The sequence below is a fragment of the Petaurus breviceps genome, unplaced genomic scaffold (assembly GCF_028583685.1).
Source record: "Petaurus breviceps papuanus isolate PSGF00001 unplaced genomic scaffold, PetGlider_PUasm1.0 90804, whole genome shotgun sequence".
In the NCBI taxonomy this organism is placed as follows: domain Eukaryota; kingdom Metazoa; phylum Chordata; class Mammalia; order Diprotodontia; family Petauridae; genus Petaurus; species Petaurus breviceps.
The window spans coordinates 19,403,170-19,475,258 of NW_027187348.1; the positions used below are offsets into that span (position 1 = coordinate 19,403,170).

Below are 72,089 nucleotides of genomic sequence, written 5' to 3' on the forward strand. Positions count from 1 at the left end.
CTGCTATTGTTTCGGAATTTGAAACACATCCAGCATTTGACCTTAATTTTCCAGCATTTCAGGAAGCATGGATTCTCACACCCTAAGGCTGCTTCTCAAATGAAAACATGGAAATAACTCCCAACTAGACACTTCAAACCATTGTAGACATTTCTTAAATACCACCTTTCTCTTTTCTCTGAAAAGATAGCGACTTTTTCATCCAAACACACAAGTCACACCATTGGGATCTGTAGAAGAATTCTTCATGCACTGGAAAAGCAACAAGAGAACAAACCCATAGTGTATTTGTGAGATCCAGTCCCCATATCTGACTGTGACTCTCTCTCATGCTCACATCCCAGAGGGAGGGTTTGTGTGTGTGAACATCTGGGAACACCCATCACTAGCCCCGACCAAATTATGTCACTGGCATGACTGCTTTGTGAACATAGGCATCTGACTTGAACATAGAAAAGCAAAGAAATTCTGATCATTCCTATCTGGGACCCACCCCACAATCAACCAACAAGCATTTATGGAGGGCCTACTATTATTAAACGAACAGAACACATCGTTTACTGATGGTAATCACCATTTCCTCTGACTTTCCTGTCCAAAACACTCCTCCATGGCTACCACTTCCGTTTATGCGTTGTCTTCACCTATTAAAGGTAACATCTTTGAGGGCAGGACTGTTTTACTCTCTTGAATTTGCAACTCCAAGTGCCTGTCACATAGTAAATGTTTAATAAATGATTTAAACCCATTCATTAATTTATTCATTAATATGTACCCACTGAGGCAGGTAGGTGATGTAGTGGATAGGGTGTTGGACCTGGAGTCAGGAGAACTCATCTTCATGAGTTCAAATCTAGCCTCAGACAATTACCAACTGTGTAACCTTGGGCAAATCACTTAATCTTGTTTGCCTCAGTTTCCTCATCTGTAAAATGAGCTGGAGAAGGAAATGGCAAACCACTCCAATCAGTATCTTTGCCAAGAAAACCCCAAATGGGGTCATGAAGAGTAAGATAGGACTTAAAAAATGGTTGAACAACAGCAAACATACCCACTATCTATAAAGCGTAAGTTCTGAATGAGTTGAATTAGAAAGATATGGTTCTCGCCCTTAAAAAATGTGTGATCTCGTTGGAGAAGCAAGCTACACAGATTGGAAACAAGGAATAGCTAAGAGACAGTATATGATTAAGTGCTGCTTTGTGTCATATAGACTATAATTGCTGCCAAAGTTCAGAAAAGAAGAGATCAATGAGGTCAGGGGAGCCTCAGAAATGCTTTGGAGAGGAGGTGGGAATTGAGTGCAAGGCCTTGATGGATGGGAATTGGACAGCAGAGGGCAAAGGGAAGCAGATTCTAAATGAAGGGAAGGTGAGTGAAAGCACAGAGGAGGAAGGCCCATAGCAAGCTCATGGGTCAAATGAGAGAATAAATGTCAAGTGCTTTGTTAAGTCTTAAAGCATCTATATCTATATCTATATAGCTAGAGAGCTTGAATCTTCCCTCAGACACTTACTAGCCATATCATTCTGGTAAGTCACTTATCCTCTCTATGCCTCAGTCCCCTCATCTCTAAAATGGGGATATGAAGATCAAAATCTATCTCTCTAGCTGTACATATTTAACACACACACACACAAACTGCTATTATCAAAGAGTAAAGAAACTACCCAGGTACTCATTGTAATACAAATAATTTATACATTTTAACATGGCACAAAGTTTGGAAAGGTCCTTATTATATTATCTATTCTGAATTCACAACAACCCTACCAGGTTGATACTATGGGTACTACCATCCCTATTTTCCAGATGAAGGAACTAAAGTGCAGAGAGGTTCATTGATTTGACACCCAATTAGTGTCAAAGGTAAAATTTGAAGCTGGCTATTCCTAACTCCAATTTCACCATTCTTCACACTATATAGTGTATTTATTAGAGAGTAGTGAGAGATAAGGTTGGAAAGGTAGGTAGGGAACAAACTATGGAGAGCCTTCAAAGACAGCTAGAGAATTTTAGATGTGATATAATGGAAATTTTAAGTCTTGAGGAGAGAAATATGGTCAAGAAGTGTCTCTAAAGGAATCAATCTCCTTAAACAGGAAAGCTAAATACTTTTCAGGGAGGAAGCTGGGGAGTGTCATGGCAGGGACCAATGATATTTAGCAGATGTTTTATGTTCCTCCATTATGTGATTTGCTGTTCTAAAATTAACCAAGTCCCAGAGAAACATGGATGAGTGGCCAGCTTCATTAGATCCCTGAAATAGTAAAGCTAGGCAGTTCAGATGTCTAGGTTTATTAGGCTATGTTAGGAAAAGAAATAAAGACCTTTAATGTACCTCTCATTTCTCCCTCACTTTCCCCATATTCATTGGATCATGGATCCGTAACTAACAGGAACCTTAGAGACCTTTTGGTTCAACCCCTCACATTACAAATATATTCACTAATGAAAGGGCTACCTAACACTCCAAGTGACAGGTTCATAGAATCTTAAGACTATGAAATTACTTTAGAGATGATAGGATTATAGAATTTTAGAGCTGGAAGGGACCTCAGTGGTCATCTCAGCAAACCTGAACACAAAAGGAATGCACATTATTACATACCCAACAAATGTCTGTCCCACCTCTGCTTGCAAACCTCCAAGGAGGGGGATCTCACCACCACTTGAAGCAATCCATGCCACTTTGGAATACCTCTAACAGTTAACAGGCTTTTCCTGACACTTGATCTAATATGGCCCCATTGCTCCTGCTTCAACCCTCTGTTGATCAAACAGACCAAATCTTATCCCTCTTTCACATAATTGTCCCTCAAATTTTGAAGACACCTACCATTCCCAGACCCCCACCCTGAATCTTCATTTCTCCAGTCTAAACATGCCCAGTTCCTTCAACTGATCCTCATACATCAGACCCTTCAACATACTGGTTTTCTTATTCTTTATATTCTACAGCTTATATATTATCCAGTCTCATATACAACACAGGTTCCCACTGCACTATCCTGGCTGGTGGTCTTCTAGCATTTTGCTGAATACCTCCAGTGACAGACAGATTTCTACTTTACAAAGCAAACTATCCATTTGGAAGACAATTCTAATTATTATAAAGTTCTTCTACGCATTGAAGTGAAATCATTCTCTTTCTAATAAATGGTTATTTACATAGTACCTTAAATTTACAAAAATATTTTATATGGTATTTCATTTTATTCTTAAAGTAACCTGGTGACAGTTACTAAAATGACCATTATGCCCATTTTGTAGAGAAGGAAACTGAGGGTCTGAATGGTTAAGTGATTCACCCATGATCATAGAGCGAGCAAGTGACAGAGACTAGATTTGAAAAAAGAATTCCAGACCCTGGGGCCAGCACTCAAATATTACACTAGGCTGTCTCTTTTGTAACATCTATTTATTTGTCCTAGTCTTTCCCTCTGAAGGCAGAAGAAACCTATGCCTTTCCCACTGGACAGTTAGCTATCTTGCTTGTTTATATTTTCCCCTTTCTCAGGATCACAAGTTTTTAAATCTGGAAAAAGGCATTTAGTCTAACCCTTTCACTTTTACAAGTGAAGGAGGCAACTGAGATCCGAAGACATTAAGTGGTTTCCTCAAGTTGACTCAGGTAGTAAATACCATAGCCAGGATTCAAACAAAGGCCCTCAGACTCCAAATCCAGGGCTATTTCCACTACAACATGCAGGCTAAACATTCCCAGTTCCTTCAATTCTTCCTTTTACAACATGGTTTCCAGGCCCTTCACTATCCCGGTCATCCTGTGCTGGATAAGCTCCAGGTTATCAATGTCCCTTTTGAAATATGACGCTCAGAACTGAACACAATTCATGAGAATCAGAGAGCAATCACGGGGCATTCTGTGCCCTTTGCTAATAGGCCAGCCACGTGTGACTGCAACAGGATCTGTGATTTTGGAGAAGGAAGTAGTTCAGAGACAATATGGGACTCAACACAGAGATCTGCATTCTGTTCTCTTATAGCTCAGTGTGAAATACACCTCCCTCAAGGCAGCTAAGTAGTTCAATCAATAGAGCACTGGGCCTGGAGTCAGGATGACCTGAGTGCAAATCTAGATTCAAACATTTCCTAGCTGTGTGACCTTGGGCAAGTCACTTAACCTCTGTCTGCCATAGTTTCCTCAACCATAAAATGGGAACAATGATAGCATCTACTTCCCAGAGTTATTGTGAAGATTAAATGAGATAATATTTCCAAAATTAGCACAACACCTGACACATAGTAGGTGCTTAATATTTTTTTATTGATATAAAGAAATAATATGGCATAGTAGATAGAAGGGAGCCTTAGAGTCAGGAAGGTTAAAATTCAAAATTGTGCCTTTGACATTTACTAGCTTATATGACCATGAACAAAAAAATTAATTTGCAGAATCCCAGACAAACCTTTAAGATGGTTAGTTACAGACAAGTTGCCTTGCTTGATTGGATTCTGCACCAGGAACTCCCTCCACCAATGAAATCACAGATCTCTGGCCCTATCCCACCCCCCTTCCACACCCCACCCTGCAGGGAAAAACAGTAAATGCAATACTCTGAGATTCCTACAAACTCTTCCAGTTCTTACAATATGAATATACTCACATTTCCAAATTGCATGACACCTCTTAGGTTAAGAAATTCCTCTGAGTTAAGCTAGAAGAAGAGATATGGGTTGTGAAGGAAAATATGCAAGCATGTTTGATCTAAAAGAAAACCATTTGTGCACTCAGAGCCAAGTTCATCATTCTGTCTCTGTCGTTTATGTGACCTCGGTTAATCTCTGTGACCCTCACTTTCCTTGTCTGCAAGAGGAGGAGTTTGGATAGGGATCCCTTCTAGCTGGATAGAACCTACAATGATGAATCAGTTTTCCCACTTGCCATAGGAGGACCTGGAGTAGTTTCCACATCAACATACCCTATGAACTTTGCTACCCTGGAATATTTCAAACTTCTCCCCACAACAGGAATGAGAACAAAATTTAGGAGGATATTGAAGGAAAACAGGTTGTAATCCCAGACAAATCTTCCTTTTTTCCTCCCAAATCGGAAATCAAAAGTACATTTCACATGTTGAATGCATCCCTTACAACTACTAGAACAAACAGCTCCATTGGATGCTACTCTGATTTGCAGTCAATAGTAACCTGTCTTACTCTGAGTGATTGTACATTGCTTCAGCTAATTCATAGATTCAAACCTCTAGCCTAGGGAATACCACATGCATTTTTCTAATGGTATTGAAAAGATCCCTAATACATAAACCAGGGAATATATTATGCTCACCCACCTGGTTTCCTCTGGTTCTGAAACATATATATTATAGTCTTAAGAATCTCCCTTTAATTACAGTACAATTATTTACTTTTCAAACTCAAGAAGCAAAGATAATGGCTTCTCTACATTCTGTATAGGCCCTAGGGCCTAAGAAACATGTGACTCTCTAGGTCCTTAAGTGAGGCCCTTAGAATGAATCCAAACTTCTCAGAACACATCCCCTGAATACAATTTGTTCTGTAAAACTTGGACTTGACCAATGGCTGCACCCAAAGACCTAGAAGGTCACATGTGACCTCGAGGCCACAGGTTCCCCACCCCTGCTGGCACAGGCCAAGACTGGAACTTTCAATGGTATTCTTAACATCACTGATATGAAAACAAAAAGTGTTCTTTGTCCAATTTAACTCTTTGAGAGCACCATGTGCTAAAAAGAAAGAGAAAGGGAGGAGAAAGGAGGAAGAAAGGAAGGAATGAAGGAAGGAAAAAATTTGAATGGCTGTTGCTAAGTAAACATTGCTTATGCATAATCTGAATTGGAATGATGGTATTTCACAAGCTGTGTAACTTGTCTGCTTGCAATGAAAGGCATGTCAATGCTGTTATTTCATTGGAAGTGTAGAAAAAAAAGTCACATGTCTATTTCAAATGAAACTTGCCAAAGACAAAGCCTATTTTGTTTGAAAAGCTAGACCAATATATAACTTTTACTTTGCTAAGAGGTATACACCTTCCCACACACAACAAACCATTACTCCCCCAACTGCAAAATTCTGTGATACAGGTTAGGCAAGCACAGCAAGCTACCATTGTAGAATTCCTATTCAAATGCTCTAGTCAAGAATCCAAAGGTATAGGCCCAGAGAAAGCTCCTTGAGGGCAGAGATTATCTTCTGTCTTCTTTTGTCTCCCCAATGTTTCCTACAATGCCTGGCACATAGTAGGCACTTTAAATGCTTATTGACTGAATGAGATCTCTATCCCCTATCTCGCAGCCTGCACATTGTAAGAGGTTATCAGATGCTATGGCATATGCAATGATATTTTCAGTGCAAAATATGCATAAAATGTTCTAAGATCACAGCTTTAAAGCTGGATAAGACCTTAGAGGTCATCTATTTAATTTTTTAACCTATTTTTTATTTTTATTTATGTATTTAATTTTTATTTATCTATTTTATCTATTTATTTTCCAGGGGCAGAAACTGAGTCCCAGAGAGATTTCATGATTATCCAAGGTCATGCAGTTACTAAATGATGGTTTTGAATTTGGATTTGAATCATATTCTTTAAGGCGAGGTCCAGTACACTTCTGAAGAGTATCTGCTATTTACAGAAGCATAATGAGAAGTCCTCTGGGCTTAGTCAAAGCACCTTGGTTCAAATCCTGACTCTCTCACTTCTTAGCCATGTGACTTTTCGAAAAAGTCATCTCAACTTCCTTGTATTTCAGTTTCTTCATCTATAATTACTCCTGCCATGCCTTTGTCACATTTTGCTATAAGGATCAACTGATATAAATAAACCAGTTTGTAAACCAAAACAGAGCTATAAAATGAAACATAATAGTATCTATGTGATTAAGAATATATGTTTATATATACATATATAGATAGATATAGATAACTTGTATTTTCCTGGACAGTAAACTACTTTTATCCTTGCTTAAGACAATGTAAATAGTGAAATGAGCAGTAGACATGGCATCAGGCATAACCTGGGTTCAAATCCTACCTCTGAGAATTACCAGCTATATGAGTGTTGATTCTTAACAGTTTGTAACTTCGTTCATAAAACTATGATTACATTCCTGTAGGATCTTCACAAGGTTGTTATGAAGTTCAAATAAGCAACAGTGTAAAAAGTTCTTTTGTATACATCATAGCAAACATGAATATAAACTATAAGAATTGATTCTGGGTAATCTAGCCATTGGGTATTTGATCTATGGAGAATTTATGGAAAAACACAGGCAAGAGGGAAAGCAGACAGTATTTGAAGTACAGTAAAGAGAGTGTTGGATGAGACTTCCAAGGCCCTGGTTTTGAATTCCCACTCTGCTCCATTCTGGTAGTGTGGCTTTAGGAAACCTGCTTCCTCTTTCTAGGCATAAATTTGTTCTGGAGGTTAGACTTAGATGAACTTTGAGATCCCTTTCAAGCTTTAGATCTTTATGAAAACGCTGCAATCTGTACTGCTAAAATTTTATTTTCAATTTATTTTCTTTTCTAAGGAGAATATTTTTTTTTTGCCTGGGAAGGATGGGATAAGAATAATTAACACTGAGTTAAAACTCAGCATATGTGAGGAAATAATGCTAATGTTACTAATAATTAGCATTTTAAGGGTTACCAGGGGCTATCTTCATAACAACTCATGAGACAAGTAGTAAGTAATGAGAACACTTTTAAAGAATTCAAGTCACTAGACCCCAACAAAACACATTCAAGAGTATTGAAAGAACTGACTGCTGTGATTGCTGAGATGTTACTGGTGACCTTTGAAAGACTGGGGAGTGCAGGGGAGGTTACAGAAGCCTGAAGAAGGGCAAACACTGTTCTGATTTCAAAAAGGGAAAGAGTGTGGCTTCCATAAACTATACACAAATGAACTTGACGTTGATTCCTTGCAAAATTCCAAAACATGCTATTAAGAGGATAGTTTGTAAAAATTGTAAAAGAGAAATGCTGATCAATAAAAACATCACACCTTCACCAAGAAAACACATCTTACCAGGCTAACCTCATTTCATTTTTTGACTAACTAATGAGATAGGAAAATTAGAGGAATTCTATAGGAATTCTTTACTTAGATTTGAGCAAAACACTTTTCCAAGTTTTTCCTAATATCTTTTTGGAAAAGATGGAGAGATCTGGGCTAGAGGATAATTAGTTAGGGGTATTCAGAACTGGATGAATGTTAGCTTAGAGGGAAGACTGTAATGAAGTACCTCAGGAATCAGTCCTTGAGTCTGTGTTGTTCAACAACATGGAAAAAGGCATAAATTGCCTTTGTGTGTCAAATCTAAATATGACATGAATTCAAGGTTTGGAGCTCAAATGTTGGATGACAGATTCTGGATCCAAAAGACATCTTGAGATGCTAGATCAAGGAGTCAAATGTAATAATTTACATTTAATAATAAGTAAATGAAAAGTTCTATACTTGGGTTCAAATAATCAGTTTCACAAAAATAGGAGGCACAGCTAGATAATAGTTTCTATGAAAAAGATGTGGAGTTTTAAGTTCACTGTGAGCTCAAAAAGAGTCAACAGTGTGGCATGGCAGTCAAAACAGTTCATTAACTACCCCAGGTTGCTTTAAGAAAAACAATGTTTAGAATATACTCTGCACTCTCGAGTCGCATCTGGAATATCCAATTAAGTTCTGAACACCAAATTTTAGGAAAGAGACAAACTGAAACATGTCCAGAAGAGCACAACCACAATGGTTAAAGGCCTTGAGATCATGCCTAACCATGAAGTGTTCAATGAATTGGGGATATTTTGCATGAAAAAGAGAAGACTAATGGGGGGGGGATACAATAGATGTCTTCAGGTACCTAAAGGGAGAGGTACATGGTGGGCATGAGAAAACTAAAATACATTACTAATAGGAAAATCAGAAGGAGAATCAGAGTAGAGGAAATGTACAATTCCAAAAGAAGATGAATTGGTCACAGGGCAAAAAGACAGTCCTTATGTGTTATCTTGGTGTTCTTATGATATCAAGAGAAAGTCAAGAAGGCCACTGACATATTGGATGAATCCCTTGTCATGAAGATATCAGAGAATATGGACACAAGTCAGACAGAATGGGCAGGCATGGACTCTTCAAAGAGGACGTCATTAATGAGATCACAAATCTGTTTATGTATTTAAATATGGATTGGTTCATATACATATATGTATAAATATACATAGACATAAAGAGACAGGGATTTCTCACAAGGTTGCATGCCCGTTTCAGTCCTGGAATTCACATCTCTGATATACCTTCCACCCTTAGGGTCCCAGTCTCTGATTGGATAACTCTTCCCAGAACCCCTATTTTAGGAGGCCAGTCATCTCTTCATTTCCCACCAGGCTGCACTCAGATTTTTCCTTCATGCCCCTGCATGTAGTACCCCTTTCCCCCACCTTTTCAGTTTCCTTTTATATGTTGTCTTCCTGGTTAGAATGTAAGCTCCTTCAGGACAAAGATTGCCTTTCTTTCCATTTATATTTTTATTCCTACTGCTTAGCACAGTGCAGACTATACTAGTAAAAGCTTAATCAGTCATTGCTTGTCAACTGATAGAGAGATGTGACATTTACACATTTCTGTAAGGTTTGCCAATCACTGTGCATTCATGATTTCATTTGACATATCTCTATGAAACAGGTAGTATGAGGACATCATCCCTTTATACAGATGAGGAAATTAGATTTAGAAAGGTAAATTAGCCTTCTTGTAGTCACAAACTAGTAAGCAAGAGGTAAGATTTGAACCCAGGGCTTTCTAACTCCAGGTATAGCTTTCTTTCCACTACATCACACTGCCTCCAGGGACTTTGAAATCCTGTCCAGATCTTTAATTCTGCATTTCTATAACAGAATCCAAAAAATATTGTAGCAGGATAGGATGCTATGACAAACTTATTAAGACAAAATTTAATAGGAACACATGTAAAATTCTACATTCGAGATCAAATAATTAACTTCATAAGTGCATAGCAAGAATTTTAAGAAGGAAACCGACAAACTAAAGCAAATCCAGTAATGTAACAAAGATGGAGGCTATGTAATATGAGGATTAGTTAAAGGACCAGTTAAAGGAATGATTTTCCAGAAGAAGAAAAGACTTAAGGAGGCCCATGGTAGATGAATTCAAGTACTTGGAGGGCTGACAAATGGAAGAGGGATTAGATTTCTATTTGGTCTTAAATCAAGGGTTCCTGACCTTTTCTCCATCCTTTTGGCCTTCAGTAAACTTTCCTGTATCCTCTATTCAATATAAAAGGAAATAAATGTTACTTTTTCCAAGTATATGAAAATAGAAAATAAAAAATTAATCTTTCATAAAGAAAATCTTTATTTGACATATAACACTATTTAGTAACTTCATGCTTTTAAATAACTTTATTAAATGCTATGTGCCAAATAAAGAACCTTAATTCTGTTTCTTGTCAACCATCATTTTTATTTCTGTTACAGTTTTTGAAGAGATATTACAATTTTGTTCTTTCTTGTTACGAATTTGAAGACATGATAAATACACATAATTTCTAGCGTATAGTTTGTTTCTTGCTTTGGATTTCATTGTGAACAGAAATGAGAACTCCAATTCACTGAGTTACATTGTTATAAATGAAATTAAATTCTTGTGAGTATTTTAAGTGAGAATGGGATATACTTCTCCAAAGGTACAAAAAAATGCTGTAACTCCATCGATTGGAGATCAGTTCAGAATTTCTGGTCGTTACAGAAATGAATTAGCTCATTTTTACTGGGTTATTGTCACTGATTTTTTTTTCAGTTCAATATTAAAAGAGTGTTGTATCCAAACCACATTTATGTGACATTGGTAAGTAGGAATTATTCCTTCAACTATTTCAACCAAATTTTTCAGCTGCATTATAATACTCCCACCCTTGCTTGTCTCCTCACTTCTCTCACTGGTCTACTTTTTTTTTCAACCAAATACTACTACTTTGGGAATATTTCAGTAAGATAATATAGCTATTTATCAAATATACCTCATAATCCCTGGACAAAGTAATCATACCCCCTACAAGTAAGTGTACTTTAGGAATCCCTTCCCTAAAGGACAGAATTAAGAAAAATGGGTAAAAGATACAAAGAGCAGATTTCAGCTTGATGTAAGAAAAAAACTGCTTAATGATCAGAGCTGTCCAAAAGTGAAATGAGCTGTCCCAGGAGGGAGTGGATTTCCGCACATTAGACATCTTCAAGGGGAAGATTATTACTGATGTTGAAGAAAAGATGTTTGTTCAGATATCAGTCTTACCAAATGGTCTTTAAGGTCCTTTGCAACTCTGATTCTGTGATTTTGCATAGGGTACTTATGTTCCTGGAGCTGTGACTCCCTCACTGTCAGGAACTCCCAATGAGGAAACTGCCTCTATCAACCCATAAGTGAAAAGGTTCCATGGCTTATATTCATATACAGTTGTCTGGGATACTGATCAGTAAAGGAGCCTTCCTGGGGTCACATAGCCAATACAAGTCAGAAGGACTTGAAGCCAGGTCACCTTGACTCTAAGGGCAGCCCTATATCTACTATGCGACTGTGTCTCTCTTATTTTTTTACCTGTTATTAAAATCACAAATTTTTCAAAGTAAATATCTCTATTACAAGATGGTAGTTATTACTCTACATGCCAGTTGTAACTTTTAACAAGGTTCTAGAGACATAGTTTCCAGGTAACTTAGTCATTTTTATTAATATTAATTAAAGACCAGCAGCTTATTAATAAAAGGATGGTCATTTGGCCATCTCTCTTGGACCAAAGACAATCATGGCAGCAGGCTCACAGTTTATATACCCTTAGAAGAGTAGGTGTTCAATGAGGTAGTGAGAATGACAACATGTCACTCTTGGACAGAGAAAATATCTCTATACTCAGATCACCTCCAGCCATGGACTGTCTAGACAAAAGGATCTGTCTCCACCTGTGTTTCCCCACATTGGATTAAATTCCTTGTAGGTTGGGCAGGGTCTGACCAAGATGGAGGAGAGTTAATTGATCTTATTATCAGTAATATTCTTCCAGAGCAGGGTGGCCAGGTGGCTCAGAGAGTAAGAACACTTGCCCCAGTGTGGGGATGACCTGGGGATTGAATCCAGGCTCAGATACTTAGCACCACACCCAGAAATAACTGGCCATGTAACCTTGAGCAAGTTACTTAACCCCAATTGCTTAATAAAAAAAAATATTCTTAGAGAGACTGAACTTAAAATCAGGACTTTCAAAGAAGGGGAGAGCTCCGAATCTCCCCAAGATATTGGTTATGAATAATCATTTCTTTCACAGTGAAGCAAGTTTTGACATGTTGTTAGAAGAAAGACTGAAGGAAACATGTAACATCCATCTATCCATTCATGCATTCATTCATTAATTCATGTATCCATCAAACATTTATAAGGCACCTTTTCAACCAAAGCATTGGGCTAGAGAGAAATAAGATCTGATGCATAAATGGACTATCATTCACTTTGTGTTAGGGAATAGCAGAAGCATATTAAAAAGGCGGGGGTTGAGGGTAGGTGATAAAATAAGGACTTGTATTTCCAAAGGCCAAGCAAGCAAAACAACAATGAAGGTGGGAAACAAAGACTGAAGAAATGGTCATCAGAAGTCAGAAGAAGGAAAGACATAAGAAAGAAGAGACTTAACAAATGAAACTAGGCAGGATTTCTCTACTCCTGAACAGATCAAAGATGGGATAAGAAATGGTAAAACCCAGACTTGAACAGAGGAAAGCCATATGTCATTATTACACTTCTTATAATTGTTTTTATTTTACTTCCTTCATAAGAACAATTTGCTCCTCAAAATATCCTTAAATATGGTTTTAAAAAACATAGGTTTTGGTCTTCTAGCCTTCAAATTTTAGCAACACTATTTCTAGAAGATCTAATAATAAAATCTCTACTTGAGTAGAATGTTTTATCTAGGGGCCTCCAAAAATTCATTTTCTGGCTGGGAAATTTAGGGCACTTAGAGGTTAAATGACTTGCCTACAGTTACACGGAGTCAGCAGCTGAGCCAGTAAAAGAAGTGGAAGCTGAGGAATTCCCGCCCTCCCCCCCTCCCCCGCATTTTTACATCATATTAAATCTTCGCACTGGATACAGTTGGTTTGGGAGTTGCAAAGAATCATATAATTGTGTCACATACTATAAAATGTGAGAGATAGGGAAAGTATTTACTACAAGGCCGCATTTTTTGACCCAGATGCTATTGCCAAAGGAGTTTATTGTTTCAAGGCAAGGGTTGTTTATTCATCACAATAAGCTTATCTTAGATGCTAAGACCTCTGGGTCTAAAAGCAGGCACAGTTAGGTTGTCTGACCCTGACTAACAAGCTGAAATATGTGTGCTATGCATCATAAGAGAAAAATGCCCAGGTATGTTGGTCTCAGCATTGTTGATACGTGCTCCTGAAATGCTCCAAGCCTGCCTGGGAAGCAGAGAGTTCTGCCAACCCCGAGCCATCAGTGGAAACCCCACCCAGGGAAAGATTCTCACATATGTTGAGCTGATGGAACAAACAGAAAGGGCCAATTTCTGTCATCCAGTGTGCATTTCCAAGGGGAAGATTTAGCCACTGGGGACTGACCCCTCAGACCTTTCCCAGGAAAATGTTCTAATGTCACAGAAAGAGTCTGCATTTGTAAGGCTACTGACATCGCTCCTGTACTCCCATCCCCATGCCTTTCCAACCCACACCCACCCATTCCTTCCCCAGACCCTAAAAAAGAGATAGTATGCAAGAATTTGAGTCCTTATAATTCATACCAAATGGTTATCAGTACTAAGCTTGCCAATTACAAATACTCCCTCCCCCCCACACACACACCTTAAATATAGCTTTTTTTATTTGCTATTCATAAGCCAGGTTCTGCAGTTTGGAAGTGAAAATAAAACTTAAATCAAAGTTAAAAATCTATCATTTATATCTCCTGAAGTATGTTCTTCCTGATTACTAAATTTCAGGAAGAAAACCACAGTTATTATGAAATAAAAGGACTTTGAGAAAATTATAAATGAGAATTTTAAGGGTACAGTTTGAAAAAAAAACCTGGAATAGAAGTAAAGTAGATGAGTTTCTAGCATGAAATCTGCCACTGACTCTGTGTCCTTGAGCACTTTAAAAAAAATTATTTTATGCCTCATTATCCCTATCTGTACCTTGAGTAGGTTGGAGTTGATAACCTCTAAGGTTCCCTCTCCACTCTAAAACTAGGATTTGTACATAGTCAGCACTTAATAAATGTTCTATCATCTATCTATCTATCTATCTATCTATCTATCTATCTATCTATCTATCTATCTATCTATCTGTCTGTCTGTCTGTCTGTCTGTCTGTCTGTCTGTCTGTCTGTCTGCCTGCCTGTCTGTCTGTCTATCTATCTATCAATCTATCTATGTCTTTCTATCTATTTAGCTAGCTAGCTAACTAGCTCTCTCTGGTCTAGGCTCTGTGCTAGATGTTGGGAATTCAAAGAATGAAGTACTTCCTCCCCTCAAGTGGCTTACATTCTAATGGGGATGGCAGCAAGGACATATGTAAGTATATGTAGAATAGTATAAAGAGATTGAATGCAAAGCAATGCAAGGTAGTTTGAGAGGGATCATAAAAGACTATGCAAGGGGAGGCCAGGTGACACAATGAGTAAGAGTGCCGGGCCCCAGTGGGAGACCTGGGATTGGTTCCAGCCTCAGATACTCAGCACCCACACAAAAAATAACTGGACGCATAACCTTGAGCAAGTTACTTAACCCTGATTGCTTTAAAAAGAAAAAAAAAAGACTATGCAAAAGAAGGCAGTGTTTGAGCAGAAATTTGAAGGAACATAATTCAGTGCATTGGTATAAAAGTTTCTTTAAAACACTAATGCCTAAGAATTGTGGTTGAATGTTGTGTAGTGACTTTTTTTTAATGAATTCATTAACATAAGTTCTTATTATAGTGGTTTTAAAGTGTGCCTCGGCTTAAGCCTCTCCTGTGGAGGAAAAGTCTACAGGATAAAGGGAATGAGGGCAAGATGAGATCCTAGTTGATGTTAGTGTTTATGACACATTAGACTCAATAACTGGCACATTGTATGCCCTTTAAAGACATTTGTGAGCTGAATTCTATAGCTTTGTTTGAAATGGGGGCAGGGGTGGGGTACTGAGAGGGGCAGATTTCTGTTGTTTGGGTTTTGGGGGTTTGGGTTTGGTTTTTTTTTTTTTTTGCCTTTGTGGCCCATGAACATCCTCCCTCACCCTTAGGGAGAAGAAAAAACAGTGTGTAAAATACATTTCATCTCTTCTCCAAGGTGAAGATTGGGACTTTAGAAGAAAAAATGGGAAGGGAAAGAACAGCCTGCTATGCATACAGTGTCAAAGCACAAGATTTGGTTTATTGGAGGATAGCTTGAGACAACAGAATGATGGGTTCTCGGATAAGCACAGAGCATATCTCACAAGAACTGTGGGAAGAATGTGTTTAGCTGGAGACCAGCCAACCTTCTCAAGAAAGCTTTTTACTGAAAATTGAGGGGGAGCAAGAAAAATGCTCAAATAAAACGTTAAAACTAGATAATGCAGAGAACAAGAAGTATGGCACAGAAAAAAAAATACAAAATAAATAACAACAGGAGCAGAGGTGTCCAGTAATTCACGGGAGAAAATAACAAGGAAGAGAGTGGGAAACAATGTTTAGGCCCAAGATGTCTATATACCAATGCACAGGGTATAAGAAAAAAAGTGAACTTGAAATGTTAACACAAGGAGGTAAATACAATCTCAAAGGTATCATCAAGACTTGATTGGAAAGGACTCAAGGCTGGAATACAGCAATGAAGACTGTATCTTGTTTAAGAGAAATAGATCTGATGAAAGGGGCAAGGCATATAACATTGTAGGTCAAAAAGATATGTGCACAGGAATCCCTGAAGCCTGGAGTGCAAGTATAGTTGGTATGGCTGTACACTAAGTCTCACAACCATGTCCTTCCAGAAGGATCAGGGCCAACTGACCCGTAAAATGCAGAATTCACAGCTGTTCAGATGAGCAGCTGAATCCATCCATTTCAGACACACCAGCTCTCTGTCTTGATGTGGCTTGCTTAATTTTCCATGCTTCACTCCCCCATTTCTGCCCATCCCCAGCAATTCACCCTCCCATTCCCTGTCTGATTTGTTAGTGTCATTCCTGCTCATCCAGATCACAGGTTGGGGAATAAGAAAATTCTGGAATCACAAGACCACATATAAGATTCAGCCCCCACTGCTAGTTTGATCAACCAGTCAACTATATTTGCCTTTTGTTCTAGAATTTCCCAACCACCAGTCACTCCATCTGGTCTCTAGTGTAATTCAGGACCTCCAATAAATTTATAGGCTATACCATGGTCCGGGAAGAAAATGTCTCCATACAAACCCTGGGTTGTCTTTCCCTTTGTTCTGCCCCTCTTTTTTTCCAGGATACCAGTATTGCTGGTTACAAAGAAAAATGGCTCAGTTCATAGAACGCTGGGCCTAGGATCAGGGAGATAGGAGTTCAAATCTGGCCTCAGACACTAGCTGTGTGACCCTGAGCAAATGACTTAACCTCTGCCTCAGTTTCTATAACTATAAAATGGGGATAATGATAGTACTCACCTCCCTGGATGGTTGTGAGGATTAAATAAGGTAATATTTGTAAAGCACTTAGCATAGTGCTTGGCACATAGCAGGCTTAATAAATGCTTTTCTCCTTCCTTTTTACTCTCCTTCTTTTCCTTCTTTCCTACCTACTCTGCAGCTTTGCTATGATTACCAGGCATTTGACATCCGCACCATCAGAGATTGTTTTGCACTTTCCCTCATTCCCAATCTCCTGGACCAAACAGGACCTTCCCAAAACATGCATCTAATACACTTCCACAAGGATGATGAATGGAAGGAGACCTTCCAAGCCCATTTTGGACAGTGTGATGCATAATTCCCTTGCTGTGCTCTAACATTTCATAAATTTTACCTTCTAAGACTTATAGGATGGTGGTCGGGTAATCTATTAGGAAAAAAACAACAACATCTTAATCTACTCTCCAGATCTTGTGCATCATATACAATTAATCACCCAAGTCCCGACCTTTTTTGGCAAATATTTCTTCTATGTTTTGTTAGGAAAACATCAGTTTGACAGAGAGGGAAAAGTATATTCACAGGCATCTGAAAAGCCAGTTGGGAGTCAGGCTGGATCCCTAGAAAACAGACTTGGTGTTTTGGGGGCTATTCCCAAGATCACAAAAAGCCTGAAGGAATTTCTGGGGTTTACAGGCGATACCATGAGAAGTTTATCACTAAATATTCACCCCTAACACTAACAGCCTTATTTGTAAACATTAAAGACCCCAAAGCAGAAGCCAGGTGATACTAACCAACTATGCCAAGAATTAAAGAGGAGGCTTGGCACTGCCTTACTGAAATGCGTTCATGTCCTTCCTTCCAGTGCCCATTTGTTGTGGAAACTTGTGCCTCCTGGGTAGCACAAGGGGCTGTCATCTAAAAGGTGGAGCAGCTAACCAATTTTTAATGACTTTACTCAAGAAAAAATGACTGCGGCAAAGTAAAATAATATCAGTTTGCAGAAAGGACTGCTAGCAGACATTCATTAATATCCACAGAGGTTGCATTTTCTTTCTAACCTTCAAACTCCCTTCCCACAAAACGATGAAGGTGGGGCCTGCTCCTATTGGAAGAAAAGTACACATGTACATAATCTGCTGTTAGAGGAGGGTTTCACATGTCCTATGGATCCCATTAACATTTTCTCAGTCAAAGGATCCACTGTTGCTATGTTTTTCCTCCCTGTGTAGCCATAAAGACCATGGGACAGTGTTGCAGTCAAGTCTAATCCAGGCCCTGGATCCCTATTCACCAAATACTTAGGTCCACACTGCTATGATGTCATGGCATCTAGGTAACTCTTTCTCCATTCCCAAAGAGTTCAGCACCTGGCTCAATTTTCTTTATCCCAATGCAATCCAGAATACCTAGAGAGTTCATGTGTATGTATTCATTAAATATGTATTCATTAAAATGCCCTCGAATGCCAATGCCTTCTGACCTCCCAATTTGTCAAATTCCTCAGTTCTAATAAGCAACATTTGTACTTCACAAGCATGATCATGCCTTAGATCTCACCATCTCTCAAAACTGTGCCACCTCTATCTGCTTGTCCCTTTTGTCTGGAATGACATAAAAATAAACTTTCTTCTCACCTCCACCTCTTATGGTCCTTCGTTTCCTTCAAAATCCATAACAAGTACCACCTTTTACATAAGACCTTCCCTGATATCTCTAGCTGTTGGTGCCCTGCCTTAAAAATTACATTGGATTTATTTTGTACATAAATATTAGTTGTTGTTGAGTTGTTTCTTTCATGTCCGATTCTTCATGACCCCATTTAGGGTTTTCATGGCAAAGATACTGGAGTGGTTTGCCATTTCCTTCTCCAGAAATTTTACAGGTGAGGAAACTGAGGCAAACAGAGTAAAGTAACTTTCCCAAGGTCACATAGCTAGTAAGCAAATATATAAGGTCAAATTTGAACTCAGGAAGATGAATCTTCCTGACTTTATCTACTGTGCCAACCAGCTGCCCACATAAATATTACATTTAATGCATATATAGTTATACATATGTATACACATTCTATATATGTACATATTGCATATAGGTATTTACATATGTGGATTATACATATATACAGACCCATACATATACATATTATCTATACATGCATGCAGACATACAAACATACATGTATATAGCTTACCCTTTAAGTTCCTTGTTTCATTGTTGTGTTTGTATTCCCACAGACTACCACAGTACCTGGTGCATGGTAGGTATTTAATAAATGCTTATTTATTGCTTTATTTTCCTTTTGGGTCATCTCCTGGCCTTCCATCTTTCCCTCCAACTCATTCCTCCTATACCTATTCTTCACCTTTACTGAGATCTTCACTCTTTTCATCCTTGTCTGTTCTTCCAATCTACCAACCTTGGTCTTGCTTCGCTTTTCTTATTTACCAATCTTAACTCAGTAGTCAGACCAGCTACTCGATGTCCTCTGACCTTGAATCCCTGGCACCCTAGCACTATTCACTCCCTTCTAGTTCTCATCCCTGGGTCACCCTCACCATCTGCCTTATTTGCTTTTATTCCTATGCTGCTCAGCAGTGGCAGAGGAAGTTATGCCAAATGTGCCAACTGGGTAGACTACTAATTCATGTTATCTAATCTCATCTGGGCCTTCACAGTTACACAGCAATCCTTTTGTTCTTCCCTGACTGACTCTCTTATGCTTCCCCAGCAGCTGTTCCAAACCCCATCCTCTCTCTTCAAGTTCCATGCCATTCCCCATAGCCCTATCTCTCAGCAGATGACCTCACCTCCCACTAATGAGAAAATTGAGGCTGTCTCTCATGAGCTCCTTCATCTTCTTCATGCCACACCTAGAAACTTCATTCTGTCTTCACCTCTCCTCTTCTTTCTCTAGTCACTGAAGACAAGGTGAGGTCTTCTTCATCAAGGCTAATATTCTATTTGTACCCTTGATTCCATCATCTTCTCTGAAAGTTTTTCTCATCAATCATTCACCTTCCTGCTCTTAAATCATTATCCATTCCTGACATTGCCTTCTAATATGTCCATATCTCCCTCATCTTAAAAAAATTATTTGATCTTGCTCATTCACTCCAGGAATATTTTTATATCTCTCTTCCCTTTCACTGCCAAACTCCTAGGAAGAATCATTTGTGCTCTAACTCCATGTCCTCACTACTCATTCGTTTCTCAGTCCCTTGGAATCTGCTGACTCCAGACATTGAAGCTTCTCTCTCATAGGCTATCAATACTACTAAATCTATTGGCTTTTTCTTTCGATGTTTTGTCCACCTGGACCTCCTAGACAGTTTTTGCATTTCTGACAACCTCTCCCATCTCCCTTACTTTTCCCTAGATGCTCTTTCTTCTCTTGGCTTCCATAATTCTCTTCCTTTTTAGTTCCTCTCCTATCTGTATGGTGATTACTTCTTAGTTTCCTTTGCTGGATCATCTAGGTCCTGCTTGGGGGGGGGGAGGGTTAGGAAAGGAGTATGTTTTGGACATATTGAGTATGGAGTGCTAACAGGACATTCAGGTGAAGATGCCTAATAGTTGGTGAGGTACAACAGGAATTCTGGAGAAATATCAGGTTGGATATATAGAGATTTGGTTATCATCTGCATAGGGATGATATTTAAACAAGGTCACCAAGTGTAGAGGGAGAACCAATATAATTAGCTTAAAGTAAAGACATTATTATGATGACATAGTAAGAACAGTAACTACAAAACATTCCTCCAAAACCTACAGTGCTTTCTCCCATAAATAGATACAAAGTCAATGAGACAGTGGATAAAAACTTAAGAGTGCAAAACAACACATGTGGCCAATACAAATCACCTCTGGCACTGCAGAACTGTAAGATGCTTTCTCTTTCCCCAGTATCCTTATGTTGTCCCAGGGTAAAGAATTTCTACTAAATTAATCTAACTAGGTTCCTTATACCTATTCTTCTCCACAGATCAATTCCCAGCTGCCATGGCTAATTCTTTCTTCAACTAACAGTTGACTCACTTCTCTACTACAAGGAGTCACACTGCTTGGAGCTGCCTTAATTGACAGACAGCACTTTCTGCTGGGTGCAGTGTTTCCTACTGGGTGAGTAGTTCTAGTACAAAGCCCCATGACCAATGATGAAGGGGAGGAAAGAGAGGTCTTCTCTCCCCCCCCCAAAAAAAAGTATAAAAGGAAAGACAAAGAGTGAGCACCTTTCAAGAAAGAAATTCTTCCTCTCTAACTAGAATGACACTGGTCTTCTCTAGACACCTCTTCTAGATCTCGAGAATGACATTGGTCATATATCTTGAGGCTTTTTTTTCTATTTTTAGTGTTTTCATATCTGGAAAGCTAACCTTTTAAAAGCCACCAGAAGTGTGATTAAACTTTGGCCTATCTAAAAGCTGACAAGCTAACCCTAATTCTAATACCATCAAGTAAAAATTATTTACCAATTGCAAAGGGTAACATAAAGTAGTTATAAATTTGCACTTTCTTCAACATATTATTTCTGTTACCTTCTCCTTTTGAAATTTCATCTTCTGGGTTAGATTTGGCAGTGATGAGGGGGTGGTCAGAGGTATAAAAATAATTTTATTATTTCACTCCTGACTAACCTTTATGTACACACATATACATGCACATATGGCACATATATACATACACTAACATTTGAGTATTTACAAATTCTTGATTTAATTTACTAATAATTTCATCCTACATAGATATATAATAGACAGATAGATTTATCAAACTATTAAATGCATACTATTTAGGCACTGTGCTAAGTTCTGGGATTCGAATACAAGCAAACAAAATAGTCCATATTCCCAAGGAGCCTACATTCTAATGAGGAAAGAGAACACATAAAGAGAAGGTGGAAAGTTCTAGATCAAGGAGATATATGGGCACATCAGTGGAGGGAAGCAAATAAGTTAAATGGGGTGTAGAAATGGTAGAGAAAACACAGGTCAAAAGTGTTATTCTGAATCTAATTCTGGCCAACAAAGAAGAGCTCTCTGGTAAAGTTGGAGTGACAGAGACTTAAGGAAAAAGGTATCATGTAATTTATAAATTCATAGTATTAAAGGAAGTAAATGTTAGAGATAACTAGGTATATTTTAGAACAGCAAACTTCAAAAAATTCAGAAAATGTTAAGTATGATCTCACAACCAGAAACATTTAAGGAAACCTGGCTCCAAAGGAATGGGAAACTCTGAAAACTATAAAATTACAAATGATTTGGATGAGTATAACAGCAAGCACCCTCACATACCCAGGATGGCTGCCAGCATAGCTTCTTTGATCTGCTTTTCTAAAGGAAAACAACTCAAAAAGGGTTAACAGTCTTACCTTAATCAAACATATATATCATTCACTTAGTTCAGGAGAAAAGTTGACACCCTGAACTTCAGAGAAAATACAAACAAAAATTACAAGCAGACAAAAAATACAGAGAAAAGAACACCATTTAACAGACCAACAGACCATTATATACACTCATAGTTACCAGAAAGAAGCACCAACATCTGGGTTTTCAAAGTGGGGGAGGGAGGGGAGGGAATGGAGAGGGGGGAAGGGAATTCAATGACTACCCAGAGTCTCATCTGGACAAATCACACACTCTTCCCATGAGTGAAACCCAAAGCAAAACCTCACCTCAAGAGTATATGCATACCCTTCTTCAGGGTCAGAGGACATCACAACATTCTGACCCGCTGCCTAATTACAAAGTAACAAAAAGTGTGGGCCTTCCTGGAAAAAACAAGCCTCCCCTAAGCAAGCTTCTCTTGTTGGGCTCCAAGTGAGGTCAATCAAGGGTCAGGGAAGATCTTCAAATTCCCTTACCATTACAATGAGCAATTAAAGAGAGAGCCACATCAAGAAATTCATGTAGCTACATATGGAATGTTTCAATGAACCCAAAAGGGTCATGTATAAGAAAGGGCTAGAATGGTACATAGCCAATGAAAAGCACAGAAGACTTGTAGAGAACTATAAGAATAGTATAAAACGAAGGCCCACAATAGGCCAACTCCTGTGAAAAGACAAAAAGAGCTTTCTCAGAATGGCTGAGAATAAGAAGGAAGACAAGGAAGAGAAAGTCTCTCAGCTTGGTACAAATGGTGTAATGTTGACAGATGACAGTGAAAGGGCAGAGTTATTCAATTTTTTTTTTGCTTCTGTCTTCTACATCAGAAAGATTTTCAGATGGAAAAGGGTAACACAAATAGCGTTAAGAGGCAATTGTTGCCCAAGATAACATGAGGAGAAAGCAAAAGAACCCCAGACTACTTGAGATAAGTTCAGATCTCCATGTTATTGTATCTAAGAATTCTGAAAGAATTCCTAAATATTATCAGTAAACTATTTCCAGCAATATCTTAGGAATATTAGAGAATGGGAGAGGTATTGGAAGACTGAAGATGGGTAAATGTCCCAATTTTCAAAGAAAGGGGAAAAATTGGATCCCAGAAACAATCAACTAGAAAAGTTGATGTTGATCCCCGACAAAATTCTAGAATAGATTATCAAACATGTGAATTGTGCATGCTTAGAACAGAAAGCTATGATCACTAGGGGTGAGCATGGATTCATTAAGAGCAAATCATGCCAAATTGACCTCATTTCTTTTTTGTGATCTACTAGAAAAGTAGATTCAGGGAAGCCAGGTGGCACGGTGAATAGAGCATTGGCCCTGCATGAATTCAAATCTGGCCTCAGACACTTATTAGCCATGTGACCTTGGGCAAGTCTCTTAACCCCAATTGCCCTGCCTCCAAAAGAGCAAAAAAAAAAAAAAGATAGATCAGGAAAATATTGTAGTCATAGAATCAACAAAGTAATTTTCATTCATTCAACAAACATTCAATACCTAGCATGTATAAGGCATTAGGGTAGCGATTGAGGGAAATTCCAAGATAAATTTTAATATAGTACCTGCTCTCAAGGAGTCTGCAATCTAGTAAAGGAGATGAAATGTATACACACAAAAATATAAAGTAAAACTCTAAATCAAATGTGGTTAGAGAATTTTACCAAGTCTATCATGATATGCACAACAACTTTTTACATGAGATAGCTGTGGAAATTTTCCCCTGGAAACTTAAAAATACCTAACTACGAAACTATCGGAGATAGTTATTGTGTAGTTTTTCCTAGTACAAAAAGATGCGATAGAATAATCTCTTGAAGTCAATTATATCACTATGGTGCTATAATAGATATCAAATGAAAAAGCACATCACAGTCTACATGAGGACAAGTAGGTCTCTTGGCTAAGAGATTATAGAAATACTATTATCTAGCTATGCCCTGAGTTCTGAAAAAACTGGAGAGAAATTAATGATGGTATGTATGATCCTGGAATTCATTGTCAGGAACTTCAGTAAGGGAAAATAATACTGGAATAATACAAGGAATCTTGGTGTTCGTGGAAAAGCACACTAGTAGAAAGTCACCCTGTATCAAGTGTTTAAAAGACTACGCAATCTACCAGTCTATAAAACAATCCTAGAGGAAAGTCAGGGCCCCACAAAGGAAATGCTTCACAACCATTATTACCCATTAAGGCACTGGAGACCAGGTTAAAGAAAAAGGGATGGAGAATCAAACAAGAACTTTCCAAGAAGTTTGCATCCAAAGATTGTTGATGGAATGTTAGAGCTAGACCATGGTTCATATGGAAAGAATCTAGATTGTGATACAGAAGGAGCATAAAACACATTTTGGTGCCTTTTAGAGGGTGAGGAAAGTCAAGTGTGACTTCCCTGGTCAGAAAGGACTCCTGTCCAGACAAGGAAGAAGGTTAAAGTTATAGGTTTTTTGTTGTTGTTGTTGTTTTTTATGAGCAATCGGGGTTAAGTAACTTGCTCAAGGTTACACGGACAGTTATTTCTGGGTGGGTGCTAAGTGTCTGAGCCTGGATTCAATCCCCAGGTCATCCCAACACTGGAGCCAGTGCTCTTACTCACTGAGCCACCTGGCCACCCCAAAGTTATAGGATTTTTTCCCTGCCTAATATTCCAGTTGTAAAGAGTGATCAATTTGGAGGCAGAACGTCTTGGAACTGAATCTCTAACACTGATGAGCTGTGTGACTGTGGACAAATCACCTAAACGTTCTATGTTTCACTTTCCTTGTGGGAATAATAATAGTTATGGTGCTTACAGAACAGAGTTCTTGTGAGGCCCAAATACCAACCTTAAAACATTATATAAAATGAGTTGTTCATAACAATGACAATATTAAACAATGGCACAGAATTGAGAAGGAGACTATAGAATCTTCTTGTTAGAGATCTTTAAGATTAGGATAAAAAAGGCATTTACTGTCTCTTAAATAATTAAGTATAATAGCATTCTTAATGAAAATATTTTCACTTACCCTTTTTAGTAGATAAGAGAGGGAAAAATAATTTTAATAATAATAGCTGACATTTATATAGTGTTTTAAGCTTTGCAAAGCACTTTACAAATATTATCTCCTTTAATCCTCACAACTCTGGGAGGCATGTACTATAATGATCTCTATTTTGTGGATTAGAAAACTGAGGCAAAGAAAGACTAAGTGACTTGACCAGGATCATGCAGCTGGAAAATGTCTAAGATCCTATTTGAATCAGGCCAGTTCTTGATCCACTGTGCCCCTTGGTTGCCTAATTATGAAGTCAAGTTGATTATAGGTAGAGATATAAGCAGAACCCATAGAACCTAGCCAAGGGAATAGCTTCTTGGTATGAACAAGTGCTTAAAGTTTTTTTTCTTTAAAAAATTTTTTTCCTTTCCTCAGAGAATAATTCTTCTATCTTCAAAGGCTCTTTCCAGTAATATGGGCTCCCCATGAACAAGGACTGTTTTCGTTTCATTTTTGTATCCTCACCATCTGGCCCAGCACCTAGCACATAGCAGATGTTTAATAAAATAATGGTTAAACTGAATTGAAATGAATTGAATTGAATTTCCAAATGTTTAGGAAAAAAAAGTTCTTTTAAGGGTGAACAAGTGAAAATTTTTTCTACTACAGGGAGAAAATATATGAAGAAGGAAGCAAAGATTGGTGATCATAGATTCAGAGCTAGCAGGGACCTTAGAATTCATTTAGTCCAGTCCCCTCACTTTATATAGGAGGACACTGAAACTCATAGAATTTGATATTTTCTCCACAAAATGTGAGGTCTGGGAAAGGGAGACATACATGAAAAGTGGAAAAACCCAAGTAACTATGATACTTCTGGGAAGCAGGGACTAGTTATCCTTTCTTAGTCCTTTCACCAGTGACATTTTATAAGACACTAATCTGGAGAAAAGGCCTGGAAATTGGACTTCAACGACTTCGCCCCCATTTCTGTCCTAACCATCCATTTGATTTCCCGAGAGCTGGCTTTATGTGGAGGCCAAATAGGTAACTGCCTGTGTGGATTGATTTGAGGGAGTATGAAAAGACACTAAAACCTCAAAAAAATATTCTCTCCCATTGGCCTGCCACTATGTTAGCACTTTCATTTGAGATTAATTCCTTTGGGACTCCAAGGCTTCCAAATCTTTAAGAGTTCTCTACTAGATTACAAATACCCCTGGGAGAGAGAGAAGTCTAATTTGGGTTAAGAAACACTGATGTGGTCTAAACTCCTCTTTTCATAGATGAGGAAAGTGATATATAAATCATGTTCTTAGATTTGTATTGCATAGCACATAATAGCAAACATAAGCATTCACAAGCAAGAATTTTAAGAGCTGTGATGGTGGTTTAAAAGAAATAAGAATCAAGGTATAGTCACAAGAATTCCTAAATGACAGAATGGATAGAGGACTAGACTTGGAGTCAGGGAGATCTTGGTTTGAATTTTGACTTAGATGTTCAAGCTGTGTGACCCTGGGCAAGTCATCTAACTTCCTGATGCCTCAGTTTCCTCTAGTAAAATGAGGATCATAATTTGTTGTTGTTGTTCAGTCTTTAATCAGTTGTATTCAAACCTCTGTGACTTCATTTGGGATTTTCTTGGCAAAGATGCTGGAGTAGTTTGCCATTTCCTTCTCCAGCAATTTTACAAAAGAGGAAACTGAGGCAAACAAGATTAAGTGACTTGTCCAGAGTCATACAGCTAGGAAGTATCTGAGAACAGATTTGAACTTCGGAAGATAAGTCTTCCTGACTCTAGGCCTGGCACTCTATTCATGGTACCACCTAGCTGCCAAGATCATCATAATAGAGCCTATCTAACAGTTGTTAGATTGTTGTGAACATCAAATGTGAAATGCTTTGTCATTGTTAAAGCACTATGTAATTATTGGCCATCATTATTATTTCAGAATATTTATCACTTCACTTGATAGGCAGCTAGGAATCTCAGATAATGTGATACCTCACAATTTTTTTTTAAAGTAAACATGTTTTATAGTTATGTTTCTAGGCATGATAATGGTGCCCATAAGTTATTTTCAGTGTTTGGCTCTTATAGAAATGTCACTAAGAGTAAGAGTGGAGATTTAGTTAATACAAGATAGGAGGACAGAGTTTGGAATTATCTGGGGGCTTGGGTGGACTACAGACTGACTGAGAGTCAACATTGTAGTATGGCAGCCAAAAAATCCAGTGGAAATCCAGACTGCGGCATGCAGGAAAAGGAGATGGGTCCACTGTGCCCTGTGCCATCGTCATACCACATCTGGAGAATTAGGTTCCTTTCTGGATGCCACATTTTTTAAAAGGCCACTAATAAGCTGGAGGAGGGCAACTAACATGACAAAGAATCTCAAAGATCAAGCAATCTGAAGTTCATGCCATATGAAAATTTGTTGGAGGAAGTGGGCATATTTAGCCTGGAGAAGAAAAGCCTTAGGGGAAAACATGATAGTTGTCGTCAAGTATATGACAGGTTGTCACTCACATGGAAAAGAGAATAAACTTGTTTTGCTGGGCCCCAGAGGATAAAATTTGAAGCAATGGGTAGAAGGTGCAAAGTGGCAAATTTCTGCTGGAAGTAAGGAAAAATTTCCAATTACAGCCTTCAATCAGTGCAACAGAATGTCTTGAAAGGTAGTACCCCCCCCCCCCCCCCCCCCCCACACACACACTGCAAATTTACAAGAAAAGATTGGATGCATATATGTTGTGAGATTTTGTAGTGAGAGGAAATTTTAGTTCAGGTATGGGTCAGACTACATGGGCTATGACATCCCTTCCCACTCTGGAATTCTGTGATTCTCTGAATGGAAAACATCAGTTAACATTTACACAAAGTTTTAAGATGTGCAAAAATGCCTTACATACTAGTATAATAATCCCTCACACAACTCTGTGAGTTTAATACAATAAGTATTGTTAACCCATTGTGCAGATGAGCAAACTCAGGCAGAGAGAAGGTAAGTGATTTGTGACTGGCCTAGAGTAAAGTCACTAGTAAGTTCCAAAAGCAAGATTCAAATCCCTCTTCCTGACTCTTCCTATGCCTTATTCTCTACTCCTTTTTCAAATATGCCTTTCTTTTTCCCGAATAAATCTATACAAACGAACAATGATCCAAGAGTCTACTGCAATTCTTCACAAAATAATAACTGACAAATTTCCACAACAGCAGCCTTATTGATTTTAAGATCACTGAAGTCTGATCTCTCCCCAACTCGGCCTGCCTTCACAGCTGTAAGAAGAAGAATGGGACTGTTTGTCTTCTCAATCACAGGGTTATCTCTGTCACTTTGTAGAGACGGGGAGCTCCCAAAGAAAACATTCCTGAATCAAATGAACTTCAAGGTAGCCTGACATTCTTCCCCACCTCAGTAGGAAACATCCCTCCAAAAGCTCATTAGTCCATTCTAGGGCTAATGCAAACAATACTTTCCGTTACAATAATTTGTATCCAGGAAAAAAACACCGGCTCTGTGTTGCATCCGTAGCATAGCAGCCAGTGAAAAGTTTACTGGTTTCAGCCAATTGCAGCCCATGGAACTGGGCCAAGTTAAAATGTTTTTCTCCGCCTTTAGATGAAGTCACGATTGAAATATGGCATTCTGCTTATTAAAGGGGGGCTGGGGGGAGGAAATCAAAGTTAATCCTGCAGGCAAAGTCACTTGTGCAGAAGAGGAAGGGGATGGGAAGTGTGTGTGTATCTAAAAAGCTGAGTAGATTTTGGAGTGCTCTAGCTTTCACCTCCCACTGGGTGGAGTAGGGGCTTTAAGAGCAGCTGGAATGTAGTTTCCATGATCAGAGTTGAGCCAATTGTTGGCTGCTTGTACCTCTGCCAGTCCTGAAAGGGTAGTGCTCTGAGCAGCTCCGCTCAACTCAGCTCAGCCAGCAGGCGCTTCCTTCGCACCCACCTCTCAAGGCAGTGCTGTCCAGCTGAGCAAGGAGCTCCTGTTTGCTGGGAAGACACTTCACTGTTCCCACCATGGGAGAAGATGCTGTGCAAGCTGAAAAGTTCCAGGTTAGAGACAACCCTGGCCCAGAGATGCTGCTACACCAGGAAAAGGCATCAAATGCCAGCCCGGTGCCATCCTCCACCCCGAGTCCCAGCCTGAATTGTGTGACCACCGATGAATCAATCCGGGAGAGCTCCCAGGTGAATGCTGTCACGGTGCTTACCCTCCTGGACAAGCTGGTGAATATGCTGGACACAGTGCAGGAAAACCAGCACAAAATGGAGCAGCGGCAGATCAACCTGGAGGGCTCCGTCAAGGGCATCCAGAATGACCTCACTAAGCTGTCCAAGTACCAGACCTCCACCAGCAACACAGTCAGCAAACTCTTGGAGAAATCCCGCAAAGTCAGTGCACACACCCGCGAGGTCAAGGAGCGCATGGACCGCCAGTGTGCCCAGGTGAAGAGACTGGAGAGCAATCATGCCCAGCTCCTGAAGAGAAACCACTTTAAAGTGCTCATCTTTCAGGTTAGTGCTTCCCAGGTTCATTCACACCTATGCTCAAAGGTGTGTTCACACAGCATACATACCTGCGTGCAGAAGCACTGTAGTTGGACAAACCGTTTAGAGGCCTTTCCATAGCATTACCGGGTTTTAGGTCTGGAAGTAACCTTATAACTAATTCAACCTCCTCCCACCATTTTACAGGTGGAGACTGAGGCCCAAAGAAATTAAGTGATTTACCCAAGGTCAGAGACAGAGACAGCCAGAATTTCAATCTACCTCCTCTAGCTCCAAATCTCATGTTCTTTGCACTGTGATAATCATTTCTTCTGTAATCCATTATTCTAATATACATATAGATGTAGATATTTTTTTACATCAACCCTACCTCTCTATCTCTTTCTATCTCTCATCTCACACACACACACACACACACACACACACACACACACACTCCACTGTCCTTTATTGTCCTTCAGTAGTCTAATATGCAATCTGTCCACAGGATCTTGATTTTCCCAGGTCTGTGCTTCTGCATCTTGCTGCTCAGCTCTGGGCCAATCCAGTCTGATAAATAGGGAGTTTGGGTCTGAAAGTAAAAACCTGAAAGTATCTGATACATTTTGTGACTGTACAAGTTAAAAGAAATTCAGTTATCTATTAATATTTCCTGTTGATACTATGAAAAGTGAATGAGGAGTGAGGGCCTTGACTTTTGGAGATACTCAGGGAATTTTTATCAAGGAGACAAATTCCCACAATTGTTCCAACTACTCTTTGGTAACATGATGATAGCGATTTGAGGTTTGAGGTAGGAGCCCAGACTATTAAGAACTGTGTTCCTATTAAAATACCTGCTTTCTTTAAAACAAACATGCAAACTCAGTTCCCTCCCCCATCTCCCAAACTGTTCCTTTTCCTTTGAGTTTTTTACAGCCTGGACAATTGTATTGTTTCCCTTTTTAGTAAATGACCTTTTGACAACTAATAGCATAACTCTTTGCAAACACTGGATGTCCGTTTCATTGGTCAGATTTCCCAAATAACAATTTAAAACAAAAGCCAAACATGCTCATGTAATAGTCTTTTGAAATAAAGGCCCCTTCAAAGCAATGCCTTTGAGAGAAAAGTCCACTCAGGGAAAAAAAAAATCACTACACAAAATGCAGCATCTCTATAAATGACTCAATTATCTGAGCAAGTGGTTATTTGGGGAGGGGGAGGTTGGGTGTGTGATATTATCTGGCCAGAAATGGGCACTTATAATCCAGGGGCTGCCCTGCCCAGTGCTGGAAGTTCTTCCGCCTAACTAAACACAGACATCACACAGGCAACTAGAGTCAATGCCACCCGAGCCTCGGGGCTGTCCAGTTGTGACCATGTTAATAAGGAAGGATTTCAAAACTGTCCTGGAGGGAGGCTATAACAGTTTGATTGTGAAATGCACACAGGGACAGCCTTCATCACCGGAGAGAGACATTGAAAATTGGATTTAAACCGAGGGAGCCTTCCTCGTCTAAATGAGTGAGCTCTGCCAGATAGGAACCCAATTCTTCTTCCCTCCATAAAAGGAAAGACTCCATCTCTGTGCTCATTGTCCTCCCCAAATTGCAGTTTAGGATTGTAAAGCCCTGGGCAGAAGATATCTTCCTGTGCCTTCTAGGCTTTTTTCAGTCCAGAAACTTTTCAGCTTTTAATGCAAATGAAATAACTTCATGTATCTGATGAATTGAAACAGATACAGTTAACTAGTCCTTCTTAAGCCATGTGAAATCCTTTCTTTATTACCCCCCAAAGATATTAGAAATCTCAGCTCCTGTGGCATTTCTGAAATTAAATCTCGATCTCTAAACAAAGCCAAACATGCACAGACCCATTTGAATGAGTCACCCAAGGAAATTCCCTTTCCATAGTGTGAAGCAGAGATTACTTTCCATCCCATCTCTCAATTGAGAAAACACAATGGATTTACTTAGCAGAGAAAAGTCACATTTCCCTGGACACATACACCACTGCCAGTCCAAGAAAGCTTCTGAGGAACCAGGATCAGTTAATAGCACAAGAGAATTACAAAGAGACCATGAAAGGGAAATTGCTTAGCTGCCTAAAACAGGTTTGGGGTGTTGCTCTGGCCCTGGCACAGTCTCCTGGCACTTGTGACATTAGAGTGACAGGTGTGAAATAGCAGTCTGGAGTGGTTAGAATACTTCACATTGTGAGTAGGAACCACACTAAGGCCCTCAGGCCCAAGGCTGAATTTAAAGGGACCCAGTACAGGCTGGTCATCTCAAATTCAGGTACTTGGCTACTATGGGAAGAAAGGCCTCCACTTCCCCACAGCTACCATGGCAAAGGTATTTTAAGGGTGTCAGAGTGACAGAATACAGCCCTTTTGTTCAGTCTTGACTTTTAGCTAAACAGACCACTTCAGAGTTCCCAAACAAGAAAGACTTCAATCAAACAGCTCTTTAGAGAAAAGGGACCCTTCTCTTCCAAGACTTCAGAGTTAGACATCTCCTTGAATAACATTATTATTTAATAGCTAAAGCCTAAAAGGATTAAGTGACTTGCCCAGGGTTATACCAAGTTAATTGCAGATCTGAGATGGGAACCCAGGTCCATTGACACAGGATCCCAGGCTGCCTCTCTGTGTGTTACCTCTTAAGTTTAGGAATGCTGGACCAGGAACCATGCCATGGGAGATTCAGTGGGTCTGAGCTTTTTCCACCTAGAAATCCCAGTTGCCGTTCACATTGTCAGTAGTAAGGTCCTTAAGTGAAGGGCTGAACACACCCTACCCAGGATCTCCAGATATCCATTCTTATGGGATGTTTCTTATTTGGTTTGGGCTTTTTTACCCCCCCCTTCCAAGACTATGCCATGCATTGTACTAATGTTACCTTACTGGAATTGGCATCTGTCAAGATGATGTATGTGATCCCATTTGCTGCAAAATTCTGGGGTCACTCCCTACAATGAAGTATTCCAAGCATGGTATAAGGCAGTTGCAACAGACACAACATACACACATTGATTAAGTTCTGACTACATGAAAACTCCATGCCAGGTGCTAGAAATATGTTTAAAATATAAGTTCCTGACTTTAACATGCTTACATTCTACTAAAGGGCGGTACCAAAACAGATTAATACATGATAGTTAAAGATGAGAAAGAGCACTGACTCCTGGGGAGGTACCCCCAGGAAAGGCTTCTGGTAGGAAGTGGCAGGTAAAGGAAGCCTTGAAGGAAGCATAAGATGCTCAGAGGCAGAGGTGGTGAGAATGCAATGACTGTACAAAGACAGGGTAGACAGGAGATGAAATGCTAAGTTCAGGGAATGGCAACTACGACAGGTTGGATACATGATGAAGTACATGAAGGTCAACAATGCCAAATAAATCTGGAAAGATAGATTGGAACCATGTTGGAAAGAGTTTGTGTTTTATCCTAGAGGCAATGGGGAGGAAGAAGGGGTGGGGGTGTGAGACTTGAATATTCTTGAACCAGAAAGTGATATGGTCATATCTGTGCATTTGGTACTTGTGTAGAAGTAGAGAGAAGGGACAAACTTTGAACAGGAACACTAATTAAGGAGCTCTCAACATAGTCCAGGCAATAGGTAAAGGAGTCCTAATCTAGGGGGTAGGTGATGACTGTATGAATGGAAATCACTGTTACAAACATAGAGTTATTAAGACTTGGCAACTGATTAGATATAGAGACTGAGGGAGAGAGAAGAATTAAGGATGACCCCAAAATTGCAAACCTGAAAGATTAGAATCATGGAGCACTCAGTGGAAATAAGGAAGCTTGAAATGGGGCAGGGCGAAGTGCGTGAATTAGAGAAGATAAGTTCCATGTTAAAGATGTTAAGGTTCACATGTCTACAGGATACCCAGGTGAAGATGTCTAGGAGATAATCAATGAGCAGGTAATCTGATATATAACTGAAGCTCAGGAGAGAGATTATCACTTGATTTATGCATTAGAGAGTCACTGTATAAAGAACATAGTCAAATCTGGGAGGGTTAAGGAGATCACCAAGAAGAATAGTATAGGGAGAACAGAGAAGAGGGCCCGCGACAGAGCATGGAGAAACAGGTTATTGCTACAAAAATGAAAACCCAAAATGTATTTATTTTAAAATACTTAATGCATCAAGTACAATCTTACATTTTTCACTTGGTTTGTAATTTTTGCCACTTTTAAAGCACTCAAACTTCATGCTATATTTTTCCCTGCCCCACCTTCTCCTTCCTCCATTCTAAACCCCCAATTTTCTGGTTTAAGAAAAGAACTTAATGTACAAATAAATGAAAAGAGTCAGAAAAGAAAAATCTATGGCTCTTTTGAGTGCATTCAGGATCACTAATATAGCATTAAATTTATCATTTGTGAAGTCCTACTGTGACTCCATAGACTCAGAAACTTCACTAAAAGCATACATTCCTTCTAAAATACATTTGTAAAAGGTTATTTTTTTATTCTAGGAAATCACAGCTGTGTGTTTCTTAAAAGACATATTTCACCCTTAAACTTATCGCATTTAAAAAACTAGTTAAATTTGGGGTACTGTTGCTTTTTCTTAGGAATAGCCCACAATTTTTCTGATATACATACATATATGTCTGTGTGTATACATGTATCTATATATGTATGTATAGACATACACATATATGTAAATGTATATATACCCACATACACAAACACACCATAAATAAAATACGAGTGAAGAGGCAGTGTGGTACAGTGGAAAGAACATTGGGTTTAGAATCAAAAGATCTGGGTTCAAATTCTGACTCTGCTGCTTACTGTCTACGTGACTTTGGACAAGTCACTTTACTTCTCAAATCTCCCTTTCCTCACTTGTAAAATAAAGTGATTGATCTAGATGATCATCAAAGTCATTACCATCTCTAAATCAGTGACTGAGATTGAAATAGAGACCAATACTGATTTTTTTTCTGTATAATTTGCTTACTACCAGATGGACACACAGTACATTTCTAGGCAAGTCTGTTCAAACTCTATAGGATGAAGATATTTCATTTTTAATTAGAAAGACCAAAAAGAAGTCTATAGTGAACTGAGTCACCAAAAGCTGTCATTTTAAGATTATAGAAATGTTTCATTTTTTATAAGCACATTTTAAGTGTTTTCAAATACAGGAGAGAAAACTAGATAATTAACAGATGAGTTAAACATGCATATTCATAAAATTATGGCATTGAGAAAAAGAAGAAAATAGTTTCTTTTTATTTGCAACAGGAACATTATGAAAGAATTGAGAAACCAACAAATATCCCTTCTCCTAAGTATATTTAAATATTCATTATTTCGTATCAATATATAAGACCAAAATTTGGGGAAATTACTTTGGATTGTAGGCCTTTCAAAAGTAGATTTTTTTAAAAGTATGCCCTCTACATTCTCACAGTTAGTTGAAAGAGAAAAATTTTGTCATGTAAACGCCTTTATATGCCCCGCCCCTAGATGGTTAATCTCATTGATCAGCATCTGCATAATAGGACCTTCAGCCTGGGAATGCTAGATATTCTTTTCATTTCTAAATTCAACCAAACCCTAGTTTTCCTTGTTATTATTTACATTTACAGAATGTCAACTCTGGCCTGCAGCTCTTTATGTGAATAACTGATTATGGTTGATACACCCCAGATAGTGTTTTTTACATTATCTCATATACTAGAAACTCGGATGCAACCTTTTAAAATTAATATCAATCCTTTGTTTTTGTAGGCTATATAAGTTTAAACTACACAAATGAAAAATGTTCTTCAATGTGTCTTAAAGTCTGTGTGTTGGCTATTTATTTTTCTATCGTGTCTGACTCTTCATGACCTTATTTGGGATTTTCTTGACAAAGATACTAGAGTGGTTTGCCATTTCCTTCTCCTGCTCATTTTACAGATGAGGAAACTGAGGCAAGCAGGGTCTAGTGACTTGCTTAGAGTCACACAGCTAGTAAGCATCTGAGACCAAATCTTAACTTGGGAGGATGAGTCTTCCTGACTCCAGGCCTGGCACTCTATCCACTGTGCCACCTAGCTGCCCCAGTGTAAGCTATTACATGAAACATAAGATCAATTATTAATTCACCAGAGGAGTAAATCTGTGATCTTTCCCTAGTTGTTTCTTTTTTGTTGTTGTTGTTAAAGCAATTGGGGTTAAGTAACTTGCTCAAGTTTACACGGCCAGTTATTTCTGGGTGTGGTGCTGAGTATCTGAGCCCAGATTTGATCCAGGTCATCCCGACTCTGGAGCCGGTGGTCTTACTCACTGAGCCACCTGGCCGCCCCCCTAGTTGTTTCTTAGGGGTGGGTAATGTTATGTGTAGATCACAGAATCAAAGGATGTTGACGTTGGAAGTGACCCCAGAAATCATCTAGGCCCACTCTCTTATTCCTCCAGGTTCTGGATGGATATCATTATGTAGATGAGGAAACCAGGAGCCAGCAAAAATGCTGAGACTTGAAGGAAGTAAATTTATCAGTAATAAAAAGCATACTTGAATTGTCAAATAAAGACAAAATAGAGTCTAATGTTTCATTGTGGTGGACTGAGGCAGTTGGGTAGTGGGCCTATAGACAGGAAGATCTTAGTTCAAATCTGGTCTCAGATAATATCTGTGTGACCCTGGACAAGTCCCTTAACCTGTTTGCTTCAGTTTGCTCAAATTCTAGTTATTATTATTATTTTACTCTTCTACTTGGAGTAGGTGACATAATGCAAAGGTTGAGTACCCTATTTAGTGTCAGAAAGATTTCTTAAGTTCAAGTACAGCCCCAGACAGTCACTAGCTGGGTGACCTTGAGCAAGTCACTTAACCACTCTTGCCTAAGTTTCTTTATCTATAAAATGGAGATGATAATAATAGTATCTTTCTCCTAAGATTGTTTCAAGGATTAAATAAGATTATATATGTGTATATGTATATATATATATGATTTTGTTAGTCTTATGGATCTATCATTAGCTAGTATTACTGTTATTATTAAAACGATTCAATATCGTTTAGATTTTATATAATTAACATAATTTTTTAAAGCAATTGGGGTTAAGTAACTTGCTCAAGGTTACTTAGCCAGGTGTTTCTAGGTGGGTGCTAAGTGTTTGATCCCAGAACATCCTGACTCTGGGGCCAGTGCTCTTACTTGCTGTGCTACCTGGCCACCCCAACACACTTATTTTTAATGAAACAAAATATTTAACAAAGGACTTTAAAAATATTGAATGGCAACAACAAAATGAAATGAAATTTCAATTCTCTAAAAGATGGAAGACTGCTTAATAATGATGAGTGCGTGTTGTACACATGCCTTATTAATATTACAGTTAGCTCTCTAAGGGATGAGGATGATTTTAGCCAATGATTTTATCCTCTTTACAATCTATACCTTGACTCAATTTAATTTAACAGACATTTATTAAGTACCTGCTTTATGTAAGGCACTGTACCAGCTGCTGTTCATATGAAGAAAAAAATAAAAACAAGCTAGAAAAAGGTACAAATATTTTAAAAGAAACCAGACAGTTAGCATATAATAGATTTCTTAAGGACAAACATTCTGGATTTTATAAATATTTGTATGTTTGATATTTTGTCCATTTTGCAACTTATACATAACAAAGACTTATAACTTCTTTATTAGAGAATTCTAAATGTGGAAAGTCCTTCTACCAAAACAGATCACCAACTTCTCAGCAACTTATATTAGTCTTAGAAAGCTGATTGTGATATTGAGATATAAAGTGACTTGCTTATAGTCATTCAGCTTAAATATATGATAGGCAGGACTAGAATGCAGATCTAAATTTCTTACTCGAAGGCCAGGTTTCTCTCCTCTACAATCTGCTTTAAAAAAAAAAAAACCAGGGTCTAAATAACACAAGTTCACTGAACTGAATTTCATATAACAAATGAGCATTTTTTTTTTTACCATTTTTTGGAATAGTACTTGCAGATCATTAAATACCAATAACATTCCAAGCATAAAACTATGGCTCTCAAATCCCCTGTGAGTAATATAACATCCCTAGAATAAGTATAGCAAATGGGAGAAAGAGATCTTAAGTCATTCACCAGGCACCATGACATGGTCCATTGCAGAAAGCAGGGTTTCTGGCTCCCATCAAAACATCTACATTTTTAGAATACCAAACTATTCAGTTTTCCAGTGTTAGACACAGAATGACTGTGATCATATAGGTGTGCCCATGTGTCATCACAGTTTGCCCGCAATGGAATTCAAGCCAAGGGGAAATGCCCAGTACTTTGGCCATCTCTAGGTAGGTGAACAATCACTCACATGCACAGTTAAGGCTATTAGTTCAAGTAAATCAATGAAAGTAGCAAACAAGCTAATGTGGAGGTTAAAATGCTGCTTCTCAAGAGTACTTTCCATCCTTTCTAGTTTTCATACTTCAAGTATATCTTTCATTTATGTTTAAAAGGTAGTTTAATTCTCTCTCCATTTGAAAAAAAAAAAGAAACAAAGAACACAAGTATCCTCATGAAGGGTTGAGGCCAACAGTCACAGCGTCAGTAGCAACAATTGAAAACCCACGACCTCTTTGAAAATGAATCTAGCAGCCAATTTACTGTTTACTGCATGTGCTTCTGAGACCCCCCCCCAAGCTGCTGCCCAGTGATCTCCTGAAACAGTCACATACTCTGCCTATATTTGAGGCAATTTCAAAGGCATAACAATTCTAGTGAGAGTTGATGAAGCAGGGCAGTGTAATTGATGGAGTGTTAAAGCCCTGGGTTCAAATTCCTCCTACTAGCAGTGGCAGTGGCAAGTCACTTAAACGTGCTGAGCCTCGCTTTCATCATCTGTAAAATGAGGCTATGGATACCTTTAGTACCCATCTCACAGAGGTGTTGCAGGGCTCAAATGCAAAAGCGTAAAATCCTTGGCAAGATTGAAAGCACCGTTGAAATACCATTCAGAGCTTAATGATAATAGCTGAACTTGTGTAGACATTTAAGATTTACAAAGCAGAATACATATATTATCTTATTATATCTTTATAACTACCCTGTAAGATGGGTTATACAAGTATTATATCATCATTTCACAGGCTAGGTGACTTATTCATAGTCGCACTTCTAGGAAGCATCAGTTATTTCCTGAATGAATCTGATTTTTGTCTAAAATAAGGTATATAATACACACACACACACACACACACACACACACACACACACATATATATATATATATATATATATATTATATATATATATATATATATATATATATATATATATAGAGAGAGAGAGAGAGAGAGAGAGAGAGACTGAGACACACAGAGTGGGGGAGGGGAGGGAGGGAGGGAGGGAGAGAGATTTTATTTACTGAAACCTGGGCAAATTGTGAAGCTGCACAGAGAAGACATTGCCCTGGCATTCCAGCACCAATAGGTGATTAAGGATAGAAAACTCCAAGGAAGGGGAAATCTTGTGACAATGCTCTCAAGACTGATATCTTGGAGTGAGTTGATTTCCTAAGTAGTAGTTGAACAGGAATTCCCTTATCCATTAGGCAGAATGAAAAACCAAAATAGACCAATCTAGAAGCATCTAGGTAGTGAAGTAGATAAGAGTGCTGGACATAGAGTCAGAAAGACCTAAACTTCAGACCTTTACTAGATGTGTGACCCTGGGCAATTCACTTAACTTCTATTTGCCTCAGTTTCCTCAACTGTAAGATGAGAATGATAATAGCACTTACCTCCCAGGATTGTTAGAGGATCGAGTGAAGTATTTATAAAGCTCTTAGAGTCCAATGGCAGGTACACAGTAGGAACTTAATAAATGCTTATTTCTTTCCATTCTACCTGCTATTTGAAGCACAAAATATTATCTCCCACCCACCTTAGCAAAAATTTTCAATGTAAAAACTATGCCTATTGCTTATTAAAAATCTTCAGGAGGGCAAGAGTGGAGAGTGGAGGAAAGAAGACAGAAAGGCTGTCCAAGACCATGCATATCACTTGAACAAGATATCAGTGTTTTCTCTGTTTTGAAATGAAATATTCTGAAGTCTTCCCTCCCCCCAACACACACACAAATTCTCATAATAAAACAAATTTATCTTCACAATCATCACAAAAAGTGACCAAGTTAACAATGATCAATATGAGCAGAACACACAGAGACCACAGTCATAACAAAATACTTGCACTGGCCAAGGTTTGCCAAGTATACATATCTCCCTTTCAGTTGCTCAGAAACACATCCAATTCTTTCTGGATTATCTCTGTTCTCCCTCAATTTATTTTTATAGTTAGCATCAAAGAACTGTGGCATAACATGCCCTTTCTCCTTACAGAAGAGTGGAATTATTTTTCTTCCTGCCTCTATCCTACAGTTAGTTGGTGTTACGTGAATAATTCCAAAAGTGCCAAGCCAATCAGTTTTCTTAAAGCTGAAGAAAGACAATGAAAAGGACAGAAAAGTTGAAAGTTGAAAAATCAACTATAAAATCATCTTGCATTTTATAACTAGTCTTGTAAAATGTACATTAAGGAGAAAAGCAGAAAGATCAAGTGTTTTGATTCTTTATAAAGTACCTTCTTTTTAATAGCAATCATTTTGTTAGAAGTGAAAGCAGGGAACATATTGAATTAATATACTTAAGGATGCAGATACAGCTAAACTAGTTAGGGGAGATATTTATAGTCCACTTCTTAGATTTCTGCTTATACCATGGACAAATACTTACCTACAGCATCTTCCTTTATTGGCACCCAGCCCCCTGACTACCGTTAGCTGTCTTGCTAATTTATTCTTAGCTCTAAGACCCCCTGATTATTCACATTAGTATCCTTACAATGGGTTCTCCAGTTGCTCTGCCTTTCCTAGGTCCCCTCCACAGGTCCCCAAGACTTCCAGGTCGTCAAACCAGTTAGTCAAATTAGCAAAGTAGCTTTTTTCTTCTGACCTCTGTACCAGGCATTTCAGAATTCCACTCTCCATTCCAAATAGCTAGCATTTTATATAGTGCTTTAAAGTTTAGAAAGCTTTTTACATATGCTCTCTCACTTGACCCAACAATCTTGTGATGTAGTTGCTATTCTTATAGCCATTTTACAAATGAGGAAACTAAGGCCAAGAGATGTTGCCCAAGATCATGTAGCTAGTAAATTATTTGAGGCAGGATTTGAACTCAGATTTCCTGACTTAGGTCCAATGAGCTATCCACTGTACCAACTAACTGCTTCACATAAATGATTTGTGTGCAATCCCATTCACCTAACATGGTCTATCAGAACCATAGATCTGATATTCAAAGGTGAAATGTAATGGAAAAATCATAGGAGAATTTTCCTATATCTGCCTAAGCACTAAAAAAGGTATACTGTGCAATTTAAAAAATAATAATAATAATTAAAGTTATTTTAAAAGAGTCACTATAAATGCCATATTTTATTTATGGTCCTAATCTGTTGCAAAAGGCTAAGCATAATCATCAGTGAACCAACCACCTTGTTAACTAAACATATTTTAAATCACAATAAAGTCAATTGACCTATTTTGTTAGGTTCCTCTGAAGATATAAATTAAAATAAGTTAAAGTAAGTTCTTTCCAGATTTATTAATAGAATATTGAAAGGGAAAGTAATTTTTGCAGTTTTACAATTGAAAAAAATGTGTGATTATTCCTAGTCACATATCAACTAGTCAGTCGATACATACTTATCAAGTGCCTACTGTGTGCCAGGCACTGTGCCAAGTACCAAATTATATCTAACTAATGACACTAAATAACTAGCATATACAATTGATTACTAATCTAATTAACATATCTAATAGCAGAACCAGGCTAGAACTTCTAGAACTCAGTCTAGGACTCCTTCTGACAGTACTATTTCTCACATAGTAAACATAATACCTTCTCTACTTAAATATAAATGCTGAAGTTATCCCACTGCTCAGATCTTATTTCCAAATATTCTAAGAATAATATTGGAGTCAACTGAGTTGGGTTCAAATCCATTATGCAATAGTGTCCTACAGTGAAAATAGTGCTGGTTTGGAAGCTGGGTTCAAATCTTAGGTGTTCTCATTGTGACATAAAATATGAGATGACTGGGGAAACAAAGGTTTGATTTTCTGAGCATATCGATTTATTAATCAATGTATGCCAATTGCCCAACAAAGTGGCACCAGGCCCCTTCCTCAGCTGAGGCCTGGACCTCTAAGAAAGAGATAGATGGACTTTTATATATTAAAAACAATCAAATAAGGCCAATTAATTAAAAGGAAACAATGCAACATTACATAATTAATAATCTGATTTCAAATTGGATAAAAGATTAGGGACTTTCCAAATTGGGAGGGGAGATTGATCAATATGGGGCCAAGTTTCAGATAAGACATATTAGTTGTTTGAGATCTGCAATTGTGAGAAACCTCCTTTCATCCATCTTTGGATCTGACCAGGCTTCTGATCAGCATAATCTAGGTTCTTGGTTAAGGGTCTCTTAACTTAAGCAGTAGGGAGAGGTGATCCAGTTTCCCAGCCACACAGGGCTAGTTTCAAACAGTGCAATAAGGTTTTCTTTTGGTTCTCAAATTTGAATAAAGTTTTCTCACAGGACGAAATTTGGACTAGACTCATAATTGAATAGAAAGGGAACTAAGCTGGCTCTAGAATTGAGTCACAAGATGAAGTCAGTGTGGTTCACGCAATTCCCACAATTAACCATTTGCTAATTGTCCTAATCCCCTCAGTTCCCTCACACTTACTGCCTGTGTGGTGATAGGCGACTCACCTAACCTCTCTGGGCCTCAGTTTTCTCATCTATAAAATGGGGGTGATAGTTAAGATAATTGGTCCCTTCTAGCTCTGAATCCATCATCTCATCCTATGAATATAGAAGTATTTCCACTCAACAGGCAGAGGAGAATGGGTCAGTGAGTTTAGAATGACCTTTTGCTGTCTACATGCATTGATGCAACAGAAAAAAAGGCATGGTTTTCATCAGTTGTCAAAAGATAGTAACATGGTTCAGAAGTGAACACTGGTTGCAAAGTGTGTATGGTGCTGACTATGAAATGTTTATTAACATCTTTTTCTTTTTTTCAGGAAGAAAATGAGATCCCCACCAGTGTGTTTGCAAAAGAGCCCGTTCCCAGCATAACAGAAGGAAAGGAAGAATCCGTGGATGAGAACAAGTCCCTGGAAGAGACCTTGCATACTGTGAACCTGTCATCAGATGATGAAATACCTAATGAAGAGGATGCCCTGGAAGACAGTACTGAGGAAAAGGTGGAAGAAAGCAGGGCCGAGAAAATAAAAAGATCAAGCCTCAAGAAAGTGGATAGCCTCAAGAAAGCTTTTTCTCGCCAAAATATTGAGAAAAAGATGAACAAGTTGGGTACAAAGATTGTATCCGTGGAGAGAAGGGAGAAGATTAAGAAATCTTTCACCACCAACCACCAGAAAACATCATCAGGGAAAAGCTCCCCTTTCAAAATATCTCCCCTTACTTTTGGTCGGAAGAAAGATCATGAAGGAGAGGATCCTGCTGAAGAAGAGACCAAGCGCGGGGAGACACCAGCCAGTGATCAGGCCCTGACTGAGAATGAAGAGGGTTCTTTCACTGAGGTCCCATCAGACACGTCTTTCCCTACAGCTCAGGTGGAAGAGAATACAGCCAGTGATGTTCAGGAGAAGCCTGCCACAAGACAGAGCAACCCAGCAACAAAGAACATTGAGCTGTCAATTGTTGAAGACGAAGAGTTTGAAATGGCCCAGGAATACTCTCAAAAGAGCCATGATGACCACTACAGACTCACCATTGGAGAGACAGAACAGTCTGATGAAGAACAAACCCAACCCGCTGTTCTCCAGATAGACCAAACAGCGTAACTTCTGAGCTTTCTTTCGTGCCTCCACCTCCCATAAGGTTCAATTAAGTGAATAACCAAAGTCTATGAATAAGCTGCTGCCGATCTCCAGTGTTTTTGATTCACTTTGTTACCTATTATTTCCTTTGCAGTAATAATTTATTTCATAGTAGCATCATCCAGAATGACCAAGACTTACTACTACGTAGGCAGCCTATCTGGTGCTCTATGTCTCTTTATCTCTCTTATTAGTTGGCTCCATTCATATAGAAATTCTCTGAGCATTAATTAAAAAAAAATTAAGCAATTGGGGAAAAAAGCTAATCATTTTTGCTTAGAGCAACCACCAGATGACTGGGATACTAGTCATGAAGCCTATGATTCAATACTTCCTCTCTTACAATGATTTCATACTTTAGTAAATAATGTAGCATGCAGCTAGTGTTAACAGAATCTGATTTCCCATACTTATGCTAACTGTGAATTATGGATTGTTTTGGTGGGTATATGTGTAGGTATATGTGTATTTCATTTAGGTTCCATTGTACTTGAAGCCTAAAGCATTTGCAGAGGATAGAGGTTAGAATATGACATTCACTTAAAAGAAACCACTGTATTATATTAGAAATGGAGAAGTCATCAAAAAGAAAGAGAAAAAGAAAAAAAAAGCATAGACAGGTCTAATGAGCCAAGCCAAAAGAAGAAAAAAGAGAGACAGAAGGAAAATGGCAGAGAGAGTGAGAAGTCAAAGTAGGAAAGGGAATAGGGAATGAGAGGAGGAGGAAGAAATGAAAAATATAAAGAGATGGGAAAAATGCTTCTAGTATTAACCTAACTAATTCATTCCTTAAATAAAACCATTTAATGTTTTCTTATACCCTGGAATAGTATTTTAGTAAATAGAATCTTTGAAATATTATGTCAGCAACTATTTTGAAAATAATATAATAGATGCATAATTTGTACAGTATTAAAGCAGAAAAAGTAACAAGAATGTAATGTTTTCTTAATGAATATAATAAGCTTTAAATGTTTCTCTGAGGAAACTCAAGAGGATATGCTCCAGTTAAAGATGAAATGACTTAGGGAACAGCAAATATCAATCAATAGATGTAGGTTTCACCAAGAGTTACATCTTCCTCTGCCTTCATTTTATAATTTCCAAGTTGAAGACACCTACGTCCTCCTGTTAGAGAGTTTGGGTTTCCAAATGGTTCACGATCAGGCTTTGGAAGTTTGTGGGAATGAGGAGATTGGGTAAAATGAACTATCTCCATTCTATTCAGAATATACATTGCATTCCAGAACATATTTCACTTACTTAAAGATTAATTCACAAAAAGTATAACCAATTTTTTGTATTCTTGAAGCACAGTGATGTTTATATACTTTTTGTTTAAATGCAAACATATTATAGACTTCAGTCCTGGCTTATACTGTGCCAAAGGGTTGCTTTCTCTAAAAGTGTTTTGCAGTGAGAAATGCTGATGTGATGAGGAAAATATTACATCTTAAATACCTTAATGACAACAATATTTAAGGAAAGAAAATTCCATGCCACCATTAAGTCGTATGAGGAATTGCCTTCCTCCTTTCTATCCCCCAAATAGAAGTTCCTAGACTACATACTTCAATGTTTCAACACTTTGAGAATGTATGACTCAGCCAGCAGGGGAACTCTGCCCATGGATGCAATTCTTAACCCTCTCCCAACTTGGTAAAAAGCCCTCCAGGAACTGTTGTGGATGAAAATCAAAACAGCTGGTAGCCAGCCATCTGCTGAAGGACCTCTTCATCTAAGCTGGTCTGGCTCTCAGACTTTAGGCATACCATCTATTGACAGGCCTACTGACATGCACTGGAAGTTCCATCATCGTGGTGGAACCTGTCAGAACTTCCACTCTACTGACATTACCTTCAAGAACCCAGTCATCCCCATGCCTTGATGACAAATCACAGTAAGGCTTCTGTGGCAGAGAACGATAGTAATATTAATATACAATACCCAGATATGTACTAGTACAGGTAAATCTGAACAGACATATCTTGCTATCTGTAAAGATCAATCTGAAAAATAACTGACTCCCATTACTCCAAATGTACAAATATTAGCTGCTTTATGGGACATGGTATAGTGGAAGGAAAATTGGATTCAGAGACAAAAGACTCTGATTCAAATCCCAGCTCTCCCACTTATTACATGTGTAACTCTGGGCAAGTCACTTCCACCTCACTGGGCCTCAGTTTCCTCATATGTAAGATGGAGTTGGACTCTGACATCCCTTCTAGCTCTGCAACTTTGACTCTATGATGTGGTTTTGAGTATCTCATGTGCACAATCACTACAAAAAAGAAAAGCCAATTCTAGGAAGACAATGAAGGTGAAAGTCAGAAAATGTGAAAAGAATGGGTAAAAAGAATCATCAGTTTCCATGAAAAATGCCAATAATATCTGTAAACAACTTTCATTATGGAGGGGGTAAAGATGTTCTTTTATATATATCCATCCATACAGGCACACTTATGCCTGGCACTTACAGGCTCTTACAAAGGGGATTGGATGAAAAATTATCCACCAGAGGCTAGCTGTGAATTTTTAAACCTATTTTTCATTTTTCCCCTAATTAATTCCTCAAACAGAGGTGGCATCCGGGATTCTCAGAAGTCATTATATCCATGTAACAAGACAACAAGAAGGATTTGGGCTCTTTTTCCAAAAGCATCTTAGAAAGGCAATCTTTAATGGACATTTTGCTAGCAAGAAGCATAGAGGTAGATTCCTATTTTGTATTAACAACAATATAATTTCAAAATACTGAAAAGTTGTACTAACAGCAGATGTATTAAAGGGTAAATAAAATTTTTTAAAGTGTCCAACAATGTGAATTTCTTGACAGAGCAATTTTAGAATATGGCAGAAAGTTATGATTTTCAGTCTCCATGGTAAACAGACCAGTAATGTTGATTGTTTCAGTCTTGATTTCTCCTATTAACTTTCCTTCCTTTTTCCCTGATCTCATTTAGAAAACCAAGCCTCATTCTTCAAGTTTAACTTTCCTGACATCACCTTGCCAGCTCTGGAGAGCCTCTGAATACAAGCAGGCAGCTTGATGATTCTGATAGCTCCATCTGCATTTTTATTGTAATTCGCCAGACTTTATAATGCTTTAAAGAGTTCTACAAACATAAATGTATTGAGCTGTACATTCAGTTTATTCACATAGATAAACCTTTGTCTTCTGTAGTGCCACGCACTTGGTGGAAGACTTAATTTTACTGACAGTCCAAAACACACATGTTTAACCTTTATGGAGTTGCTGTCAGCTCCCAGCAGCCATGAAATTGGGGCACCAAAATCTAATGTCATGTTTACATTTCCCTTTAAGAAATGCCTATTCCATTTGTTCCTATAAACTAGATGCCAATACGTACAATGTGGAAAATTGTGCCCTGGCATTTTTTTAGGCTTTTACAGGGACTAGACTCCATTATCTCTTCTGCCTCCTACATATTAAAATCCTGTGCAATGAAACAGAGAATTAGACCAAATAATTGGTTGAAAACACACATGTTCTATAGGGATTAGAGGTGGCAACAGTGGTAGGATTGAAAATTATTTATTCTATATTGCTGCTAAATTATTTACCTATTGGGTGAGGCTACAAAGTCCCTAAAATTCCTTCTGCATGTAATCTTCCCACCCAACCACCAACACATTCCAAAATGTGTGCCCACAGATGTGACCTAAGCTAGTTTCCACCAAAGTTTCTAATACAATCCAACCCAAAAAGCTTTTAAGCTGTTTTGACCTTCCTTCTCAAAGAAGAATCAAATCAGGAAGATGATGCCATGTCTTGCAAGTGAATTGGATTTAAGTGAGGGAGGGCTGTGCAAGGTCATCAGCCTCACCTTCTCCAACCATCTGGGTCCTGTGGCAAGATATAGATCAGGATGACTGAAGATGACCCCTCCATGTGGTATGGACATAGATGAAGGAATACTGGACTTGGAAACAAAGGTTCAATTTTCTGAGCATATTGATTTATTAAGAATTGCTATGTGAATGACATTTTTCTAAGCACTAGGGAAACAGAAAAACCAAAGAATTGTCCCTACTTGCCAAGAGCTTACATCCTGCTTTGGGGAAGAAGGCTGGAAGGATGCAACATGAAACAGGTAAATATACACATGATGATTTTAGGAGGGAGAAAGAACTAACAACTAATAAAATTCAGGAAAGACTTCTTATAGGAGGTGGCTCAAGGGAAGAGACTGGAATGGAACCAAGAAGACTAAGAGGTAGAGCTAAGTAGGTAATATATTCTGTGAATAGGGAGAGCCTATGTAAAAACATGGGAGGAAAGATGGGAAATGGGATGTACTGGACAGGGAATGGCATGTGTACCAGACTTGTTGGATATAGAATGCATGAAAGAGAATAATCTGAAACAAATCTGGAAGTGCCAGGCTGTAAAGGGGCAATTAACCAGCCCTAGAACCCATGCCCTGGAAATGTATTTCACAAATAAATCTATGCCATGCTGCAAGTCTTATAGATGAACAGCAGGACTACCTAAAAGTATCAATTCAAATAAAAAATTCACCCTAACAAGAATATCTTCATTCCAAGCAAGCAAATAGTAAACACTCTCTTGCTTCAAAATAAAGGGTTTGAACTTCAGCTGAATCTACACATAAGACTGGTTTCTGTGAACACAAAATTAATTTGACTGGCATAGTCTCCATCCCCAGGATGCATGTATGCTAAGAGTCAACTGACCCAGAGACCCTGGACATTGTCCCCCACCCTCAAGGCAAAGGCTTATGGTAGCATAGTGAACATTGTTGGGTCTCTGTCCCTCATTCCTTAACAGTCATCTTAGAAAATACTCTGATTTCAGTGTTTTAGGCAATACCCCACTGCTTTGCCTCATGGATGATGGATCTCTTATTAGTGCCACATTAGTTCTTTGTATAAACTCCATATAAATTAGAGCTCTGAATGGTTTGAGGTCTTGGATAAGAGTGTACTGCTTGTTGCGTGTTTGAGCCCCTAGCATGCTGATAGAGCTGGACACAGTATTGGGAGTTGTGGGAAGGGGGCCAGGGGAGGATACCCCCTTATGCTCTTCCCCATTGATATGTTTCCTTGGCATACATCTCCCATGGTTGCCATTCCTGTGTGGTGCTGTCACTCTTCAGGAACAATTCCCTATCCTTCTGCCCTTCAGTTTCCTATGGCAATAAATAAACCAACCTCCAACATTCCCACCCCCTTTACTACTGTTTCTCTGCTTGATATTAGAAGGAGTGTTAAACACAGGTAGGGTTTAGCCATCATTTAGTGTACCCTACTATTAGAGGGCAGGAATGGCCTTAAATGAGGCCAAAAAGACCCTTTGGTTTGAAATAAAGATTGTAACATAAATAAGTTCCTATTTTTAAAACTGAATGCCTGAGCCTCTTTAATTCATCTCTAAATGTTTGTTTGCAACAATGCAGCCCAAAAGTAAGTGATTTTACACTGCAAAATTAAGCCGATAATCATTATTAACTATTCCATGGCAACCACAGGTTTTCATCATCCATCTTGCTCTAAAACCTAAGGTTCTAAAACTACAGTCCAAGATTTCAATGAAATGTACGTCTTAGCCTTTGCCTCCTGCCAAATTTGGGAATCTGGTTAAAGACATTAGAGTTTAGGGACTGGATATGAAAGGATACAGACAATTTCCTATTCTCCTATTCCTATTAAAGATAAATTTGCATTAAATTTGTCTGACATTGTGTTACCATGCACTTTTAATGTGTTACATAAAGTCTTCAAATTATACTCCCTATCACAAATCTGCTTTGTGATTACATACAGTATAGTTCTGTAAATGACCCTCAGACTTGAGCTACTATTGCCCCCCCCTCAAAAATTACCCCCATAGAAACAACCCCTTAAAGTTCAGAAGTAGGGATTGTTTCACAGCAGTAATGTATGCTTTCCTGAATTCACAGCAGTCTTCTGACATAAGAAAATACAACCCAACAGTGTTTAACTATCAGTAATTGCTTAGTTTATTAAATTCTTAGCAGGCAGGCATCTTGCTGCACCTTAACTCCCTTTCAACAGCACCTCCAACAGTGCCATGTAACAGTGTACACTTTACAAATGCTATTTGATGAGACAGAAATAATAATTCATGGCTGTTGTCCATTTCTACAGAGCAAGAATAGGACAGATTACTGGAGGGGACCATGATTATTGAAGGCTACCTGAACCTTCAAGAAACAGCTGCTACAACTTTTAATCTGGAGCAAATTTAATTATTACCAATTGCCAAAGTTGCTGTGTTATCTTTTGGGCATCCAAGTTTAAGAAGGATATCGGCAAGCTGGAGAAGAAGACAACCAGAATGATGAAGGACCTTGAGGGAAGGAATAGGGCATCTATACATGCATTTATAGCTATTCATTTATCTATATCTATATGTGCATCATTTCCATAGCTATATCTATATACATATATGTGTAATATACAACAGATATGTATGACTAATAAATACAGCATTTGGAATAGTGCTATAACATATATAACACATATAACTTACATGATACATATTTAGGATATGTAATATACAATACATAGCATAAATAATGCAAGCATAATCATTTAAATTGTTTGCATGTATATTGGACAGTACTGGACCAGATTCGACTAATACCACAATTGACTGGACTGAACTAGATCGGGCTGGATTGGACCAGATTGGATTTTCCTGAATTGGACTAGATCAGGCTGAACCAGATTGGGCTGGTACTATATCACACATGTATAACATGTCATTTATTGCAAGAGATAATATTATATCTATATATCAATCACATGGGTGATATATAATATATATGTGTGTGTGCATATATGTATAATATATGCTATATATATATGCGTGTGTGTGTGGAGAGACAGAGAGAGGGGAGAGAGGAGGGGGGGGAAGAGAGAGAGAGAGAGAGAGAGAGAGAGAGAGAGAGAGAGAGAGAGAGAGGACTTCCCTGGGAACACTTAAAGCAGAGACTTTAGAAGGAGTTCTTTGCTACTCATTCCAGTACTCTCCATTTTAAGGGCACAGTATACTAATTAGGCATGATACCAGCTGTGTCATATCTACATCTATATCATCTGTATCTATATTCATATCTACATCTGTCTGGCTAGAGAAGAGGAGACAAGAGGGAAATGATAGCTATTTTCAGTAACCTGAAGGGATGGCCCATGGAAGGGGTATTAGACTTGTTTTGTTCTGTCCTGGAGGAAGGAACCGGGAGCAATATGTGGGAGTGACAAAGAGGCAAATAAAGTCTTAATCTCAGAAAAAAATGCCATAATGATTAGAGATGCCCCAAAGTGGAATGAGGTGCCTCAAGAAGAAGTGAATCCTTGGAAGTCTTCAAACAGAGAATGCATGATCATGTATCCAGTATGTTAGACTGAGGATTCTCTGTCATGATTCTTTCTGATTCCTAAGTTTGGTGATTCTGTGACCTTAGGCATGTCACACCCCTACTCTAGGTTTTAGTCACCTCATCCGGAAAAAAAGGATGTTGGGCTAGATGACCTCTAAGGTTCTTTCCATCTCTAGATGCTATAATAGATTCTTCTTATATAGTAGCAACTAGCCCCCAGAGCTCAGTTCAAATTCAGCAAGCAATCCTAAAAGCAAAACTCTGCTGGAAAGAAGACAACCAAACAAATCATTCTCTGCTACTTCACTGACTATTAAATATTAATTGTATAGATATCAAATCATGTCAGCTTAGAACTCAGTATAGAGGTCAAGTCCATTTAATTATGAAGACAAATCCTGTTAGTATAATTATGGACCAAAGCTTTCATAAGTTAAGGGTTTGTGATTTCACAGAATGGCAAACCTCTTCCTACCCGGAGATCACAATGCACAGAGCCTTGGAAAGATGCCTGAGGCCCAGAGAGATGAAATGATGCCTCCAGGGTCACAGAGCTAAAACAAGTCAGAGGTAAGTTTTGGTCTCAGATCTTTCCGATTCCAACCAAGTCCAGTGCTAAATCCATTAAGCTAAGCTTCCTCCCCTAGAGCCTTGATTCTGTGAAACAACGATGTCTAAATTAACCAGATGCTGCTTTCTCTGGGCAAGAAATGAAGAAACGTTCGCTTTGTCCTCATAAGTCAGGAAATTTATTATGAACAATAACAACAACTAATATTTATGTAATGCTTCAAGTTTGCAAAGTGCTTTGCATATGCTAACCCATTTTGAAATAAGTTCTATATAGTTTGCAGCCTCTAGCTTCTGAAAGAGAGCCTCTCCAGAGAAAATGTATGAAGATAAAACTCACCATCTATATGTAATGCAAGAATGACCACATAATAGAAAGCTGTCAAGACCAAACATTTTATCTTGAACTAAGATAAGCAAAACAAAACAAAATCCTCATAAGGAACATGGAGTCGGGGCGACTAGGTGGCTCAGTAAATAGAATACCGGCCCTGGAGTCAGGAGGACCTGAGTTCAAATCCGGCCTCAGATACTTAACACAAAACTAGCAGTATGGGCAAGTCACTTAACCCCAATTGCTCCTCAAAAAAGGAAAAAAATTAACTTGGAGTCAGGAGATTTGAGTTCAATGTTGAACTCTGATGCCCACACGGGTATACAACCATGGGCAAGTCACTTTGCTTCCTGGGCCTCAGTTTCTTCACATGTAGCATAAAAATTATCACTCCTACACTACTGTAGCCTGGGCTAAATTTAGCACAGTCTCCTGAAAGCTATATCCAGTTTTAAAGTATTCTCTAGTCCAGCATCTATTCAAAACCTCCCCCTTTTAGTTCCCACCCAATGGATCCTCTCACAGACCAAACCAAGTTTGGCACACAAAATCATGGATACAATGTACCTGTATAACTTCAGGCATTAGATAACTGTGAGTTATTAAGAAGCAAAAACAGGAATGGTAGCTATTGAAAGGAAATCCATTCTTGACTTTTCTTAAAATAGTGAAAGGATTACTATTAATGCTATGTAGCCAATTCATTAAGGAAGGTAGTGCCCAGTAAGGTCGACAAGTAGTTATACTCAAAAATGAGTGTAAATACCACCTTCCTATTAGTATTCCAAACTCATTCTAAGACACATGCATAGCACCCATGAATGTCAAAGGGAGATACATTTGTTTGAGCTGAGGATAGGCTATGACACATTGCCATCTTAGGCCTGTGGGTCCCTATGACTTTTCTGCTGAACAATATCTATTCTGGTCGATAATACAGTGTTGGTAGAGCTAACAAAAGCAAGTCTGTATTCAGTTCTGTCATACATCATTAGCAAAATTGCCAGCTAAAGTTCCAATTCCCGACTCTTTATTGTTGGTAATGAGGTACAAAGGAAAAAGAACACAGCTCAATTTTTAGATGCTATATTGAGCTTTCAGTACAGAGAGCTGGAAAAAAAAACGATGGAGATTTAGCATGAAGGGTCAAGATGTCCTCTGTTATGGAATAACTTTTATGACTCCAGCTACTCTTTGAAACTTTATTATGTAGCTGCTGCCATGAGTAATAGGGGCTAACATTTACATAGCTCTTCCAGGTCTTTGCAAAGGGATATCTAGATTCTCTCATCTGATTCTCACATCAATCCAAAGGGGCAGGTGCTATTTTATTATGTCCATTATACATACAAGGAAACTGAGTCTAAGAGAGGGTAAGTGAATTGCTCAGGGTCACACAACTGGTCAAGTATCTGAGGTAGGATTTAAACGTAGGTCTTATTCCAAGTCCAGCACTCTAGTAACTACATCACCTAAATGTCTCTAAAGAAAATTTATCACTAGGTATATGTGCTAAGGGACACTGTGGCCTAATAGTAATAGGGTTCCCTTTACTTTCCCTAGTGGTTTGTAGCTTTTGCATTATGGTAGGCCGCAGTTGGTCAAGATGGCATTTTGCATAGAAAAGGCTCTGTGAGAGTAAAGTTCTTTGATATCAAAGGTCTGTTAGTACCTGGCTTGTTATTTGTACCTGAAACTTCACCCATCCTGGAGACAAAGATGAGAATGCTCTAAGCCAGACAATGGAGAGTGAAACTTCAGGATTGCTCATAGGAATAGAATTCACTGTGGCCTCTCCCCTAGAACCAGGTCACACCTACACCAAAAAATGGCTGCTCTGTGGAATATTGAAGAGGATGACATCAGTCAGCTTGCTTCCTGGGATTTGTATGCTGACTGACTGGCATTCTCTCTTTTCTTTTTGGTTCTGAAACTGAGATCTTATTGATGGAGGGCACTCTGAAGAGAAGAATCTCATTCTATCAGCATAGACTGGAATTTTCTCTGCAAATTTTGCTTTAGAGTTGCTGTCTATGCTAAGAAACTGCCAAGTGGTACAGTAGGTAGAGCCCCTGACTTGGAGTCAGGTCAGACCTGAGTTCAAATCCTTAGAAACTAGTAAGTCATTTAACCTCTCAGCCTTGGTTTCCTCCTCTGGAAAATGGGGGCAGTAATAGCACAAAGCATTGTTGTGAGGATCAAATAAGACAACACATGTAAAAGCACTTTGAAAATCTTAAAGAGTTACATAAATGCTAGGGGTTTTTGCTTGTTTGTCCAGAATCATACGGACAGTGTGTGTGTGTGTGTGTGTGTGTGTGTGTGTGTGTGTGTGTGTGTATTAGAAGCAGGATTTGAACCTGGGTTTTCTTAATTTCAGAATTGGCTCTTTATTCACTCTGCCATGCCCCTCTCTCATTCACTCTTGAAATAAAAACAAAAAATAGAGGGCCCTAGATAGCAGTTTATTATATTCCTTTAACTATTTAGGACCAAAATACATAACATAATGAGATCTCTCACAAACCTTGCTTCACACACAACTAAGACATCTGATGAACTTGTGGGGTTATTGAAAGGACAATTCTCACCATGACCATTAACCATTCTCTGGAGACTATCAGAATCAACAGCCTGGTAAGAACATCATTGCTTATGTTGTAGAGCTGAACCATCTGCCCCCACACTGAAATTTGGGGAGGTTTCTTAGACAACATGGTATATAATGATTCTTCTTGTTCATCTAGAGATTGAGGAAACCAACCAATAATAACTCTTGGCTGAATAAACAATATATAATATATAATAGTGGTTCAACCCAAGGCTTCAGCCAGTTATTGGGGCTATATAAATCAAAGCCTAATACACACCATAGGCAACACACACACACACACACACACAAATAAGCATCTAATACCATTTGCTGTTCATGCCACAAAGGTGAAGGTTCTTGTCAATAAAGTCAGTAGGACATTGGAAACTCAGGTTCTCCAACATCACCTCATTAGTTCAGACCAATTCACTCTTTTCTAGTTCTAGAAGATGAGCCTGGTGTTCCTTTGCAGAATCAAAGATATGAAGAGTTGTTTATTCCAGAACAAGGAGAGTCATCTCCAGAGAAGGTCCATCCATCAGAATGAAATTCAGAACTGCCATAACAGTTTACAGCACCTGGCTAAAGGAGGCTGCAACTATTCATAGGACAAGGAAATCCAAGATTTCTGTCATATTCTTTTTTTTTAACAATTGGGGTTAAGTAACTTGCTCAAGGTTACAGGGCCAGTTATTTCTGGGTGGGTGCTAAGTGTCTGAGCCCGGTTTCGATCCCAGGTCATCCCGACTCTGGGGCCAGTGCTCTTACTGTGCTACCTGGCTGCCCCTCTGTCATATTCTAAAGAGCTCATAATAAGATGCATGAGAAACTGCAATATTCACAGTGATATTCCTAAATGAATAACCATCAGTGCAAGATGAAAGTCAACCCCAGTTGGGGTAAATAAAAAATCAGTAAAGATACCTTCCACAGTTTTTCCCCCTCACATAGAAATTCCCTAGGTTAATTAGGCCACCATATGTCCTTCAAATTTACAATGATCACTCAGTAGGTATTTCTGGAAACTGTGTTTTGAATGTATGATATGGTGCCTTCACAGAGAAACAGAGAAGCTCATAAAATTAGTAGGAAATCCTCTTGGGAAAGAGCAGGTTAACCCCACAAGGAAATCAGTGCCCCAAATCATTCAAGTTCTCAGAACAACTCAGCTGTGGGATCATGTGAGCAGGTATTACAGGGTATTCTCCAGGGAACTGGTTGCTTCCAAGGAATAACTGCCATTCAATCTCAGTCATTCAGTCAACTAGAATTTGCAAAGTGCTTAATATATTCCAGGCACTGTGCTAAGTTCTGGAGGTACAAAGAAAGGCAAAAACATAGTCTCAACTCTCAATAAGCTCATATTGTAATGACAGTATGTGGAAAAGCTGTACATACAGGATATGAACAGTGAAAGAAGAAGATACTAGCAACAAGTTGGCAGCAGTTGGAGAGGAGGGATGTGGAGATGGGAACGAAGAAAGTATCCTTGCAGAAAGTAGGATTTGAGTTGAATCTCAAAGGAAGCCAAGGAAGCTTGAAGGCAGAGATGAGGCAGAAGAGCATTGTAGGCATGACACAGCCAGTGAAAAGACATTGAATCAGGAAATGGGTGTCATGTTCAAGGAATATAAAGAAAGCTAGTGTTGCTGAGTTGTAGAGTGTATGGAGAGCAGTAAACTGTAAGATGTGTGGAAAGGTATGAAAGGGTCAGAATGTGAAGGACTTTAAATGCCAGACAGAGGATTTTATATTATCCTAGAGACAATAGAGAGTTTTAAATAAAGAAGGACATAGTACTATGCTTTATGGAAAGTACTTTTGTTGGCAAAGTAGAAAATGTATTGAAGTGACGCAAGTCTTGAGTCAAAGGAGACTATTGCAATAGTCCAAACATGAGAAGATGAAGGCCTAAGCCACGGTTGAAGTTGTGTGAGTAGAGAGAAGGGGATATTAGTGTATTAAGTCACTTGAAAGTTAGCAATATGCCTCTTGCTTTAAGGAGAAAATTTTGAAGATGTGTTTAAGCATCTAAACAAGCGAGGCACCATTAAAACAGTTACACATGAATACTTGGTAAGCAATACAAATTTTGCTGGAACTAAAGCCTAATGATAAAGTGAGACTTTATTAAGATTACAAATGTATCTTAGTAAGGTTCTCAATTGCTTATAATCAGTGCTTGCAGTTAATCAACTCTGCTTTTTTTATCAAAGGGGAAGGTTTTTACAAACTTAGGTTTGCCCAAGTTTTTCAACAACATATCAATGATACTGCTACAGGTTGTCTCATTAATCAAAGTTAAGCTCCTTTGGTCCAGAATTTCTGTTCACCCGAGATTTTCCATTATTTCATGAACTGATTTCTAGAATCCAAGGTGTAGCATATTTTTAGCGTGGGACCAAAAAAAGCATGAACACAAGAGAAAGGGTTCAAAAAAATTCTACTTTGTTTCAATAGATTAGCTATTCAAATGCAAAAAAATAAACAAATAAAATAAACTTGAAATTATAACTTCACAAAGTCTTAGGCTGTAGTAGCCCTGGTGATGGTATTTACCCGAACAGGCTAAGGTACATGTGATATGTGATGTCCATAGTCCCAAACTAAAGCAAGTTCTTCAAGCCTTCCTCTGGGACTTACCAGTTTCTACCCCATTTTGCTTTCAAAGTCTCACACAATGAAGTCACTTCATTGCCTACTGGGGAAAAAATGGTATTGAAAATATCAGTATGAGGAAGTTTTCCCTAACATCTCAAGGATCAATTAGCTGCTGTTTCAGTACTAAAAAATTATGTATATGTGTGTATGTATAAATGTATTTACATATATACATACACACTTATGTATGCATGTTTGTATATATCATGTATGTATGTGTGTAGATATATACATATATATGTAACGCTATTTCTTGCCACAGACACATCATTTTATGATGTTTGAGCTAGACAACAAAAAAATGTAAGATGGTACAGTATTGATTACTAATTGAAGAAACATGGGAATGGACTTATAGGCAAGTTGACTTCCATTTTCCACAGAGAAGTCACAAAGTCCTGCCTACATATACCACCATGGTCATGATTTTGCAGTTTATGCTGATTATAAACTTCTCATAGGAGTCATCAATGAATAAACCTAAGCCTAAATTGTATCTCAGCTTTTTTATCTTAGATTCTTTTGCTTAGTCCTCTATACTTTCTATAAACCCTGATAGGGGAAAAATCCAGTGTCAAGTTTCTGGGCATCTGCCACTACAGATTCTGAGTTTTGCTGCACCACTAAAACTTTTTATCTTAGATGATCTCCCTGCCCCACTTCTTCACTTTGATCAATTCACATGATTAACTATGTAACCATTCTGTGTCTAGAATTGGATATAGATGGAAGCACTGTCCTAGAGAGGAAATGCCTGAGGAATTCAAATTGTTCACAAACCAACAGCAAAAACTATCTATCCACAAAGCATGCTTCTTTTTTAAAACAGGGAATTGTTTTTTTAATTCCAAAAGAAGTTGTTACATTTTCTTGGCCAAAGCTGCATGTAGTAGCACCTGAGAATTATGCTTATAAAGATGTTGACTAGAAACTATGTCTGGCAATAATTAATAATAACTCACATTTAAATATAATTTGCAGGTTTCCAAAGAACTTTACAAATATTATTTCATTTTATTGCCATAACAAGCCGTGAAGGTTAGTGCTATTATTATCCCCATTCATTGATGAAGTAACTGAGGCAAGAAAGGTTAAGGGACTTGTCCAGGGTCACACAGCTAGTAGGTGTCTGAGGCTGGATTTAAATTCAAGTCTTCCTGACACCAGGTTCAACCCTTTATCCATTGTGCCAACTAGCCACCAAACCTAGCTGGTGACCTGAAATTGACTCTGATGTTGATCGTAATATACACCAGACAATATGCAATTTTAATATTAACATAACATATTTTAATTTAATATTAACATAACATTTACCAGATAATATGCAACTCAACAAAGAAATCTACTTTTCAATAAGAAATGTTAGCATAGTGAGGAAGACAATGGAACTGACAATATGGGAAAGGAAAAGATGTTTCCATTTGTGCTAAGAAGAAAATTCACCAAAAAATTTTATTAAATTGAAGACATATATAGCTGGTATATTTAAGCCATTCGACCTTAGAATTGTATTGAAGCCAATTCTTCACCATTCTGTGGATAGAAAACTTTAAACTGAGAGTGTTGTGTGGGGAAGAGGGGTGGATCAGCAAGGTCTCTCATTGTGGCAAGTCAATAGCACTTTTTCCTCCTGTGTTTCTATGTCTGCATCTGGTTTCTTGCTTATTATACAGAGTGAATATTTCTCACAAGACATGTCATGCTTCTATCATCATGTTACTGACCTGCTTCCAATGCGTAGACACAGTTAGCACCACTGAGAATTTGGTTTGTGCTAATTCTGTGCTTTGCTCCTAGTTGGAGCTGCATAACAGATAAGTACCTCTGGAGACCAGTTCTCTCCTTTGACATGTGCCCTATAGGAACTAAAAATATTACACCAGGAAGCCTTGTCTCTATATTCTAATTTTTTTAATTTTATTATTCTTTTTAAATTTTTTATTATATATGTTATAAGTTTATAATTTTTTACTTTTTATTCTTTAATTTTTCTTTTTTATCTTCTTTATATAATTTTATATTTATTATTTTAGTTTTTCTTATTTTTACAATTTTTTTTCTTTTTTTTTCTTTTTTAAAATTTGATTCAAGGGCCAGAACACAAATACAGAATAGAGAAAAGAAACAAAAACACATCATAAACTTAAATATTGAAACTTAAATACAAAGGGAAAAAAGCATGTTATGTGCATAGCAGAATATGAGAAAATTCAAAATATGTGACAAGTTTTCATTTCAAGAAAGCCTGTATAATAAGGAAACTTTGTCTGCAAACCATGTGGGGAGAGTAATAGTACATTCCCAAAATGGTTCAAAGTGTTCCTAGCTCTATCCCAGCCCATGTTGCAATGATTTCACCCTTGAGCCAGTTATTTGAAACATATGGACTGCCAAACTCTGCTGTTTCTGTTGGTCTCATCTGAGTTCTTTTAGAAAGAACATTAATTGAGCTAGTACTATCAAGTTTCTTCATCTTCAAGCAATTGGTCAAACTGACCAATTGGAAATTACAGAAAATGATTTACCAGGCTTCTCATCAGTCAATTTGTCCTTCCATGTTCAACAGGAGTCAACACTCATGAATGATTATTGGAGTAAAGCCTCCAGACTAGTATTTCTCACATTTTTCCATAGTGGTAGATGTCTTTGGTTTAAACAAATCCTTGTGTTAAAATTCTCAAAATTTATTACTTTAATGCTTTTTAAAAAAACATGATTCTTTTTTTAAAATCAACAAAAATATGTACTATTTCAGGGTTCCTTGCAACACAGTTTGAGAACTGTGACTCTAAATTCACCTTGATCAGCATCTCCATGAAGACTTAGGGGATGATTTTAAAAGCCAACCAGAATATGTTTTGGATTTTTACTACATTCTCTTTGCTCATTTTTACCCACAAGAGTTTTTCTTGGTTAGGAATTAGGAAGATGGATCAAGGTGAGTTTCTGTCACAATCCCTAAAGTCACAAGACCCACATCATATAAGAAGCTCCAGAGTATAGATGAACCAGCATTGCACTGATCAATGGCAAGACAGTCATTCCAACAGTGACTATGTAATGACAGAACCATTAAATATATCCCCTCTAGAGACATGTTTAGCATTGATCTTTCAATTACATCTCTTAGGGACTCAATGGAGTCACCAAGCAAAGGAAGCAGTATTTCTTTTTTGGGAACCACTATAGCCATGAACATAATAAGGAAGAAGCCTTAAAGAATTTGCCCTCTTGTGAGGTGAGAATATGTCAGCTATGCAGGAAATTCAGTTATACATGTATAATAATACCAACTGAATTTAATAGCTCTTTAAGGTTTGTCTCATTTGATGACAAACAAATCTGAGAGGTAAGTGCTCCAGGTATCATTGATCCCTTTTTATGGACAGAAAAACTAAGAATCAAGTGGGCTAAGTGATTTTTCTGTGGTCACAAACCTGGCATAATGTCAGATGTAGGATTCCAATATCAGGTTCCTATCTATTATGCCACATGGCTTCAGAGAAAGGTCCTATCAAAGGTGATAATGTTCTCTTTGAGCGCCTGGCTTTTCTGCCAGGTTAGGGGACCTGAGGGAAGAATTCTTGTTTTCTAGAGGTTTGGACCCATAGGGTCATTGTTCCTAAAATAGTTATGCAGTTCAGAAGATAAGATGCCCTACTCAGATAGATCTTCATGTCTTGGTGGAATGGAATAAGAACTGTGGTCTAGAGCCTGTTAACTTCCTAAGCAAATTTGCAGGGATGTTTATACTTCATAAAGTGAGGACTGGTTTTCTGTCTCTTCATTAACAATATTAAAAGTAATCAATCAAATCAGCAAACAAGCTACTTGACTGATCTCTATTTCCTTTGCACAAATACTGGGAATTTTCTGAGGGGTGTGTGTTTGTGTTTGATCTCTAGCAGACTTGTATTTTTCCATTTGAAATTCATCCTTCTCTTTTATTGTGTACTTGTTAGGTTGTCCAAAATTTCTTATTTTGGAAGAGAATCAGCTAACTTTTTGAAACTTAAAAAATAAAAACAACTACAAGTTCCTGAAGGAATCCACATAGTAAAATATGAAGGTCTCCAAACTATATTTCCCCACTCAGAGAGTATGCATAGTAGGAAAGGAGAAGAAATCAAATTTGAATGAAATTGGGCTATGGAACTCATCTCTGTTTCAGAACAGGGATCAATTACTGCCCTCTGACTATTAACACAAACTCCCCTCCTTCCCACACTGCAAAACCACAGGATTATCAGACTTTTTTCTTTCATAGAAGATATGCTTTCCTCTCCTAATTATTATAACTCTAAAGTTCTTAAACAAAAATGTTTGATCGATGGCTTTAGAATATCAGTTTCTTCAGATGTATTTCATCTGGGAACACAGAGACAAAGAGACTTTCATTACCTTTCTCTGCTTTGAGAATGTGACTAGACATTAAACAATAGACTTACGTTGCTAGTCATAACTTATGAGTCCTAAAGCTCCCATAAAATTCATATATTCACGGTTTTCACCACTGAAGTGACATATCAACCCACTTTCATCAATTTAAATGAAAACAGAGTAAGCAGTAATACGGACACTGATTTCCATGAGTATTTCCTTTTTTGAAGAGTGTATGGTTACTCTTCATGAGCTGGGTTCAATGGTTTGGAATGGGAAGGAGCTATAAAATAAAATACTGATACTTAGGAATTTTTATAAGAACTTGAAGAATCCAAAGTGTTCCTTTTTAATCTTCCCCCTCACCTCAGCCTCACTGGCAGTCCACACAGACAATCTGAAATATAACACTGAGAGCGGTTTAGTGTATCAACAACCCCACCTAGAACTAGCACTGTCAGGTTAAGAGGGAGGAAAAAAACCTCAAAGACTGCAACCCAATGGATATTGAAATGAGTTTCAGTAAATGAAGTTGACAAGAAAATTCTCAAGGAAGGACTGCAATTTACTTTTAAACATACAATTTAACCATACACAGTGAAAATTTGAGGTTTTAATTTTACAAATAGAATTTAGAAATTTGTATTTGCTCTAACTCAGAAAATAGCTAAAAAAGTAGGTGGCATAGTAGATAGAGTGCTGGGTCAGGAATCAGGAAGACTCATCTTCCAGAGTTCAAATCGAGCCTCAGACACTTACTAGTTGAGTGATTCTGAGCAAGTCACTTAACCCTGTTTGTCTCAGTTTCCTCATCTGTAAAATGAGCTGGAGAAGGAAATGGCAAATCACTCCAGCGTCTTTGCCAAGGAAATCACAAATGAGGTCACATAGAGCCAGATACAACTGAAGAACAACTAAATACATAACATTGACAACATACAACATTCTTCCACCTAGACACTCATTCATGTAGGCATACACACATTCAATATTTTTAAATAATTATTTCCATACTTAAATTCCATTTTTGTTTGACCATGTGTGAATCAAGCACTTCATAGACTAAGGAAAGATAACATTTGATGGGGATAATGTGACATTCGTGGATCAAAAGAAATCAAGGTCACAGGAGCCAAAATGGCAGAGTAGAAGCACAAATTTGTTGTGAGCTACCACTCCAATAACTTCCAATACATGTAAAAAATTACTCTGAACAAACTTTAGAGCTACAGAACCCACAAAGAGATAGAGAGAAACAAGTCTCCTGCTGAAGGAAGCCCGGCAGGCAAACAGGAAGAGTCTGTCTCACCAAACTGGGAGCCAAGCACAGATCAGCATGAGCCCATGGTTTTAGCCCCAGGGCAGCCCCAAACAGTGGTGGCCTGAGCAGACTTCAGGAGTGTGAATCATCAGTAGCTGTGGCAATTTCCAGATTTCTGAACCCATAAAATCCAAAGACAAAGTAAAAGGTCAGTGTGGAACTCTGTTGGAACTGGGGGGGAGGAGGGGGGTGTCTGAGGAGTGCGATCTGGCCCCTGCCCCCAGGGTGAGAAGCAAAGGAGGGCATTGGCTCCAGTGGTCACAGCCTGGCTGCCTCGGGAGCTCCTGGCCTGGAGATTGTAGGGGGACCAAGTGACCATTCAGAGGGTAATTGCTCTTGCTTTAACCTGCTTGGATCTGGATCACAGGCTTGGGTGACGATCCTGAGGTGTGTGACCAGTGAGTCAGAGTTTGTGGGGTCCATAGAGAAGGTGCCCTCCTAATAGCTCTGGCAGCTGTGAAAACCCCAGCAATTTGGGACATAGCTCTCTCCATTCTGGAAGCAGAGTTGCTCAAACTGGAGGCAAAGTGCTCAAAAGTCAAGCAATTGTCTGGCAATATGATCAAGCAGAGGAAGCACCAACAGACCATGGAATCTTTTTTGGGGAAAAAAACGATCAAGGCATGGAACAGGAGGAAGACAGTGAAGTCAGAACTCCTGCATCAAAAGCCTCCAAGAAAAATATGAACTGGGGGCAGCTAGGTGGTACAGTGAGTAGAGCGCCAGCCCCAGAGTCAGAAGAACCTGAGTTTGGATCTGGCCTCAGACACTTCACACACACATACACACACACACACACACACACACACACACACACACACACACACACAAACTAGCCATGTGACTTTGGGCAAGTTACTTAACCCCAATTGCCCTCCAAAAAGCAAAATATATATATGAATTGGTTATAAGCCATGGAGGAGCTCAAGAAGGATTTTGAAAATCAAGTAAGAGAAATGGAGGAAAAATTGGGAAGAAAAATGAGAATGATGCAAGAAAATCATGAAAAGCAAGTCAACAGCCTGCTAAAGAAGACCCAAAAATACACTGAAGAAAATAACACTTTAAAAAATAGACTAACTCTGGGGGTGGCTACAGAGTACAGTGAATAGAGCACCGGCCCTGGAGTCAGGAGAAACTGAGTTCAAATCTGACCTCAGACATTTAACACAAAAACTAGCTGTGTGACCTTGGGCAAGTCACTTAACCCCAATTGCCCTCCAAAAGGCAAAAAAAAAGACTAACTCAAATGGCAAAAGAGGCCCAAAAGGCCAATGAAGAGAAGAATGCCTTAAAAAGCCAAATTTTCCAGGTGGTAAAAGAATTTCAAAAACTCATTGAAGAGAATAATTCCTTCAAAATTAGATTGGAGCAACTGGAAGCTAATGACTTTATGAGAAATCAAGATACTACAAAACAAATGAAAAAATAGAAGGCAATATAAAATATCTCATTGGAAAAACCACTGACATGGAAAATAGATCCAGAAGAGATAATTTAAAAATTATTGGACTACCTGAAAGCCATGATCAAAAAAAGAGCCTACATACCATCTTGCAAGAAATTATCAAGCAAAATTGCCCTGATATTCTAGAACCAGAGGTCAAAATAGAAATTGAAAGAATTCACTAATTGCCTCTTGGAAAAGATCCCCAAAAGAAAACTCCTCAAAATATTATAGTCAAATTCCAGAGTTCCCAGGTCAAGGAGAAAATACTGCAAACAGTCAGGAAGAAACAATTTGAGTACTGTGGAAAAACAATCAGTATAACACAGGATCTGGCAGCTTCTACACTGAGGGATCAAAGGACTTGGAATATGATATTCTGGAGGTCAAAGCTGGGATTAAAACCAAGAATCACCTACCCAGCAAAACTGAGAATAATGCTACAGGGAAAAATATGGTCATTCAAGGAAATAGAGTATTTTCAAGCATTCTTTTTTTTTTAAGCAATTGGGGTTAAGTAACTTGCTCAAGGTTACACAGCCAGTTATTTCTGGGTGTGGTGCTAAGTGTCAGAGCCCAGATTCGATCCCAGGTCATCCCAACTCTGGGACCAGTGTTCTTACTCACTGAGCCACCTGGCCTCCCCTATTTTCAAGCATTCTTGATGAAAAAAAAAACAGGGCTGAACAGAAAATTTGACTTTAAAATATAAGAAGCAAGAGAAGTAAGAGAAGCATGAAAAGGTAAATGAGAAAAAGAAATCATAAAGAACATATTAAAGTTGAACTATTTACATTCCTACATGGAAAAGTGATAATTGTAACTCATAAGACTCTTCATATATATATATATATATATATATATATATATATACACACACACACACACACACACACATGTGTGTATGTATGTATACATACATATATATGTATGTACAGGAGGGTGTTTGTGTATATAAATATGTGACTGTGGGCATATGTATGTTCATGTATACATAGACAGAGGGCACAGGATGATTTGAATATGAAGGGATGATATCTAAAAAATAAAATTAAGAGATGAGAGAGGAATTTATTGGGAGAAGGAGAAAGGGAGAGAAAAATTATGGTAAATTATGTCATATAAAAGAGATAAGAGAAAACTGTTACAATGGAGGGGAAGAGCAGGATGGTGAAAGGGAATGGGACAACCTGATTCTCATTGAATTTGGCTTAAGGAGGGAATAACATACACACTCAATTGGGTATCTTACCCTACAGGAAAATAGGGGAGTAGGGGATAAGAAGGGGGATGATAGAAGGGAGGGCAGATTAGAGGAAAGGGTAGTTAGAAGCAAACATTTTTTAAAAGTGATAGGGTCAAAGGAGAAAATAGAATAAGGGGGGGGCAGGATAGGGTGGAGGGAAATATAGCTAGTCTTTCACAATATAACTACTATGGAAATGATTTGGGTAACTACACATGTACAACCTATATTGAATTTCTTATCTTTCCAGTGGGGGTGGGAAGAAGGGAAAAAAATCTAGAACTCAAAGTTTTTAAAACAAATATTTAAAAATTTATTTTTTACATTCAACTGGGAAATAAGATATACAGGTACTGGCGTATAGAAAACCATCTTGCCCTACTTGAAAGTTAAGGAGGTGACAGGGGAGGAGATAAGAGAGAACAGATTGGGGGGAGGGGTATTCAGTAGACTTGCTATTTTGGGATGAGGGTAGGGGAAAGATGGGGAGAAGAAAAAAATATAGCTCAAAATCTTGTGGAAATGAATGTTGAAGGGGCGGCTAGGTGGTGCAGTGAGTAGAGCACCATCCCTGGAGTCAGGAGTTCAAATTTGGCCTGAAACAATTAACACAAAAACTAGCCTGTGACCATGGACAAGTCACTTAACTCCAACTGCCCTCCAAAAAAAAAAAAAGCAAAAACAAACAAAAAAAAAAGAAATGAATGTTGGAAACTGTTAAAATGCTAAAAAATAAATAAATAATTTTTAAAAAATAAAATGTTAAAAATAAATAATTTTTTTTGCAAAAAGGAAAAGAAATCAATGTCACAAATATAGAATGAAGAAGACAAGGCTTATCTAGGGAAAACCTGTAGTGATCTAAGTGGATTGCAAACTCAGTAAGTCAGCTGCATGATGTTGTAGCCTAAAACACTAACACCATCTTAGGGAGCATGCTGGAAAAGAATGTTAAGAATAAAGGAGGCATTTCTTGACACCATCTCTAAAGTTGCAGAGGTTAGACCTCAGCAGCACAATGTTCATTTCTGGGTGCTCTATTTTAAGAAGGGCATCCATGTGTAACCTGGATTTTACCCAGGATTATGAGAATAATGGAGCATCAACAAGACTAGATTGGAGGAATTGGGGGTGCTAAGTCCAGAAAAGGCTTCAGGGAAACTTGATAGCAGTCTTTAAATATTACCCAAGGAAGAATTGGATTTGTTGTGGAACTAGGAATGATGGGAAGGGGCTGAAATGAAGCCAATCTGGACTTTGGTATGTGACAAAAACTTTTGTTATGCGACAAAAACAATTAGAGTTGCCCATAATGTTGTCTTGGGAAGAAGAAGGTTCCACTCCACTGAAAATTTTTAAGTAGAGGCCAAATAACCCTTGTTAATATTATAAAGGAGATTCTTGTTCAGGAATAGGTTAGATGAATTGGATTCTAGGATCCTTCCAATTCTTATATCTGATTTTCTATGGCAAATTTTTATATTCAAAATTAGCTTCCTCCTGACAAAGCATACTTCTAAATTTTCTCCCTTCATTCATTCATTGATACTTCCAGCAGCCCTCCAATGATTTTTAATTAGTGGGTAGTGAGAGAATACACTGTCCTCCATCCTGTCTCTATTCAATAACTTAAATTACATTATTTCTTCAAATCTTACCATTTCTTTTGCTTTTTTGGGGGGTGGGGGAAGCAATTGGGGTTAAGTGACTTGCCCAAGGTCACACAGCTAGTTTTTGTGTTAAGTGTCTGAAGCCAGATTTGAACTCAAGTCGTCCTCATTCCAGGGCCTGTGCTCTATTCACTGTGCCACCAATCATTTCTTGAATTACATTGCTTCTTATTGGCTGTCCATCGCCTCTAGGATAAAATACAAACTTCTGTGTTGGACAATTAAAAGTCCTTCACATTCTGGCTCCAACCTATCTTTCTAGGCTGACTAGATATTACTCCCCCTCTTATACTCTACACTTCAACTAAACTGATTTGGCTGTTCTTTGCAGCTAACGTTCTATCTCCTGCCTTACTGTTTTGGCCTAAGTTAGTCACATGCCTGAAATGCTCTTCCATCTCATCTTTGATAATCGGAACTCTAAGTCCCTTTAAGGTATCATTTACATGACACCTTTAAGAGGTTTTTCCTGATCCCTTCCATTGTTAGTGATCCTCCAACACCAAATAACTATATATTTATTTTGTGCATTTAAGTTCAAGTTGCTTTCCTTGGCTAATATATCCTAAGGTTTGGGAAAGTATACCAAGCTTCCACCCACAAGCTTTATTCCTTCCCGTCAAATGTTATCCACACACAAAGACCATCAAAAATAAGGAATAACAAGTAAACCTATTTATCCAAATAGATGGCAAACAATGTAGCAGAAAATACATGAGGAAATGAGTACTTTAGATGAGAATGAGAAGAGATTTTCCTCAAGTAAAAGATAAGAGCCAAGATCTCACCCAAGGAAAAATTCTCAGAAGTCTTTAGGGAGGTAAGCTGGAAATCAAGGACATTGTGAAGTATTATATTCCCCTATACGTTTGCCTTCCAGAGTCTTTCTCATTCTCTCCAAGTGTCTGGAATTGGGCACCAAATGAGTCCAGAATCACACACGTTCTCTCTTAAAACAGGGAAGCCTAATGTCACATTTCTTCAAAGCTAACGCTGCTCTTCAGGCAGACATATAGCATCCAGTCATTCTCTCCATAAGAAGAATGCCCCAGGCTTAGATGTATATATATTCTGTATGCACTTGTCTATAAATATCCCCTCTCATATAATATAAGCTCCTTTGTTTGGAAAAGAGAAGCTTCACTCTTGAGTTTGTATCCTCAGTGCCTAGAACATGCTCTTTAATTGATTGCAAAATAACTTTATATTGGATCATATTACATAAAATTGGAAGAGATCTTAGAACTTATATAGCCCATCCGACTCATTTTTAAGATGATGAAATCGAATCACAACAATTAAGTGATTCCCAAAGATACATAATTATTAAATAGCAGATTCAGGATTCAAACTCTTTGTCTCTAAATTCATTCATATTTCCACTATACTATACTGCATCCTTAGCCTTAATAAAACATAATTAGAAGGGGAAAACTGTTGTCAAAAAGTTGCTGACTTTTTACTTTGTGTCAAACTAAATATAAATTACTTTTGAAGTGTCCACTATTTTGGATAACCTCTACTCTTTGTTCTGTATTTGCCCAGTTAATTGAGATTGGCTGTATTGTAAAGCTCCCATGATAATGTTGCTGTATCTCTGTGTGTTGGCCATATTTAAATCTATAAATAAAATTAATTCATAAATACATTATTTGTTTTACGAGTATTTTTCGATGACCCTCCACCACCTCTCTACCTTCATCTCCACCAAGGGAAACAAGATGATTAAAAAAATAATTTCTACCATTGTATCTTCATCTCTCCTTTCCAAAGAAAAATGTATAAGATGGTTTAGTACTAGTCGTAACTAAGAAATAATTAGGAAGAAAAATTACATCAGCAGAGATACTTGATTTAGTTTCTTTTCTAATTATATCATTCTTTTTTGACCACCCAGGGCAAGGAATGAATTGGCTGCAATGTCTGTGGGATTTGTAGTTCTTCCCATTTGGGGAAGAGAGGAAACTACCTGGAGATCAATCTTCAGATAAGGTAGTTGAAGGCAGAGTGTTGTGTTTGTTTTGTTTGCTCCTTTGTTTTAAGCCAACGGTGACTATGACTGTGTTTCTTGAGTAGAAAGGAGAGATAGATGGATGATGATAACAGCATGACTATGGAAGCTGGAAGTTGGTGACCAGGACACCTGCAATTCCTTTCTTTTTTTTTTTTTTCAGAGCCCTGACAGGTGCCCTCTATATGAATAAGAGGAAAATTGTGAGACTATGGGAAGGTTTTTCCTGGTGCTCATAGCAGTGGCAGAAGTGCTGAGGAAAAATCTGGTAGAAGGAAAGGACAGTTCCTTCCCCCGGCCCCTGCCCCTGCCCCCCGCCATACTTCTACTTAATTATGAATGTGTGTGTGTGTTTAATTGATAGACTATATTTGCCAGATTTTTAATATAAATTTTGCAAACACTGATGACTGATTTTGTCTTAAGCTTGCTTGCTGCCATTGTTTACAACATGAGGCTGGGAGAGTAATGGGAGTTACTCAAGAGAGGGTGGCTTTTCTTAGCACAAGACTGGCAGCTAAAACCCCAGCCCACTGTTAGAGTTCTGTGTCATTTTATAAACACAAGACCTTTACAAATCCAGACCCTATTGTATAAATTTACCTCATAGATGTGAGCCAAGGTTACATTTATTTAAAAAGTTTTAATAATAATAGCTAGCATTTATATAACACATTATGGCTTGCAAAATGCTTTACAAGCATTAACTCATTTGATCTTCATAAATATACTGGGCAATAGGTACTGTTATTTATTTTACATATGAGAAAACTTGGACATAAAAAAGCTAAGTGACTTGCCCAGGATCACACAGCTACAGTATGTCTGAGGCAGAATTTGAATTCAATTCTTTTTTTTTTTAAGCAATCGGGGTTAAGTAACTTGCTCAAGGTTACACGGCCAGTTATGAATATCTGAGCCTGGATTTGATACAGGTCATCCCAACACTGGAGCCGGTGCTCTTACTCATTGAGCCACCTGGCCACCCCTAAGCAACTGGGGTTAAGTAACTTGCTCAAGGTTACACGGCCAGGTGTTTCTGGGTGGGTGCTAAGTGTCTGAGCCCGGGATTCGATCTCCAGGTCTTCTCAAGACTGGAGCCGGTGCTCTTACTCGCTGTGCTACCTGGCCACCCCCTTGAATTCAATTCTTTCTGATAAAAAATAAACTATTTGATATTAATGTCTTTACATCACAGTTATTCTTGGACATTCAACACTAATACCCCCAAATTAACTGCCCCTCATAACAAAGAAAACAGTTAAACAAAAGCAAACAATACAAATGACTACTATCTGACCCTATTGTAGCTCCAAGCGTCCTCAGGGTTTGCTGCCAACACAGGTTCTTAGATCTGCTTTGATAAAGGAAAGCAACTGAAAATGGGTTAACAAGCTTACTTTAATCCGTCAAATATGTATCGTATACCTAGTTCAGGGGAAAAAGGTCAGCACCCCGAACTTCAAAGTATACAGGCAGAATTATCAAGACAGAAACAGATCAAGTAGACAGCTTTCCAAACTGTCCAACCATTACATCCATACCAAATCAACATCTGGGTTCCAACATCTGGGTTTTTCAAAGCCAGGGGGCTCTGGACAATGGCTTCCCATAATCCATATCAAATCACAGAACACTTCTCAAAGTGAGCCCCAAAAGAAAGCCACAGATCAGGGCTACCTTATTGACTCACTGGCCAATCAAGAAGTATCTACTGAAAAACAAGCCTCCCACCCCAGGCTCCGGCTGCACTTTAGCCTAGGGGCAGGGAAGATCTTTAAAATTTACATTTCCATTACACCTATATGTAACAGCCTGCCTTCTTAGTCCCTCATATCTCTGCCAGGAAAGGGGCACATTTCATTGTCTGTTCTCCAGGAGCAAGACTGATTATGACATTTTTTTGGAGTTCAGCTGCCTTTTGGTGCTCTTTTGTATTTTAGTCATTGTGTGTTATTGCAGCACTTATGTATGTTATTCTTCTGGCTCTGTTTATTTCTTTCTACATCAGTTCATACATACCTCCCTATGTTTCTCTGAATCCCGTATATTCCTTACTACTCTTTTTGCATGATAATATCCCCTTACATTCATTTACCAAAATTTGTTCAGCTACTACACAGTTGATGGTTATTCACTTTGTTTCCAGGTCTTTGATACCACAAAAAAGTTGTGATTAACATGTAATCTCTATTGGGCTTTTCTTTCTGTCTTTGACTTCCCAAAGGTTCATGCCCTACAGTGGAAATACTAGTTCAGAAGGCAAGCACAATTGGGTGTCATAATTCCAAAGTGTTTTTCAGAATAGTTTGACCATTTTCAGCTCCACCAAAATTATATACATTGCCTATCTTCCCACATTCCTTCTAACATGAATTGTTTCCATATTTGTCTAGATCATTTCAATTTCTGAATGAAAATTCTCTGATTAAAAACATCAATGTTCACTAGATGTATAATAGCACAAAATAAATAATAGAAAAATATTAATATTTTTACTTTCAAGTTCATTTTTAATATACTCACCACTTTCCCTATACAAATAATGTCTAATTAAAATTTTGGAAAAAAACTTGGGGAAGTATAATATCATAACTCACTTTCAAAGCATAACATTGAGCTATTGATATATACATATATATATATATTTCCACTAGCTGTATGGGGCAGAATAGCCCTGATTTCCTATACACAACTATTCTTACTCTTGCTCACAAAATTTTTCTTACTTCATGTCAAAGAGATAGTTTAAATGCCTAAACTTTCAGAGATGCCTCTTGAATTATCAAAACATTTCAAGTGATGTACTAATCATATGGTAGAGAACAAGGATTTTAACAAGGACTTTAGCTGCTTTAATAATTATCTCTGCCTGCTCAGTAATAAAAGGCAAGTTCCAAGTTTTTATGTTTCTAGATATTAAAGGAGTTTCCAAACCAAAAAAAGAAAATTATTTTCATAAAGAGTAGTGGTTTTATTCACACCAAATCTCTAG

At 38.2% G+C, this 72,089-nt stretch overlaps 1 protein-coding gene across 1 annotated transcript; it reads left to right on the forward strand.

The window, feature by feature from the left end:
- Positions 1 to 28,689: 28,689 nt before the first annotated feature.
- CAVIN2 (caveolae associated protein 2) lies at positions 28,690 to 46,286 on the forward strand. The gene is made up of 2 exons (XM_069070176.1): positions 28,690 to 29,550; positions 42,643 to 46,286. The coding sequence occupies exons 1-2, from the start codon at positions 29,053 to 29,055 to the stop codon at positions 43,426 to 43,428; spliced, it is 1,284 nt and encodes a 427-aa protein (XP_068926277.1). The 5' UTR covers positions 28,690 to 29,052; the 3' UTR covers positions 43,429 to 46,286.
- Positions 46,287 to 72,089: the final 25,803 nt, after the last annotated feature.

Excerpts from the sequence above, each read along its gene's own strand:
- CAVIN2 (XM_069070176.1), top strand. The coding sequence starts at position 29,053 with ATGGGAGAAGATGCTGTGCAAGCTGAAAAGTTCCAGGTTAGAGACAAC. Across the intron at positions 29,551-42,642 it reads TTAAAGTGCTCATCTTTCAG|GAAGAAAATGAGATCCCCAC; the intron begins GTTAGTGCTTCC and ends TCTTTTTTTCAG.